The 72,089-nt window shown below is 39.0% G+C and overlaps 2 protein-coding genes across 2 annotated transcripts in view; both read left to right on the top strand.

The window, feature by feature from the left end:
* Nucleotides 1-22,821, top strand: part of DNAH5 (dynein axonemal heavy chain 5) — a 202,723-nt gene extending 179,902 nt beyond the window's left edge. The window contains exons 70-78 of the mRNA XM_029217285.1: nucleotides 64-309; nucleotides 3,071-3,290; nucleotides 4,911-5,116; nucleotides 5,762-5,965; nucleotides 7,740-7,955; nucleotides 9,574-9,786; nucleotides 12,614-12,766; nucleotides 13,406-13,637; nucleotides 22,375-22,821. Coding sequence (XP_029073118.1) covers nucleotides 64-309; nucleotides 3,071-3,290; nucleotides 4,911-5,116; nucleotides 5,762-5,965; nucleotides 7,740-7,955; nucleotides 9,574-9,786; nucleotides 12,614-12,766; nucleotides 13,406-13,637; nucleotides 22,375-22,526 — 1,842 coding nt within the window. The 3' untranslated portion in view covers nucleotides 22,527-22,821. The remainder of the gene's footprint in view (nucleotides 1-63; nucleotides 310-3,070; nucleotides 3,291-4,910; nucleotides 5,117-5,761; nucleotides 5,966-7,739; nucleotides 7,956-9,573; nucleotides 9,787-12,613; nucleotides 12,767-13,405; nucleotides 13,638-22,374) is intronic.
* A 21,573-nt stretch (nucleotides 22,822-44,394) lies between these two features.
* On the top strand, nucleotides 44,395-64,225 carry LOC114892046 (signal transducer CD24-like). Its single transcript, XM_029216789.1, has 2 exons — nucleotides 44,395-44,530; nucleotides 63,987-64,225. Exons 1-2 carry the CDS (start codon nucleotides 44,395-44,397, stop codon nucleotides 64,223-64,225), a joined length of 375 nt encoding a protein of 124 aa, XP_029072622.1.
* Nucleotides 64,226-72,089: the final 7,864 nt, after the last annotated feature.

Below are 72,089 nucleotides of genomic sequence, written 5' to 3'. Positions count from 1 at the left end.
CATTGAATTATGCACAAGAAGGAGTTGGAGCTAGTTTTGGTGACTCGTGTACTGTTTTGGCAGGCACGTAAGTACATCGTGGACTCCATGGGAGAAAAGTATGCGGAAGGTGTTATCCTGGACTTGGAAAAGACATGGGAGGAATCTGATCCACGGACACCACTCATCTGTCTCCTGTCTATGGGCTCAGACTCCACAGGTTCCATCATCGCCTTGGGGAAGAGATTAAAAAGAGAAACCCGCTCCGTGTCCATGGGGCAGGGCCAGGAGGTCCACGCTCGCAAGCTCCTGCAGCAGACCATGGCGAATGTGAGACCAGATGTCTCCTTTTGTGTTATGATGTTGACATTGCAGGTTATAGAATAACGATGCAGAGAGCTTATGAATCCTTAAGAGTTTAAACTTAGGTATTGTATTCTGTTTACTAAACAGGAAAAAGCATGATATCTATTAGAAAATTTCCATGGAAAAATGGACACACTTAAAACTTTTTCTGCTGAGCCTTCACTTATGGAAAACTTGCCCAATCAGAACATCTTATTTCCTGACCAGTTTGCATAACGCTAAACCCCACTGCAAGTCCCAAACGCTCTGTAGGGTTCATAGTTCCTCCTCTCTGCCATACGCTCCAACCCCTCCAGCTCTGCTCTTGGAATCCATAACGCTCCAGAATCTACAACACCATGCCTTTCTTGGGTTCCAGAATGCATCATCTGTGCCCTGGGGTCCCCTAGGCCTGCCCCCAATCCCAGAGGCCAGGAATCTGCTATTATCCTGTGGTGGTACCAGAGGTTTTCAGGAAACCTGGCCTGTTGCCTTCCAGGTGGGTCTCCTAGAGCCCTTTGCAGCTTGCAAATTTAACAGTGTACAGAGCAGACCAAACACTAAGCTCACCCTGAAACCATTGGGTTCTAGGTCCCAGCTGCTGACTCTAGAATCTTACCACTGTGCTGCGTCCTGGTCCCCTTCCCCTGGTCTGGAACTGAGCTTACTGCGTTCTGGAACCTCCATATTTACCTCTCCCATCCTCAAGCTGTGCCCTGCCCTCAGCTTTGGTGAAAGGGAGAGGTCTCTCATGTGTGCTGTGCTCTGTCTGATGCGCTTAGTTTGTAGTTGGGAGGGAGAGGGCAGAAAGCACCTGATTTGAATATGTTGAGAGATGAAAAAATACATCCATGATTCAGAATCCTAGGTCTGGTCTGACACGAGGGCTTGGTGGGCCTCCATCCTGGCCTCTCCCCCGTCATCCTCCCTCCCCCTTGACTTCCTTCCTCTGCATAGTACTGTACTTAGAGCAAAAACACTAACATTCACAGGACATGGAGTTAACTTGAATTTAAAATAAATAATGGTGTAACTAATAGCTTCAGGCAACTAAATTCGAATTTAAATGGAATATTTTTAGCCTTCACTTTATCTGTGTTTTTTGTTTAGTAGTTTAATTTCAAGTAAAAATTTTTAAAAAATCTTTATTATTATTAGCATGCTTATAACTTGTCAGAGACAATAGTGTTTTATGGCAGAGTGAACCAACTACCCAAGAATAGCAAAATGGATGATCTGCTCAGTAAGAACACAGAATATTCATACAGAGTGTGGCAATGCCAAAGAAACAACTTTGGCCAAAGATTCCTTTCCATGGGTGAAGATTGAACCTTCCAAGTTCTCACCTAAGAAACTTAGATCAGGAGTCACTTGTATGCTGGATGAAAGAGAGCATCTGAAGGCTTTTTGTAGTTGTGTTTTATATTTAATTTCCCTTTTTTTTGAATTGTGGATAGTGTCAATTAAATTTTCATAGGACAAAATAAATAGTTATTTATTCAGCAGTGCTATATACTTCTGAAGAAAATGTAAGGGAATATGTGACATTCCAAAATGATCAGTTTTACATGTAACTTGACTAAGATTTTATATCTGGTGCTTAGTTTGTTTCTTGGAAAGAAAAATATCTCAGGTTACACTAATCAAATCTTTACACTAATCAAATCTAAGTGATCCAAAGTCAGAGAGTCAAGAAAACAACTCGAGGTTATGATCTGGGTGTGGTAGATGATTTTGGCAAAAAATGTTCTATAGATTAGGTATTGAATAAATTATTATTTCATGACCTAAATTTTTGCCTGTGTTGCTTTATACAAGAATCTTCTTATGCTCATAGAATAATTTATACAAGAGATACGGCTTTTTATTTTCTAAGGCTCTTGCTGTTAGAGTGGTCAGATTCCCCAGAGAAGGTTCTTCCTTATTCTAGAGGGTATATACCTTGCTGCCTGTATTCTGGGAACTCAGTGGGAGAAGGAAGGTAATAGGTCTCCAAATTCAATAGGTAAGCTTTCTTTTACCTGTTTTCAGTGAGGTTCCTATACTCTTAACAGGCTGCTCTCTTCCACTGCAAACCCTGTCTGTTTTGCCTTCTAAAGAAAATCAACTTTCCACCTTCCATTAAGGAAACATGTCGGGGGTCTGGACTTTCAATCTTCTTGTATTAGTCCATCGTCTTCCCCCACTTCCAGAAGGACCTTCGTCACCTCTTCTTGAGTGTTTTGGGAGTTATATGCTATAAATCAGTTTACGTCTCAGCTCTCCCCGAACAGTCAGTTTAGGGTTCAGCTTTCTTGAGTCTGTTTTCAGTGTTATTGACATTGTCTTCACCTTCACTATCTTTGTCCTTCAGAGTTCATACCTTTAAACAAGTCCCTTCGTTGTACTTTTCATGGAATTTGGGGAGGCAGCTGAGCTAAGTGACGGTTTTCAGTCAAACATCTTTACTTAGAAGTGCCGTTATCTCTTTTTATGTTTCACTTTGGTGATGTTCATGACCCCCACTATATATTATTACTCCAGGTGGCATACTAGTATACTGTGAGACACATACATGGAATAAGAAGAAATGTAACCTATCCCAGTTCAACGTGATCATATCCTTAGATTTGACCTAGAGTACTTTAAAGGGGTTAGTGTGCTTTTCTATTAAATTTTAATTACTCAATTTCTAAAGAACATACTAATTTAAATCTCTGGGTGAAACACAAAATCGACTAATTTCCATGTACTGTTGTTGATGTAGGGAGGATGGGCACTTTTGCAGAACTGCCATCTGGGACTCGATTTCATGGATGAGCTAATGGACATAATTAGAGAAACCGAGATTGTACATGATGCTTTCCGCCTGTGGATGACGACCGAGGCTCATAAACAGTTTCCCATTACCCTCCTTCAGATGTCCATTAAATTTGCCAATGAGCCCCCCCAGGGACTCCGGGCAGGACTGAAAAGAACATATGGTGGTGAGTCGAGGAATACTTCCAAGTTTACGGGAGTTCTTGTGCTTAAATTGTTTTCTTAAAGAAATTATGAAAAATGAATTAGCTAGGATTAGTTATAGGAAGTGGTGCTATGACGTAACATGATGGTGAGGGGATAGCCTCCTCTGTCCTGCTCCATGTGGAATATCCGCTGGCCATGTTAGGGCGTCAGAGCTCAGGTTTCCACCTTATATTTTTGCTATTTCCCCACTATTGCTCTACTTTGGCCTATGCCATTCTCTGCTAGACACTTGCCTTTCTAAGTTAACATCTAAAATGGATAATGTCATTTATGGTCTTCGTGCTCCATACCTAACATAGGGCAGTAGCCTCTTGCAAGAGGAGAGGCTGAGTCACAATTATGGTCTCTTCTTTCATTGCATGAAGTTGTGTGTCAGGATGTCAGAATGTGAGCTAAGTTAGAAATCCGACAACGGCCACCAAACCAGACCAAAATGCCCCTCCTATCACAACTAGACCTGAGATTACTCTCTGTTCATTTGCTCCTTCTGTGTCATAGCTTCCTGTCTGAGGCTCATGGTCACAGAAAGAGTATGGACTTGGAGTTAGAAATCCTGGCTCTGATACTGCCTGAACAAATGCTTTGTTCTCTTGGGCGCTAATCACTCAAACAACCTTTCAGTTTTCTTGTGCCTAAAATAGTGATAATAAAAACTATCCAGGACAATTGGAGTAAATTTAATTTAAAATAGTGTATTTAGTAATAATCATCAAGATAATAATTATTACATAGCAATCTGAAAAATCTACAAAGAAATTTTTTTGGAGTTGTCAGCAAGTCTCAAATTTTTGCCAATAAAATAGATGTGGAAGGATGATGTCAGTAAAAAAAGATTTCAAGTGAAAAAATTTATAATTATATATGCAATATAATATGTACATATATAGGAATCATAATTATTTTGGGGGAGTATACTCAGGTTGCAATGGGCTTCTCTTTTATTATTCTTTTTAATTGAGATATAGTTGCTGTACAATATTATATGTTATCGGTGTGTAATAGAGTGATTCACAATTTTTAAAGACTCTACTCCATTTATAAAATATTGCCTATATTCCCCATGTTGTACAATATATCCTTACAGCTTATTTTATATCTAATAGCTCGTACTTTTCAGTAGCAATGGGCTTCTATATACACGATTTTAATTAATATTAAATTGTTAAAAGAGTATATAGAAGCCATTGCAACCTGTGTACATGCCCCTAGTAGTAGTAGTAGTAGTAGTGATAGGTATTATTATTAGTAGTAGTTGTAGTAATAGCAGCAACATTTATTTTACTGCCACTATTCTTCCATCTCTGTTTTATCCCTGCATTATCTTGTTAGGTTGGCCAAGAACTTGATCCATGTTAGCAAGCCCCCAACTGCCTCAAATCTGTGCATCTTTTTCAGAGAGGAATGCCCTCTGGGTACCCAAAAGTTAAATTATAATTGTCATATGAATATGGTAAGAGTAATTCAAGATAAGTGAAGTTTAATATCAGGAATTTACAAAAATAATTAATAGATTATAAAAGTAGTAGAAAGTAAAGATGTTTGAGAGATGATATAGTTTTTCACCTGACTGATCACGACAGGCGTGAGCCAAGACCTGCTGGACGTGAGCGCTGTAGCCCAGTGGAAACCCATGCTGTATGCCGTGGCTTTCCTGCACTCCACCGTCCAGGAGAGGCGCAAGTTCGGCCCCCTGGGGTGGAACATACCCTACGAATTTAACCAAGCCGACTTTAATGCCACGGTGCAGTTCATCCAAAACCACTTAGACGACATGGATCTCAAAAAGGTACTGTGCACACACTGCTTCGTGCCCCGCGGTGATTGTGGACTCGGGTCCTTGAACTAACATGACCGCCCAGCCTTGGCGTTAATCCTGTAAGAGTGATGATTTTCTGTGCTGGCAAAGTCATTCTCTTTAAGTCATAGCAGCTTGGGTCACACTAGCCTCTTGATTTTAGGGGAAAAAAAGGAACAAATTTTGATTATGTTTTTACTTCTCAAAGACAAGTTGACATTACAAGTAAGACAACCTAACGGGGTCTGTTGGAGGGAGGGGGGAATGGGTGAAGAAGTGTGTTTTTTAAAATCCTAAAACATGAAAAATTTAGAGTCTAGATTACTTTTGGAGTGTGTGCTTTTTAAAGAACAGCCTCTATATTCTCAGAAAATAAACAATTTTTTTTCTATTGAAATCAAAGTATAGAAACATATGAATGCACCAAGAGAATCTATCTCAGGTCATGATCACGAGCTTTGAGTTACCCCTCATGTCTGCCTATTTAACCTTCTTTCTGCACTTTTCGCATTACTGAGGAGTGAATAAATGAATGAGTAAATGACATTGATGACAATGATTACATGGGTGTTACTTGGCAGGGAAAATGGGGGTGAGACAGTAGTCAGTCCACAATCATTCTATAAATTTTCCCAGGGCGTCTCCTGGACCACCGTACGCTACATGATAGGAGAGATTCAGTACGGAGGCAGAGTCACTGATGACTATGACAAGAGATTGTTGACCACACTTACTAAGGTTTGGTTCGGTGAAAATATGTTTGGACCGGATTTTAGCTTTTACCAAGGATATAATATTCCAAAGTGCAGCACGGTGGATAACTATCTTCAGTATATTCAGGTTTGTCATCTTCAGAATTTTTTGTAAAGAGCAAGTATCTATAGCAAGTTGACTTGTTTGATATTTATTTGTACTGTATGTACTTCTTTGAAAATAAATTTTAATGGTGATTCATACTGAACATGGAAGGTTCCAAGCACCATAGATGCTGTCTTCATATGTTTATATTCACCTAATGATTAAACTGTTTATATTTGTTCTGAGGGTGTGTTTTATGTGAATTCCCTTCTTTCCTCCCCTTTTAATGCCCCATGAGGAATATTATTTGGAGAGGTGATAGACTGGGCAGGTTTAGAACCAGGGAACCTACACAAATCCCCTGGAGCTCTCTACCCAAAGGCAGCCTCTAGACTCAATCTGTTCTGTTTCAATCCACTTGCATTATCCCGTGACATCTGTTCCTTAATCCTGGCCTGACGGACAGCTTATGAGTATGTTCAGGAACGCACTCTGCAGAAGAGCTTCCTCTAAGACTGGATTTCTCAGCCTCGGCTCCGTTGACATTCAGGGCTGGATACTTCCTTGAGTGGGGGACTGACCTGTATAGAATGGTTAGCAGCATCCCTCGCCTCTACCCACTAGATGTCAGTTTCACTTTCTACCCAGTTGTGACAACCTACAATGTCTCCAGACATTGCCAAATGTCCCTGGTGGGGGCAAAATCACCTCCAACTGAGAAGGCCTGCTCTAAGTAGGAATAGGATTTTGACAGGAGATTTGGGAAAAAATATGATTTGTCCTTCCAGGTAACTACATTTTCTGTCTCAGTACCTTGAATTCATTAGATCATCATTTAGCGATCTCTTTTGCCTCTAAGATTTATCTCAGGATAAACAAAGTAAAGCGCAACAGCCCGCCAAGTGCTAAATTTATCAGAATATTCAGAGGTTCCATGATATATAAGTGTGATGAGTTTATCATATATCACCACCCCTACACTTTTATTAATTCAAATCTACAAATATATTTGTCTTAACTGTACTATATGTGTCTTTAAATCATTAGCACTGAATAGGAGAATGCCTATGAAGGTATAAATTTAGGTATACCTGCACATATTTATTTACATACGCCTCATTTCACAATGAATTTGAGGTAGCTTATAAAAAGGCATTACGTAAAAAGGAATAAAATAATGGACTAGAAGGGAGGGAAACCATGAATAAAGGTAAGGATACAATTCGCACATAAAATTATACATCAAATTGTAGGTAAATCTTCTTTTTTTCAAGTAGCTGGGGGAGTATTTACCTGCTAGTTTTGCTTCTCACTTGCTGTCTGCTTTTCTCTGTAACTTTGTTGCTCTTTCAATATTTCTCGTTTTTCTAAGTCTCTGTCCTTCTCCTTGGGAAAGTACATTTCCCACCTCTGGTCTTATTGGGCCATAATTGCTAAAACTGTCATTTTTAGTAACAATTCGTTATACACCATTTATTTAAACAATTGGTTTGAATTAGACGAGACCTTCAAAAAACAAAATACCAACCCATAGTTCCCTTTCCATCTTACAAATATATTATAAAACAGGATAGTGTCTTTTTGATTGAATTTGCTTGAAGTACAGATATTAAAGAACCATGAGCCTATTATGTTGATTGTTTTTCAAGACAACTTTTGATTCTCTCCTGGAGAAATTGTTGAGGTTGCAGCCTGCCATGAATAAGACATATCATGTAAATGCTTATCCTAATAAAAACATGCTTATTTGCTAAGACAGTGTAATTTAACTGGTACTTGTGTCAGCAGCTCTGTGCTTACGGTCTGTGTTGTTCAGAGCTTGCCCACCTACGACAGCCCTGAGGTGTTCTGGCTGCACCCCAATGCCGACATCACCTACCAGAGCAAGCTGGCCAAGGACGTGCTGGACACCATTCTGGGCATCCAGCCCAAGGATAGCTCTGGTGGAGGGGATGAGACCCGAGAGGCGGTGGTGGCCCGGCTGGCTGATGACATGCTAGAGAAGCTGCCCCCAGACTATGGTCCATTTGAAGTGAGTTGACGGCATCCTGACAAAACGTCAGCTGTGGATGTGTCTGGTTGGTTGGGGGAGTGAGGACGAAGGGAGGAGGACAAAAAATAATTTTTCTGAAATTAAAAAAAATCATTTAAAAAACTTGCTTCTTGAAGAACCAGAAAAAGAAGTGTTTGAATTTATAAATGTAATCATCTCAAACGAGAAATAATAAAGAAACCTGATGAGAACGTTAATCTTCATAATTAAATTACAAGTGTGGACCGATGGGTTAGGATTGCTTTTCTAAAACGTTCCCTGGAGGCACTTCACACTGTCATTTGTTCAGAGGAAAAAAAATGTATTCTTAGAGTAAAGCATTGATTATTTAGAAAAATGTTGTGTAATTCAGGCCTTCTTAATCTCAGGGAGTCTATAGTTATATCGTTAACTCCGCAGCGTCTTCATCTCATGGGTTTGGAAAATTGATTTGTCTTTTTAATACGCAAGTAACTTCTAAGCAAAATTGATGATTGTGAAAGTTAATTTTTTTTGACATTTTAGCAATTATTGTGAAAAGATTTACCCTGATAACATGTTTAAGTCTTTGAGAAAAGCAAAAGTAAGTGGCTTACTTTCCATGCAGTTTTGTTTTTTTTTTTTTTTGGCTGTACCGCATGGCATGCGGGATCTTAGTTCCCCAGCCAGGGATTGAACCCATGCCCTCTGCAGTGGAAGCACTGAGTCTTAACCACTGGACCACCAGGGAAGTCCCATCCATGTAGTCTTAAGAGATGACCTGGACTAACCTTGTGACACTTTTGTCACAAGACCACCGTGTTTCTTTATATATTGCCCTTTCCACCTGGTTTTCAGAAGGAAGTCTGCAGCATTTTGTTACTTGAGCATCCTATTATTTTCCATGAAGCAGGCCATTTTGGGTGCTAGTACTACAGTCTGAACTCAAGGAACTGTCACCAAGGGACTCATTTCCCTTGGAAGAATCTCTGATCACTTGCTCGGAAAAAATCAATACTGCTACCAGCTTTCGTAAGCACCTTTCATTATAGTATCAGGAAAGCGGTCATTCATGTCTAACAGTGGTTGAAATATTTATAAAGCAATAAAAATGCCTTAAAAATATAATAATAATTACATCTGATCCACAAAAGACTCTGAATAAATACTTGTAAGACAGAAATGAATGGGTGGGTGGATGGATAGATGCTTTGATGGAAAAAAACAGAAAGCTTTTAAAACAGAAGTCTCATTTTTTGAGGCAGCCTTAAGAACTGTTGTGTATGTGTACACATCTGCTTGTGTGTGTCCATGTGTGTATTCGCAAGTCTTGGAGTGGCAGTAGTGAATATTTCCCAATAAGTGCAGTTGCTGTTTGGAAGGCTACATGTTTGTGGACATAGATTGTATATTCTGTGAATTTATGGAGGCCTGTCTTCTCCCACATGGGATGAAAAATCAGCTGGTCATTTAACAGACGTTTCTTCTTTATTTCTTCTTTGTTTTCTGGCAGTGGAAAAAAAAAAGCTTACTGTTTATGGAACTGTAAAATCTGGGGACCTTTCAGAAGCCCTAGGGTACCAGTTACATAATGTTAGTAGCTGTCCACTTTTTCACGTGCTGGGTGTCTCCATGGCAGGTAAAGGAGAGGCTGCAAAAGATGGGGCCATTCCAGCCGATGAACATTTTCCTCAGGCAGGAGATAGACAGAATGCAAAGGGTACTCACCCTAGTCCGAAGCACCCTGACCGAGCTAAAACTTGCCATTGATGGCACCATCATCATGAGTGAAAATCTACAAGACGCACTGAATTGCATGTTTGATGCCAGAATTCCTGCTCGGTGGAAAAAAGTACGTTTAACTCAGCTCTTATTCTGCCTAATCACTTTATTGTTGTGAATAGTTGTAATTGGCCAGTGAAAAGCATGTAAGAATAATGTACTTAAGAGCGTTCTTTTGCTTAGGGACTAATCTCCTTAGAGCCCTGTATTTTTGGGTTGTGGGTAGGGAAGGAAATAATTTAGCATCTCCCACATCTCAGGTTCTCTGCTAGGCAATTTATATGCACTGTTTCATTTAAATCTTGCAATTTATTACCCTTAGTTTACAGATGAGGAACTTGAGGTTGGGGGGAGTGTTAAATCTTTTCCCAGATCACACACCTTAGAAGTCTAAGAATCAGAATGTAAACCCAAGCTCATGGATTTCAAAGCTCGTGATGTTAGTCTTATAGAAGGGAATGTTCCTAGACACACGCAGGTATCAAAAGTCACACCAAAGAGACACATTTTTCCTTGCTTCGTCTGTAAATATGTGAGTATGTATCTCTCAAGATAACAAGATAATAATTTAACAGTATGCTTATTGATTATGTATTGTTAATTGTGCTAAATGACAGGTGTGGGTTTTTTAAATTTTATTGAAGTATCGTTGGTTTGCAATGTTGTGTTCATTTCTGTTGCACAGCAAAGTGACTCAGTTATACATTATATTCTGTTTCATATTCTTTTCCATGATGGTTTATCACAATCTACTGAATATAGTTCCCTGTGCTCTACAGTAGGACCTTGTTGTTTATCCATTCTATATATAATAGTTTGCATCTGCTAATCCCAAACTCCCAATCCTTCCCTCCCAGCCCCTCTCCCTTGGCAACTGCATGTCTCTTCTCTACGTCTGTGAATCTGTTTCTGTTTCATAGGTATGTTTGTTTGTGTCATATTTTAGATTCAACATATAAGTGATATATGTTATTTGTCTTTCTCTTTCTGGCTTATTTGGCTTCATATGATAATCTCTAGGTCCATCCATGTTGCTGCAAGTGGCATTATTTCATCCTTTTTAATGGCTGAGTAATATTCCATTATATATATGCACCAAGATGTGGGTTTTTTTTAAAAAAAATCTTTCCCATTATGGTTTATTACAGGATATTGAATACAGTTCCCTGTGCTATACAGTAGGACCTGTTGTTTTTCCATTCTACATATAACAGTTTGTACGGCGGATGTGGTTTTAAGAAATTTTTGTTTTACTTGGAAGAGTAAAATGAGTACCTGAGTGTCTCTGTAGAGGCGTTTGCTGATCATGGCTCTGAAGATGCTGAGGTTCCAGGGGAAGGACTTGGGAGGCAGGAGGGTGGGGTTATCCAGGGAGGACAACTTATAGAGACGATATTGGGTCCTGGGGTGATTGGAACCTTCTGGAGGATACTCAGGTAAATGGGATGGTGAGACAGGATGGGGTTAGAACTGAGAGTCTCTCAGAAGAGATTCACTTAGTGCTGAGGCTCTGATATCTCACCCAGGGCTTTGGCAGATTCCAAGGCAGTGGGTCCCAAAGGCAGTATATGGTAACTGGGGAGTGTTCTACTGTCTTCTCCACCTTATTTGGTGAACCACCATCCATCCCTCTAGTCATGCAGCCTAGAAACTCAGAATCAGCTTTGACCAGACTCCTTTCTCTCCTCACCTTCAAAAAATTCATTGCCAAGGCCAGAGAGTTTTCTATATGAATTCACTCTTCTCATTGCCAATGACAGAGGAAGAACCTCTGCGGTCACTGGCCCTTGCAGGCTCATTTTCTACTAAACAGCTCACCCAGCTTGGTCAGCACCTGTAGGCTGTGGAACAGGGATCCTTGCCTGGAGACATCCCCTTATTAATGAGTCCCTGTGCCCTCAGATCAAATGTCATATAAACACACCTCTTTCAGTTAACACATCTATAAAGATGTGATAGAATGAGTTACCTCATTTTTAAATTGAAATCATTTTATACAGGTTTTTATTCTACTTATTATCAGTCTTTGGGAATCTCACTGTCTCTTGAAAAATAGGCATATCAATTCTTGAGATATTTGAAATTCAAGTAGTTTATCTATCCAGGTTGATCACTACATTTATTCACACATAAAATATTGCAGTCACAGTAAAATGTTATAAAATATGATTTGGAGATACCTTCTAGTGTGGCTGCTGATAACGTTAATGACATTTCCATGCCAACTGTAGTAATAGGAGTTCCACACGTGAATTCAGGCAGAACGTTACAGGCAATGAATGCAATTAATTTGTGGTAAAGAGACCTGTGTTTCCATTTCTACCCCTTCATCAGAGGAAATAAAAGTGCAGTCTAAGGGACAAAAACTTCAGAGAATAACTGTTGTTTGCCTCATAAAAAATGATAAGTGGAGAAAGGCTTCTATGACTTATCATTCCCAAAATACGTTTTAAAGTGCTGATAAGGCCATGAGCACATTTATATAAATAGAAATCTTATTTTATAATGTGTCTACTGAAAATGTAGCCTAAGGAAAAATGGTTGAAACCTGTTAAATTTAATTCAATTAATTGTTTTAATTGCTTTATGGCAAAATTGGTCATGACTATATTTGTATGTGGAAGGAGATTCTACTGAAAACAGATGTCTTGAACAGTGTACTGAACTGGATTGATCTGAAATCCATGTGATGACTAGCTGATTCTATCATATATCATTAAGGAGGAAGAATAATTTGAAAACTTAAATGTCATAACCCATGGAAAATTTATGTCTTAGGGACTTCTAAATTCTAAGAGTGAAATTGTTATTTCACCACTGTTTTCTTCTGTGAACGTAGCCAGTTGCACGGCAGAATTAAACCTGTATTAATTCATGGTTTAACGTATGCATTTCAGGAATCTTGGGTTTCAAGTACGTTGGGTTTCTGGTTTACTGAGCTTATTGAAAGAAACTGCCAGTTTACCTCTTGGGTTTTCAATGACCGGCCCCACTGCTTCTGGATGACAGGCTTTTTTAACCCCCAAGGATTTTTAACTGCAATGCGACAGGTAATTGCTCTGATTTTCACTTGTTGTGTTATTATAATTTTCCTCTACCAGGCTTTCTTCTTTCATTATAGTTTTAAAGAGTAGAATAAGACAGAGAATGATTGCCTCTTTTTGACAACAGCAGTTACTTTGTCCTGAACATAAATCCCGCTTGTTCTCAGCCTGCTAGCTGGGATTTCAAAATATTTGTTATTGTTATATTTGATTTGATTTGATATTTCTTTTAAAGTACAAGGGGTTAAGTTAGGACATGGGTATTGCTTATAAGAGTATCTTTTTTTTTTTTTTTTGCGGTACGCGGGCCTCTCACCACTGTGGCCTCTCCCGCTGCGGAGCACAGGCACCGGACGCACAGGCTCAGCGGCCATGGCTCACGGGCCTAGCCGCTCCGCCGCATGTGGGATCTTCCTGGACCGGGACACGAACCCGTGTCCCCTGAATCAGCAGGTGGACTGTCAACCACTGCGCCACCAGGGAAGCCCTAAGAGAATCTTTTAAAACTCTTTAAATACTATCCTACCTTCTTTGAATCTGGATAATTTGGGGCTACACTGTCATCACGATGATGCTCTTTATATTAAGACAAACCTCTAGCTGCTGATTTCATTCATCCTTTGCTTTTGCTCTTGCCCTGAGTAGGAAATAACTCGGGCCAATGAAGGTTGGGCTCTGGACAATATGGTGCTCTGCAACGAAGTCACCAAGTGGATGAAGGATGACATTTCTGCCCCTCCCACAGAGGGCATCTACGTCTACGGCTTGTATCTTGAAGGTGCTGGCTGGGACAAGAGGAACATGAAACTCATTGAGTCCAAACCGAAAGTGCTCTTTGAGTTAATGCCTGTGATAAGAATTTATGCCGAAAACAACAGTAAGTTGTCTTGCGCATTGAGGGATGGTTGGTATTATTAGGTTGGATGATGTTATAAACACAGGATATCGTCATTTTTGTTATCATGGGATAGGGATTATACTATGTTATCAAGTGGCTTCACATTCACACCTGTGTTTAATGAGTACTGACTGACTGCTGGACTCTTTCTTGAGTGCTCCTGGGAGGCAATGGTTCTAGATAGTTCTTGCCTATCTAATAAAGCAGATAAAATAGCATTAGCTAATGAGATAAGAAACAGGTGTTTGGAATAGTAAATAAGTGGTGAGAAAGGAGGGTGAGATAACAGTGGGATGAAATAGTTAGGGGCTGGATCTTAGGGGCGGTTGGGCCTGGATGGGCTTGGAAGGATAGATGGGGCTTGGATGATGAGGTAAGTAGTGGAAAGAAGGCTTTCCAGGCAGGACTGCACAGGGCTACGGGAGGTGGTGTCTCCACCAGCTTGGAGATTTAAGGCAGGTTGTGAAATCCAGTTTGAATTCAGGGACATTCAACTTAATCCAGTAGCTAAGGGTAAAACGCTGGGTTCACATATCAGCCTATGAATGTGATAACACTTCTATGAAACACACATGTCAAAGAAGAATTCTTTGACAAAGTTATCAAAGCTCTGTTTGACAAGGCTAAAAACACCTAAACTATTTTCCATTGTTGGCTTGATGTGTTCTAGAGGTTTTTGTTGTTGCATTTCACTCAGCTAACTTCTTCTCAGCAGTAACCACCGTTCACCATATGAGGAGATTCCCTGTTCTTTTTATTTAAAAAAAAACATTTTTCCTTTTTAAATAAAAATTGCATATATTTAAGGTGTGTAACATGATGATTTGATATACATATACATAGTGAGATGATCACTATTAAGCCATAAACTCAAGAGATAGCCAGGATAGTGGATCCCAAGGAGGTACTAATTTTACAACAGAAGCACAAAAGATTTTTCTTTAAACAAGCAAGGGATAAAACAATCTCTCTTTAAAAGAGACCTTTTAGTACCTCCATCCTTTAGATAAGTACCACATTTGTAAATATATGTCAAGGGAAGAGAGTGTATAAACTTTGAGTATTTTTTAGGCAAATATTGATGTTTGCTGCATGACTAATTATACCAGCCACAAGCTTACCTGCAAGAGACAAAAAGATAATTACGAATCAGATCACACCCACAAGGGACTCACAGTCTGGTGAGGGAGACTGATAAGTAAATAAATAATTTAAGTAGAATTTGACACATGTTATGATAGAGATGCTGTCAGGATGGTCAGGGAATCTAGAAGTAGAACATAACTAGGCCTGGAAGGTTGGTGGAGACTGCTTCTGAGATGAGTTTTGGAGGATAAGGGTGAGCATGAGAGGGCATTAGAGTTAGACTTTTCTTCGCAGAGGGAAAGAGCTTTGGCTTACTGGGTCATCCATTTAATATTTATCTGGTGTCAACCATCTGACACACACTACTGTATTGCTGGGGATGCAACAATGAGAAAAGGCCAAGCAGAATCCCCATTTGCAAGGAGCTCAGTCTCAAAGAGGGAAGGTAGCTGAAAAAAGAAGCAAATGTAGTCAATCCTTGTTACGCAAGGATTCTGTATGATTTTGCCTACACTCTAAAATTTATTTGTGACCCCAATGTCAATGCTTGTGGCACTAGGACATGTACAAAGCAGTGAAACATTTGAGTTTCCTGACATGAGTGTTCCTAGTTGAGCTTGAACAAGCCTGTGCTCTACTTCTTGTTCCAGCTCAGACCGTAAACAAGTGTCCTTTCCATGGTCTATTTTGTGCTATGTTTTTCACATTTTTCTACTTTTCATTGTTGAAAATGGCCCCAGTGTGCAGTGCTGAAGTGTTGTCTAGTGTCCCTGAGTGCAAGAAGGCGGTGATGTGCCTTATGGAGAAAACATGTGTGTTAGACATGTTCTGATCAGGCATGAGTCATAGTGCTGTTGACCTTGAGTTCAATGTGAATGAATCAACAGTGTATATTAATAAGGTGACTTTAAACAGAAACACACATAAAACGAGGTTACGTATTGATGGGCTGATGGAAATGCTGTGACCAGAGGCTTGCAGGACCCTGACCCTGTATTTCCCCGAGCGGCCATCGGTAATTCAGACTCCGTGAGATTTTAGATTCGTAAGTCCCAGGAATAACGAGGATCAAGTGTAAATGAACATACCACTTTCAGATAGTTCTTGTTTCTGTAAAGAACACATACACACGGTGTGTCAGGGAGTGAGAGAATTCAGGGGTTCAGGGAAGGCTTTGCTGAGGAGAGAACATTGAACATTGGACTAGTATCCATGGGGCAAAGGCAAGAGTGCAGAGGCAAGAGGTAGCAACGAATGTGCTGTGTTTGAGGAACAGAAAGACGGTGTGTGAAGGAAGGGGAGCCCATGAGGAGAGCTGAGCATCAGAAGAGAGACGTAGGGTACTCAGTATGCCTCCTGGTACAGGGTGTCGCTCATTATGCCCTCGCTGCATCTGAAATTATCCATGTGTCTGCCTGGGCTTCAGCAAACACACTGCCTGTGGCTTCATGTTCATTAATCCTTACGGTTGTGTGACGTCCCAGGACAGTGATTATTTTATAGAAATAATAATCAATTACAGTCGTGTGAAGTCCCAGGACAGTGATTATTTTATAGAAATAATAATCAATTACAGTCATGTGAAGTCCCAGGACAGTGATTATTTTATAGAAATAATAATCAAATGTTCTTTTAGCCAAAATTAATATTTTGGAAATTTTGTTGCATCTAGTCAACATTGTTGGAAAAATGTTTCCCTTATAAAGTGAAAGAAAAATCTTTCTCACATTCAGTTAGGTGTTACTTTATTTCTTGTGACTAAATTGTAAAAATCCATTGCCACATGACATTGAACATCACAGCAGCGTAGTAATAAAGCAATACATTTATAATACAGGCAGTCCTTTATGATTTAAGAATACGTTGGTATGAAAGAATTGTACTCACGCTGCTGGGCTTTCGTCTGCGGTGATGCTCGTTAGCTGTAGGGTTAGGGAGGAAATAAAAATAAGCAAAGGAAAAAGTGACTCACTAATTTCAAAGTACTAAGAAAAAAGTAATGGAAAACTATAATTCTTTATTCTTTTTTTGGCTTCAGTAGAAGTTGGTGGAAACTTTTTGCCAAATAGCTTTGTGGTTGAAGAGGTGTTTTGTTCGTGATAGAAAACTAACATTCCATTGCTCTTTTCCTACTGTAAATCTAATTTTCAGTCCATTTTGATGACTAAATAGGGCTCTAATTGAGCTAAAGAGGTTTAACATCATTAATGGCTAGAGGATACTCCAAAAGTGTAGTGTTTTAAAATTAAAATTCTTGTAATGGATTGTTTTTTATGTTAATAGGAAGGGCAATTTCAGTTTAAATAATTCACCATTGAATTTTACATATAGGACTGGTTTATTTGTTTTTAAAAGGAAGTCTAGATATTTATTTCAAAGCTAAAAATTGAGTTTATCAATATATCAAAATTGAGCTATATATTGAGCTATATCCCCAAATGTTTGTTTTATTTATATTTCTTGTCACGGGAGAGTCACCCAAATAGTACTAAATACTCTAAGAGAGTAAAGCCACCCGTACCCACTCTAGATCCTCTGTTCTCAAAGGAAGTTGAAAAGAGGCAGCTACAGGAAATATGTGTCTGCTATAGAGAGAGAGTGATGCTTCTAATAACTTCGGTGCTGAAGCCCATGTGATGGGAAAGCAGTGGTTAGAATTTTGGGTGAACAAAGCAAGACTTACATGTATCTCTTGTCACTAAGTAAGATGTGAAGAATCTCAGGGTCCCTGCAGCTAATGAGACTATTTCCTGCTAGAGGAACAGTGTTTTTAAGAATGCCCTGGGACCCACCCTGATCCAACACCGTGCTGTTGTGGGCCGGGGGTGGGAATAGCCCCGTGCAGCGACCCAGAGCTGGAGACCTCCTAACTCCTGAGCCCCGCAACGTTTAATCCACTTTCAGTTTGTAAACCTGAACTCTGTTAAAGTCATGGGGAACCTGAGACTGGGGAATTTGTTTTAGTGAAAAGGTAAGTGTATATGTGCATGTGTGTGTGTGTGTGTGTGTGTGTGTGTGTGTTTGTGTGTGTGTACAGGGAGAGAGGGGAGAAATCGAACACATCTCGGGCATCTACTGCATTGCAAACACTATACTATGCTAGGCATTCACATATATTGACTTATTTAGTCTTTACAACAACTCTGTAAGATGTATCGTGACGATTTTGCAGATGGGGAAATGAAGGTTTAGAGATATTAGGTAATTTGCCTATGATTCCTGGCTACCAAAGCTGCTATCAGAATCACATTTGTCTGTTGTGGGATGAATGCAAATCTCTGGGAATTCTTGTGGTAGTGTTCTACTCAAGACTCTGCATTTAGGGATGAAGCTTGAAAATAAAGGCTAAATTGGAAATGAGGACAGTTTCCTTGCATTTTGAAGTCATGTATTAATATTTCTCAGGTACCTGGTGAAGTAGACACAGTAAAGCCCTCTGCCCTATGCAGATGAGAGCTGTCACCCCCTGCGGCTCCTCTCCCCATGCTGAAGGTCACCTCCCTGCCCCATAGTGGGGCACATGTCCTCAGGTAAAAGGCAGTGAGCCAGGAGCCAGGATATTTGGGGTGCTTTCATGGCTTTATCACCTTAGCAGTTAGTCATGTAGCTTTGGAGGAGTCTCAGCTATGCCACAAGTTGAAGTCAGGTATCTAGTTATCTCTGTTCCACATTTACATATTTCTGCAAAGATATGGAGACACATACACATAGTACGTCACACTATTGCTGAGATTAAGAGCTTAGGCTCTGGATCCATTCTGGCCAGGTTTGACTCATCACCTACAGCTCTGCAACCTTGGATAAGTAACTCACCTCCTTATGTTCTTCCAGTTTTCTCATCTGTAAAATGGATTTAATCATGGTACCCATCTCATTGGGTTGGTGAGAGAATTAAACTGACAATGTCCAGCACATAATTAGCATACAATAGATAACAATAAAATATTTATTATTATTAATATGATAACTCTCATGCTTGTTGAAGGATTAAAAGAAATAACACATGGAAGAGTGCACTGTTTAATAACCTAAATGTTATTAACAAAAGAGGGACTAAATAAAGGAATGACATAAGGAATCTCTACGTAGATTATTTTGGATATTAGAAGGAATATATGATGTAATGATATACTTACATTTGGATGAAAAATGTAGGCTAGAGAGGGAAGTTATAGAGCTAGAAAATGAAATTTCCTCAAGGCGTTTTATTAAAACCTTTAGCATACTAAAGCACATAGCTCGCCGGTTTAGATACCCTCTTCTCTCTTCTCCTTCTGGAGCCCCAAGGCTTTAAACATATTTAGCTAATTTGTTCTACCTACTTAGCATGTTTATTTTTGTCTTCAAAGTTATTTGTCTAACCAGAGGTAACGGTTTCAAATCATCTCTTTATGTGCTTGTTTAGCATCTGTCAGCACTTTTGCCATGAAATTATATTTTCAGTGGTTTCTAATCCTGCTGCAGAAGGTTGCTGCATGCTGTGACTTGGTGTGGGCTCCTTCCCTTCTGAAGCAATTAAAAATAAATAAAATTGGATAAATATTTCAGAGAATTGCTTTTTTTTTTTACTGCTTCTTGAAAAGAATGCTATTTTTTCCAATTCTGTTTTTCTTTTGGGATTAAAACCCAAGTAATCGAATACTTCCCAAGGTGCAATTATAATTGTCACTTGATTCAAATGTAAAACTCCAAGGGCTTATGTCAAGATTTATAAAATGATTGTTGGTCAAGTGTGCATCAAGAAGAACGATTAGTTAAATATTTGTTATATGTTCAGATCTTAGGATTAAAGGGTTTAAATATATCAGTGTAGTTAGCATTAACTGCACTCCTCAAATTCACTGTCATTCATTTATTTAATCAGATTTTTTGTATGTTTGCCTAATTATTATCACTAATGACATTCTCATGGTAATTAAAAATTAGCAACTAGACTTAAAATTAGCTGTTACATTAATTTAGATGGTTTCTAATAATTAATTTCATGGGATTAAGCAAATACATAATTTTAAAGTACTGTAAAATATCTGTGACTTTGTTTTATTTATTTTTAAATTTTTTCAGATCATCCTTATTATATCTTTTATTAAAGTTTTAAATTATTTTCTATACAGATCACTTGGTTAATTCCCTGATACTTTATGGTTTTGTCAAAATTAAAAAACTGTATCCTATTTTTTTTTTTTTTTGCAGTACGCGGGCCTCGCACTGTTGTGGCCTCTCCAGTTGCGGAGCACAGGCTTCGGACACGCAGGCTCAGCGGCCATGGCTCACGGGCCCAGCCGCTCCGCGGCATGTGGGATCTTCCCGGACCGGGGCACGAACCTGCGTCCCCTGCCTCGGCAGGCGGACTCTCAAACACTGTGCCACCAGGGAAGCCCTGTATCCTATTTTTTATTAAAACTTTTAGTTGGCAGTTGCCAGCACAGGTTGATCTTGAATCCAGCAAGATCCTTACTAATTGGTGAAGATTCTTAATTGTTCTAAAAGTTTGTTGATTTTGTTTTTCTATTATGATAGTTGATTCTCTGCTCTTCTAATTCTTACCAATTTTATTTATTTTTCTCTTCTTAATGTTCTTGATCAAAATTGTTTCTGAGCCTCAAGAAAATCCATGTAAAATTTCTCTAAGTATATTATATGCTATAGATTTTAATATTATAACCTTTACTAAGTTTAGGAAGTTCCTTTTTATTCCTGGTTTGCTCAGAATTTTTAATTATAAATTGTACTGAACTTTATTAAACGATTTTTTCTACATTGAGATAATCATATCTCCTATCTTAGTTGTGTAATGTGGTGAATTACATGGGTAGATTTTCTGACATTGAGCCATCTTTGTTTTGTTTTTAATATTTAAATATTGTTTTCTTTATTTTTTTAAAATTAAATTTATTTATTATACAGCAGGTTCTTATTAGTTATCTATTTTATACATATTAGTGTATATATGTCATGACTATGTTTTAGAACAGCATTTCTCAACCTTTGTATTATTGACATTTTTGGTCCAGATAACTCTTGTTGTGAGGGGCTGTCTTGTGCATTATAGGGTGTTAGCAGCATTCCTGGCCTCGACCTACTTGCTGCCAGTAGCACTTTCCCAGTTGTGATAACTAAAAATGTCTCTAGATATTGGCAAATGTCCCCTGTTAAAAATTACACCTGGTGAAGAATTACAGTTTTAGCTTATTTTATATTGAAACTTTTGTATAATATTATCATATTCACATGTTTAACTTCTTCCAATAAAATTAATTAAATTTAGTGGAGGTATAAAAACACATGGCACAGTAGGCTGAAGGTTTTCTTGGGTCAAAAAATGAGACTTTAATTTCTGATAGTGCTTTACTTTTTTGATGTGTTAGGAAAAGCTAAATTATTGAGTAAGTTAGTTTGGGGAAATAAATGCAGTATCATTAATATATTAATATTGCATTTTGAAAGTTACATGTTTGTTACACTAATTCACCAAAGCAAAGTTATCCTCTTAGTTAAGTATGTTTTCATCTCAATAATTATGTGAGGGTCATTTATAATATTGGCCTTCCAGAGAAGTACACGGATGAGTGCAGACACAACTTTCGTCCTGAAATAATTTATAGTCTGGGAGAGAAGAGGAAATAATATACTGCTTCCCGAGATGGGTGTTACAAGATGTGCAAATAAACTACTGTAGGTAGAGTGGATTTAACAAGAAGCAGGTGAAGCTTAAACTCCAAGGCTGCTCAGTGCAGAGGCTCCTTCCAAAGCTTAATTTTATATTTGCAAATTGTACTTTTTTTTCTTAAAAGAAGCCCCTCCCCCAAACTGTGTAAGTTTGAGGCCCCGCAAGACCTGCATCAGTCCTTAATATGGGGATGCCAAGGCTGGACAGAATGCATAAAAGAAGACCTTTGAAGAAGGGACACACAGATTGTCTTTCATTGCATATGTGATTTTGGAGACTCCATCTGTTCATGTACTCCAAAAAGGTAGATTGAATCTTAGAGAGCTGAACGGTGGCATGGTTCTCTGCTTCCCTGCCATTTTTATGTCTCTACGCACATGGAGAACTCACAACACCTGGTTGGGGTAGGGAACATTCTCTGTCCTGTGATTTCAAATGTGGTTGGACTATGGCACAGAGGGTTGAAGATGGGATTTTGTGATAATAATAGTGAAATAATAGTGAGCATTGGTGCTGGATGTCAGATTAAAAGACAAAGGCAAGTCACAAGGGAAATATAGAGAGGGTGTGTGGGCACAAGATTTGGTGGGGAAGAAGTACAGGGGACAGGGTGGAGGAGAAGTGTTGAATTGACAGGTGGAAAGGAGAGGGAGGGAGCAATGGGGGGTTCACGGTCATGTCACATGGGCAGGGGTTAATGTCAAGGACATGTGACAAGGGGTGAGTGGGGTAAATGTGAGGACGTCTGGGTGTCTTGTCACACCCACTGGAAACCTGTGGTAGCCTCTCCTTCGCATCTAGGGATTATCTGACCTCAGGAAGAATTTCCCTCGTTCTACTAAACCCATCTCTCTTTGGAATGACCTTCAGAGTGCACAGAGTTGGCTCTGCGTTCTGTTTGGGCTTGGGGCTGCTTAAGTTAGAAATTCACCAAGGTTTTTTTTATGAATTTTTTTGTAGCTGTAAGAGACCCTCGGTTGTACTCCTGTCCCATCTACAAGAAGCCAGTCCGAACAGATCTGAACTACATCGCTGCTGTGGACCTCAGGACGGCTCAGGCCCCCGAACACTGGGTGCTCCGTGGGGTCGCCCTTCTCTGTGATGTCAAGTAACATGGGGCATGTCTCTCACCCAATAAATGCAGGATCTGAAGTATCATAACCCTTTTCTTCTGTGTGGACAGTGTGTAAATCAGGTTGGTCATGCAATGAGAGCTGTATCAGTGTTCCGTACTCTAGCTGGATGCTTGATTACATTTAGCCTGTTTAATCGTTCATGACCAATCACTGTGTTTTTCTGAAAAGTTATTTGGTGATTTAAAAGTAAAATTTACAACTTTCTAATGAAGTGCGGCCCTCAAATCCACAATAATACATTTTCTTCTTCCTTCAACTCCAAGGACTGACTAGGCTAAACAGATGGTATTTCCCTTGAAGGGATTATTCTTCTGTTAATGTGGTGGTTCTAGTGACAGCCCAATTCTCTAAGGTATCATGACAAGTTTGTGCTGATTCTGCTTCTGTTGCCTTTTGCATTTAGGTCAGGTAAGAGATTTGTTTTCATGGCTCAAGTAGCCAATTAGATAGACCTTTTAAAAAAATGGAAGGAAATAGAAGGGTGGGTTAAGAATGTGAATAGATGAATAGACAATTCAGGTAATCCTACAGAATAAACATTTAGAATAACATTCAACCCCACTGGTAGTTATTAATGAGATACTAACTGATATTTGTTAGAATTAAAAAATTAAAGCTAAAGTGAATCGTGGTGAGGTCTTTGTAAAAGTGATACACTCACAGACTCCTTGAGCAATGTAAATTGACCCATCCTTTTTGTAAAATGATTAAATAACTAAGCACAGAAAGAATCATAAAAACATTCCATGCTTTGATCCTTATTTTCTCTCCTGGAATTCTACACCCAGGAAACAATTTAAAAGACTGAAGAAATATATATATATACGTATATATATATATATATATATATATATATATATGTATATATATATACACACATATATATAAATGTATTTAATAGCATAAAAAGTACCCTAAAAGTTCAAAAATAAGTCTATCTTGAGGAAATTAGAAGTATTTGGCAATCATGAAAAACAATAGTGGAGATTTCATAACACAGAAATGGTGAGCACATACTGTTAATTGAAAGACATAGTTAACAAAATATCAAGTACACTGTAATTATAAGTGTAAAATGTATCTGGTGTGGACAAAAATTAGAAAATAACATGGAAAATAAAAACAGGTATGATCCAATGGTAGAGTTTTCAGTTGACTTGAACAAATGTAATGATTGGAAGAAAAAAGTAGAGAAAGGATAAAAGTCGTAGATAGTGGGTGGGAACTTCACATAAGTTTTTATTAATTAGGAAAATACTACCTAAGGAACTTTCCACATATTTTTATTTTAAATTATGATTATAAATTATAAAATTGTTTCATCTATAACCTGTTGACTAGGAAATTTGGTCAGTGTTAACTTAGAATTGCAGCGCAGAATTGGGTAACTTCAGATCTGTGTAACTTCATGCTTCCAATGATAAAAAGTTTTTTTTATAGGGAGGAAGGGTTACAAGGAGACCAGTGTGGGACCCTCTCACTAGGATTTGCTCTGTGACAAGTATCATTTTATGCTAAGTATGATGAGAATTAGGCCTGAGTGGTTCATGTAATACCTACCCATCCTGGACAATGCTATTTTCATTTGAGTAGCTTCTTTTGGTCTGAATTAATATATCAGTTGATTTGTGTGAATTGCTGTAAAACAATCATTTTAGTTTGAAGAATACATAATGAAAATGTAAAAATAATGCAGATTAATAAAAAGTTGTTAATGAATGTCTGAATTGTAATTGCTATTTATGAACAAGGGGGTGAGTGCCATTGAGTAACCAGAAATAAGCTTCCAAAACTGGCTTTTTTAATCAAATAACTTGAAAATGTATAATTTATATAATTTTGTGATATACTCCATAGGTATATGTGTATGAGTTTTGGAGACCCAAAGTAGAAAAGAACACCATGAAAACAGCTAGAAATTTTTAGGAACTAATTCAGCAAGGGACATCACTAAAGCGTGGAGATGCCAGTGAGGCCCCTTCCTGCTTCACCTCCACTCCCCACTCCCCAGCTCCCACCCATTGAAGGGTGCTCAGCATCCTACTGAATCAGGGGATCAAGGGAAGACCAATTGACTGAATTTTCCAGTTGATGGAGAGAGTCCCTGACCACCTTGGATGTGGAGAAAACTACAGTGAGGGTCCCGTTGCCATAGCAGGGTGATAGAGCCATCTTTTTCGTCTGTCTCAATACTGATTTATTAAAGATATTTATTTTGCACCTCCTGCGTGTCAGGCACTCTGGTGCCCTGGTGGAATGATGGTGGGAAAAAAATTGTCACAGTCCCTGATTTCATTCACATAAGAGGACGAGACACAGAAAATAAGCAGTTATTCAGGCAGGTAATTTTACATGATCTCAGTTTATGACTGGATAGCCTGACATGTGTGAGCGATACATAGAAAAAGATGTAGGGCTTCCCTGGTGGCGCAGTGGTTGAGAGTCCGCCTGCCGATGCAGGGGACTACAGGTTCGTGCCCCGGTACGGGACGATCCCACATGCCGCGGAGTGGCTGGTCCCGTGAGCCATGGCCGCTGAGCCTGTGCGTCCGGAGCCTGTGCTCCGCAACGGGAGAGGCCACAACAGTGAGAGGCCCACGTACCGCAAAAAAAAAAAAAATTAAGGTAATTGAAATTATTAGACTGAGTTATGTATAGATTTATAGATTTGTTTTATCTTATTGCAGCGTTTGTGGAGGAATATATATTTTAATTGACTATTTTCCCCAGCTTTGTTGAAGTTTAATTGCCAATTAAAAATTGTATATATTTAAGGTATGAAATTTGATGATTGGTATATGTATACATGTGACATAATCACTACAATCAAATTAATCACCATATCATCAGTTCATATAGTTACCCTCTCTTTTTTCTGCTATGAAAACATATCATCGGAGTTCCTTATTAGAAATGTAACATGATGCACTATATCAGTATTCTTAGATTTTACTATTTGCTCAGATCACCTGGGGATCTTGTTATCAGTGCAGATTATAATCAGTAGGGCAGGCTCTGCATTTCTAGCAAAGCTCCTAGGGGGTACCAATGCTGCTGACAAGACACTATGTGATATCCCTTCGTGGATTTTGAAGCTCTGTTTTTACATACATACACGTTGAGGATGCTTGTGTCTTCCTGGTGAATTGACTCCTTTATTATTGTGTGATACTTCTTGGTAATATTCCTTCTCCTGATGTTTCTTTGTTTGATATTAATCTAGCCATTCCAGATTTCTTTTGATTACATTTTCCCATCATTTTATTTTCTTTTCAACCTATCTGTGCCTTTATAATGAAAATGGGTTTCTTTTTTTAAATTGAAGTATAGTTGATTCACAACGTTGTGTTCATTTCTGCTGTACAGCAAAATGATTCAGTTATACATATACATACATTCTTTTTTTTAGTGTATTCCATTCCATTATGGTTTATCATAGGGTACTGAATATAGTTCTCTGTGCTATACAGTAGGACCTTGTTGTTTAGCCATTCCATATATAATGGCTTACATCTGCTAACCCAACCTCCCACTTAAAATGGGTTTCTTATATAGTTCTGTTCTTTTTAATATAAACAGGTAATGTCTTTTTTAATTGAAGTGTATAGACCATTTATATTTCATGTAATTATTGGTATGACGATTTAAATCTACCATCTTACTAGCTTTCTGTTTGTTCCATCTCTTCTTCCTTTTTTTTCTTTTTCTGTCTACTTTTTTATTGAGTATTGTTTATGACTCCATTTTATCTCCACTATTGGCTTATTAGTTACAACTCATTCATTTTCCTTTCTTTTTGATGGTTGCCCTAGGGTGACCAACATGGCCTTACCGACCTCTCACCTTGACCCAAGTGTAGACAGGCTAATTCCTGACTACAGGGCCCTGTCTTCCCTTCTCTTGTAATTTCTTTCTCTGAGCCTTTGAGAGGTAAGTCTTTCTCAAGGGCCTGGGAGCCCTCCCTTTGGAATGTGATCCTCAAGGAAGATGGGGCCCTGCCTCCTAGTCTTTGTGGGAAGGTAGGAGCCTAACTTCAATAAGCAACAATTAGCCAACACAGATTGCCTCCTCACATCAATAAAATCTCCCCCTCGCGTCCTGCCCTAATTTCCATCAGCTCACCCAGTGTGTAAAAATCCTCTAGCCTTTTGTTTCTATGGAGTTGAGTTCAATCTCTCTCCCCCTATTGCAATAGTCTTCAATAAAGTCTTCCTTGCTGTTTTTTAACAATTGTCCAGGGCAATTTTTCTTTCACAAGGGTTTACAATGTACACTCTTTCTTATCACTGTCTACTTTCAAATTACATCACTTCAGGTATCAGAACCTTACAGTCCCTCTCTCTCATCCTTTCTGCCATAATTGGTATACACTTTACTTTTAAATGTGTTCTAAGCCCCATAACTGTAACAATCTTATCTTGGCCAGTTACCTTTGAGAATGATTAAAAATAAGAAAAAATGTATTTATCTGACTTTTTGTCCCCATTTTCTTCACTCTTCCTTTCTTTGTGTACATGTGAGTTTGCATCTGCTATCATAGCGCTTTTGCTTGATGAATTTTGAACATTACTTGAAGAATGTTTCTGCTGGCATTTTTCAGCTTATGTTGTCCAGAAAAGTATTTCACCTAAAATTTTTTGTGGTGTATAGAATTCTGGGTTGTCAGGTTTTGTTTGTTTGTTTTTTTTTAGTACGCGGGCTTCCCACTGTTGTGGCCTCTCCCGTTGCGGAGCACAGGCTCCAGACGCGCAGGCTCAGCAGCCGTGGCACATGGGCCCAGCCGCTCCGTGGCATGTGGGATCTTCCCAGACTGGGGCACGAACCCGTGTCCCCTGCATCGGCAGGTGGACTCTGAACCACTGTGCCACCAGGGAAGCCCTGGGTTGTCAGCTTTTTTCTTTAAAACCTTTTTAACATATGGTTAAATTTGAAAACAAAACTGTGATAACCAAATAATCCATTTCCTTTTTCCATTTCTTTCAGGGATGGCAGGCAGGATGTCTTCTGATAAAATCTGGTACTCTCAGATGTGAAAGGCTGAACATAGCTGAGTCAGGGCCTCTTCCAGGGCATGGAGGACAGGAAGGGCCTCAGATATATTCTAGGTCAACCACCTTCTACATCACAAAAATGCTTCCGTGAAAATTAGGGGAGTGTTTCCTGAGAGGTGAAATAATAATCTAGGCCAGTGAAGCACACAAAACAGAGGTCTCTTCAATTCCAGGTCTTTATCTCACACAAGTTATAATTTTATAGTTTCTGGCTTTTTCTCACCATTAGAATGGGGGCAACTTTCTTTGAAACTTTGTACATTTTGTGTGGAAGCAGAATATAGGGTTTTTCTAATTTCCTAAAATAAAATCTCATTGTTAATATGCCATCAATCTCTTTATGGCTTTCATGAAGGTCGGACCCTTTATTTAAGCAAAGAGAAGAAATTTACTCTGTAAAAATGCTTAGCTTTCTAGTGATTAGCAACTTGTACACATACAAACATTTTACTTAAACCAATTGTATTCATTTCCTATGAGTGCTGTAATAAAGTATCACAAACTTGGTGGCTTAAATAATAGAAATAAATTTTGTTGCAGTTCTGGCCCCCAGAAGTCCAAAATCCAGGTGCCAGTAGTTCTCCGTTTCCTCTGGAAGCTCTAGGAGGATCCTTCTTTGCCTCTTCCAGATTCTGGCAGCTGCCAGCATTCCTTGGTTTCTGGCCACCTACCTCCAATCTCTAGCTCCTTCTTCCTGTCACCTTCTCCTCTGTAGGTATGTCTAGTGTCCCTCTGTCATTCTCTTACAAGGACACTTGTGATGGCATTTAGGACCCACCCAGATAATCTAGGATAATGTCCTCATTTCCAAATTCTAAACTTAATCACATCTGCAAAAGCCCCTTTTCCTTATAAAGTAACATTTACAGGTTCCAGGTATCTGCATATCTGTTCCTGACATAGGACATGATATCTCTGGGTGGCCATTACTTAGCCTACTACACCAATGTTATTTTAATTTTACTGTCTGCAAACTTTTCTTGAAAAACACTATTTCTGTGGGTTAGTAGGGAATTATGAAGGCATTCCATAGCTGAAAGGAAGGACTGCATGCAGAGTTCTTTGATTTGGGGCCCTTAATTAATTATTAATCATAATAATAAAGCAAATAATTACTGAGTATTTACAATGTGCCAGACCTGAGAAAGCTTTTGTAAAGCCTTGCTGTTGAAAAGATGGTCTGGAGACCAGAAGCATTGAAACACCTGGGACCCTGTAGAAGTGCATGATCTTGGTCTTGAATTACATCTACTGAATCAGAGTCTGCATTTTAGCAGGATTCCTACTGATTTGCCTGAACATTAAAGTTTGAGTAAGTTCTTTTTGGTATTAACTTATTCAAACCTCATAAATACTCTATAATGCAGGTATTTTTTTTCTCTCCCGTTGCGGAGCACAGGCTCCAGACGCGCAGGCTCAGTGGCCATGGCTCACGGGCCCAGCTGCTCCACGGCATGTGGGATCTTCCCGGACCGGGGCACGAACCCGTGTCCCTTGCATCAGCAGGCAGACTCTCAACCACTGCGCCACCAGGGAAGCCCAATGCAGGTATTTTTGTCAGCACCTGTTTTACAAACGAAGAACACAAGGTTGAAAAAGTCTGGGCCACTTTCTCAAAGCCACTTAATTAGCAGGAGTGGAGCCTGTAATCTGGGTCAGATCTGCCTTTTCCCAGATGTGCCATTAAGCATTTATGATGTTCTGTTTCTTCATACAGCAAAATGGATGTTGGCTCACTAAGGACACAGGGAAACCTGCTTTCCAGCAGCCCCTGTAAGTCCCAAGAGTTTATAGTATGTTCTCAGTTTCTCCAAGCTAGTCATTTACTTAATATCAGCCCTATAGGATGCCCTAAAAACAGCATTTTTAAATAATATTGTCCTAGATAAATACTGTAGACTTGCTAAAAGGATCAGTTAGTCAATTGTCTGAATGTTGGCTAATGAAATGAATTTATTTTGCAGAAAATTAAAAAAACAATAAGGCAATTAGAACCAGAACACAAGTATAACCCTTACCATCTGTCTCCTGTTTATTTGCATAGATGAAAAAGCTGACAAGTAGACACGCTGCATTGCAGGAGGGTACAGACCTGTTAAGAGTCTATGAAAGGGTTACAGGGGCTTTGTGGCATTTTCTGTCTCCTAATAACTTCATGTCTACTGATTTAAATTAACAATTTCTCAGGAAGTGCTACTAGGTGTGATGCTTCTAGATGACATGAGTTGTCTCTTTACTTTCCTTTATCTGAGCATCAAACATTGTTTTCAGCTCAACTCTCCTTTCATTCTAAATTATGGTCATGAATTCTCCGCATGATGTGTTTATTAACAACAAAAATACTCTTCTTAGAACAAATATTTATACAAAATGATCAGTCCTTTGATCATTGATTTGTAAAGATTTTATCTTAGATCTCTGATTGTAAAGATTTTATCTTAAACCTATTTTATAAGTTGGGGATGACAGTAGGAAAAAAACCCTATATGCACGACATTAGCATATAGGTGTTTTATCCGCAGTGTCTCGTTTATGCCCCAGAAAAACCTTGTGAGGTTAAAAAGTATTCTTACTTTTACATGTGAGAAAAACAAGGTGCAAAAAAGGTAGCTTGGCCAGGGGCCAAGTTCACACAGCCTGTAAATGATGTCTTCCTGGCTGCAGTGCTTACATTCCTTCCTGTAGGTGCTCTGGCTTCAGGGCTGTATCACCCTCATTCATCTCAATTAGTCTTTATCAGCTCACCCTGAAATTCAGCTTGGAGACAACACATTCTCTATCAGGTATTCCTCCATCTACAGGTTGACTGGGGTCCGGGAGCTTCCACTGCGCATTTCTCAGCAGTGCTTTCACTTTGCTAAATCTAAGTCTCAGGTTTGCTTAACACTAGGAAAAATAATTTTCTATTCCAAGGAAAAGGATGACATTAATGTTAGTCTTTCTCATTCAAGAATAGTGCTGTTTTTATTGTGTTAAAGAGGAAAAGAGGACAGTTGCCATGGTACATGTCATTAAAAATAGAAAAACCCCAATGTTGACATTCTCTGTACTCAAGGGAAGACTTTCCTGTTAGTTCACCTCACTCTTCTCTTCATTCATATATATTTGTTTACAGTTCACAGATGTCCTCAAATCTAAGATTTACAGAATCTTTATTAAAATGTGTTTTTTTTTTTTTTTTTTTTTTTTTTGTGGTACGCGGGCCTCATCACTGCTGTGGCCTGTCCCGTTGCGGAGCACAGGCTCCGGACGCGCAGACTCAGCGGCCATGGCTCACGGGCCCAGCCGCTCTGCGGCATGTGGGATCTTCCCAGACCCGGGCACGAACCCGCACCCCCTGCATCGGCAGGCGGACTCTCAACCACTGCGCCACCAAGGAAGCCCCAAAATGTGTTTATTTTTTACACAAAAGGGTTTGCCTTGAACAAAATGAGTACACAATTTTTGAAGAGACTTGAAATGATGTGAATGGTGGGTCCCTTCTGGAATGGCTCCCTGCTGGAGTATATCTGAAGTTTTGATGCATTATGAAGTGAGCCTGCAGCCAAGCAATTTGGAGTTCTTTCCCTCTGGTGAGAAGATTCACGTTGAAAGATGTGGAAATTATCTTACAGGAGAAATTACGGTTGTTACGTTCGACTTACTCCCATTCCCCAAAGTATGTGAAAATGTGATGTGAATTAAATCACCCTTAAAAGAAAAACACACATTTATCTGATGCAAGAAAAAAGCCATATGGTTTCATGTGCTCTGCAGCTCATTGTTTAGACATATTTTGAAACCATGTGTTAAGTTATAAAAAAGCAACTAAGACCAAGTTCTTTTTCCATAGAACTTTTATACCATTTGGACGATAACTATATTCTCCATTTTTGAACTTATAATAAAAATTTCAACCTGGCTGGTTTTAACCTTGTCCCTGAAGATTCCGTTAAAAGTGGTTCAAACCCCATCTTAAATGTAGTCTTAAGAGGAAGCCCAACATCTCTTGCAATCTTTCAGATGATTCCTGGCTGCTTTGGCTCAGTTAGCCCTGGCTTTGATTTCTTGATCTTCCTTCCATTTTGCTACTTGTGCCCAGTGCTTTCTTTCCTATCTCAGTGGTTCTTTTCCTTAATTTCCCCAACACTAGTTGCACATGGCTGTTGTGTATAGCAGATTTTTGCTGAAGGTTTGGGTTATATGGTAACAAAATAACAAAGCACCACAGATAGTAAAAATTAAAATTGAGTAGATATTGCTGCTATAAAACATGTTGTAGCTACTTTCTACCCCACTTACTCTCCAGCCTCCCACTTATTTTCTTGCTGCCCCTTCCAACCCTCTAGTTCCAATCAATTTCAGGCATTGTTTCTTTGAATATATTTTCTCCCCTCCTTCAGGTACTTCTGTTGTGCATATGTTGGTGTGTTTAATGAAGCCTACATTTCTCTGAGGCTCTGTTCATTTTCCCTAATTCTTTTTCCTCTTTATTCTTCAGATTTTATAATCTCTATTGATCTATTTTCAAGTTTGCTCATTCTTTCTTATGTCAAATCAAATCTACTTTTGCACTCCGTTATGGGTTGGACTGTGTAAAGAAGATGCCCTTATTTGAAAATAGAGTTGTTGCAGATGAAATTAATTAAGATGAGGTCGTGCTGGAGTAGGGTAGGCCCTTAATCCAATAAGACTGGTGTCCTTATGAAAAAGGGACATCTGAACACAGAGACACACACACAGGGAGAAAGCCATGTGTAGATGAAAGCAGAGATTGAGGTGATGCCAAAGTCAAAGAATGCTAAAGATTGCCAGAAGCTAGGAGAGAGATCTGGAACAGATTTTCCCCTCAGAAGGGACCCACCCTGTCAATCTCTTGATTTCAGACTTCTGGCCTCCAAAACTATGAGACAACAAATTTCTGTTGTTTAAACTGCCCAGTTTGTGGTACCTTGTTATGGAAGCCCTACCAAACTAATACACATTCCTTTAGTGATTTAAAAAAAAAAAGTTCAGCGTTGTACTTTTCAATTCTATTGATAGAATTGTCATTTGATTCTTTTTAAAATTTCTATCTTTTCAGTAATATTCTCTACTTGATGAATTCTTTTAATTCTTTAAACAGGGCTTTTTAAAAGTTATTTGAACATATTTATAATAGGTATTTTGAAATCTTTGTTAAGTCCAACATCTGGATCCCCCCAAAGGCAATTTCTATTGCGTGCGTTTTACCCTTGGGCATGGGTCAAATTTCTGTTTCTTTGAATGTCTCATAATATTTTGCTGAAAAGGGACAGTTTTAGATAATAAACTGTAGTCAGTCAGGATACTGATTCTACTCCTCCCCCATGGGGCTTGTTTTAGTTGTTTGTTTCATCACTTGTTTATTTGTTTAGAGACTTGGCTGAACTAGTTCTGTCGGTAGTGGTAGCAGTCGGTAGGCTCAGGTGTCCCTGCTTAGATTTTTTCCCCCTTTGTTTTTGTCTTATAGCCTAGCTACCTAGGTGTGGCTCCTGCATCAGCTTCTGTGTCATTGGTCAAAAGTTGTGCTTTAGCTTCTTAGCCAGTTAGAATTTCCTTCTTTTTCATTGGATATATGAGTGGCTTTGAGACTGCTTTCACATTTTAGGGATTTTGTGATTTTTGTCCCACATTCAGCCAGGGACCAGTAGTTTGCAAGTTCCTTCTCTAATCACCCTTGAGACGGTGCAGTTTTGAAGACTTGTAGTCTTCCAGACTACGAAGGATGAGTATGATTTTATTTTGAAACCTGGCTTCCTAGGAGTTGCTTCTGGGTTAGAACAGCTTACTTTTTAGACAGGGTTTGAAAACATGTGGGGCCTACTAAGCCTCTAGTGACAATAAGCCTTCTGCCCCTTGCTGATGCTTCTTTGTGTGGCTTAGAGATTGCTTTTAAGTTTACCCCACGCCCTGCTCTTATTGCTCCTGAGTGGAGGCAGTCGAATGCTGACACAGTGTTCCCGAGTTGACTGCAACCTCTGGGAGGTTCTCTTGGCCATCTCTTTCCTTGGCTTTCTTTGTTAAAGTTCTACTGCTCTTTCATTTCATTGGTTGCTACTGATATTATGGAACTACCTGCCTTTCTTAATTGCTTACCACCAATATCTCTATTGTTTTTGACACTTAGGTATGCAATTTTTCATACTCTGTTCCAGATAAAGCCAGTTCCCTCAGGCAGAGCTGTGCAGCTCTTTGTCCATAAGTCCTGCCTCTCTCTCTGGGCGAAACCCAAGTGACACTCCCTGCTCTGCAAGAGGGCACCCCTGGTCTATTGTCTTGCTTTTCCAAGCATACAAACTCTACTTTATAAGCAAGGAGGAGGTGATGGGGTCCCAATGTTTTGGACCTGCCATTCTGGGGATAGAGCTTCTGCCCCAAAGTGACTGTAGGGTGAAGGTAGGAAGCCTCAATCCCCTCCACCATGCCCACTGGGAATAGAGTTTCTATAACAGAGAACTGGGGTGTTGAGAAACAGCAGTAACCTGGCCCTCCTGAGGTGAAATCTTAGCCTTAGACTGGGAGCTGAGAGAGCGGAGAGAAAGCCCCATCTTCTTAAATGAACCTTCCTGGTGTAAAGATTTCAAAACACACAGATGGAGGTGAGGGTGGGAACACATCGTAGTTCAATGCCACACTTTCACTATTTTTACTGAGATTTAGTGAATTTTCTTTAATACACGTTTCTCCATTTGCTCTATGCTATTTGCTTATGACAATTTCCAGAGACTATACACGTTTGTTTTAAAAAAATAATCTCACCAGTTAAATGGATGTTGTGTTGAGGTTACACACTGTCACTTGGCCATTCTGGAAGTCCTGCCTGCCCATGCAGTTTTTACTGGGCATCTCTTTTACTCAGTCTCCAGCTTCCCATCATGCAGTTGCTCAGCCTTTCTCTTGCCTGACTTCCTCTCCTCTCCTTCCTTGCTTTTTATTTGATCCCAAACAACTCTTGCTTTTTTAAAAAAATTTAGTTGTTTTTACCCCTACTCCTCTTCTCCATACAAAAGTGGCCCATCAAGGTGATGACTGAGTCAAGTTAGCTCCTTTCTCTCAGGACAAATTCTGCAATCCAGGTCTCAGATGAACAAAGTTTTATCCCATAATATATGATCTTTTTTTTAATAGCCAATATTTTGTTTATTTTTATTAAAAAAATTAAAAAATTATTGAAGTACCGTTGCTGTATATTATATAAGTTACAGAGGTACAATATAGTAATTCACTATTTTGAAAGGTTGTGCTCCATTTATAGTTATTACAAAATATTGGCTATATCCCCTGTGTTGTACAATATATCCTTGTAGCTTATTTTATACACAATAGTTTGTACTTAATACTCTACCCCTATCTTGCCCCTCCTCTCTTCCCTCTCGCCACTGGTCACCACTAGTTTGTCCTTTATATCTGTGAGCCTGTTTCTTTTTTGCTATATTCACTAGTTTGTTGTATTTTTTAGATTCCTCCATGATGTACGATCTTATATCACTTATTTACTAAAACCAGCCAGGCGCCATGCCATGTGCTGGGACCCCAAGACAGGAAGACTGTTCTTGCACCTGAGGGCCTCCCTGTCTCCTATAGGAAACAGACATGGGGATAACTCACAGCAACTGTGTGCGAAGGACGAAGTAGGGGGTGCGTGCAGGGGCTACGGGAATGACTTGCTTTCTGGGCAGCAGCATAAGGTTTCTTAAGATAGGGATTGAAAGGGCACGCCTTGCAGAGGAGCTGCAGGGAAGCAGAGAGGTGTGAAAAGTGAGGTTTAAGCAATTAAAAATAGTTCAGTGAGAACAGAGGGAAAGAGTATACGGATGCTGAGATGAGAGACTAGAAAGGTAGAGAGAGACATGCATCTCTGTTAACTAGGTGTCTCATACGCTACCTCCTTAATCTGATGTGGTTTAACCAGAGCTGACTCATATTGTTTGAGGGTTTTCAGTTCAGTCACTGTGTTACATTCTGCTGCATGTAGTGAAAGCTTTCCATAAGTAATTGACTGTTGCCCGGAATGTTGGTTATGTTTGTAAGTTGGCATTTAGTGGTTCACATCATAAAGACCATAGCCAGATACCCCCATCCCAGGACTTGCTAAGAGATAGCCAAGCTGGTCCTTTGAAACTCCCCCTATACTTCATCTAACCTATAAAAGCAGAAGTCTAGACTCTAAATGGAAGTTCATGGGAGGAATCCCTGAGAGACGGAGGTTGTCAGCCTAGGGATAGTGCTGAGGATCTGCTTCTGATCCCAGGCAAGTGAAGGGCACCAAGAGAACCCCTGGAAAGATTGGGAGTACCTCCTGGAAAGGGACCCTGGCATCTTAATTTTATTTAACACTTACATAACAAGTACAAAATGCAAGGCACTATATTAAACACTTTATATGTATATTAACTCATTTAATCCTTAACCAACCATTTGATATTGGTAATTTAGCTTTTCTACTTTATGTATGGGGCACTGAGACTTGTTCAAGGTCACTTGGATGGTAAACGAAAAACTCAGGTTTAAATACTGTGAGTCTGGCTGCCATACTGCCTCCCTGATGGGTGACTGGGCTCAAACTATCTTGAAAGAACTCTCCCAAGACAGCAGCTTGCTGTGGTGCAGGAACCCTTGGCTGTGAGGAAGGAGACCTGAGTAGGGCCATCACAGAGGCCTGGAAGGGTGGGCATTGCCTAGTGAATAGAGATCAGAAGAATGAAAGAATGAACCACACCTTCCCACTGGAGGTACGTGGACAATGGGTCAAGCCTGTATGAAGGAAGAGGAGAAGTTTTGAATTAAATATAATATTAGGCCATAATTCTCATGACTGAAAGGGCATCTCACTTATCATTGGGATTCAGGAAGCCAACAGTTAACATCCTTCTTCCTTGCCTGATCTTTATGTAAATCAACTGAATGATTTAGGAGTTGGAAAGAGGGAAATTTAAAATACAGCATCATTTCAACTTTCGACAGATAAAGCTGGTTGGAGAATAAGGCTTTTATTGTGTCTGATACAGCTCAGCTAAAACCTTATCCTAGAATCAACTTGCTCACCCAGTCACAGAAGAGTTGGACGATTACTACTCCAGAAGTAATGAGAGGGACTTCCCTGGTGGTCCAGCGGTGAAGACGTCTTGCTCCCAATGCAGGGGGCCCGGGTTCGATCCCTGGTCAGGGAACTGGATCCCGCATGCCGCAACTAAGACCCAGCGCAGCCAAATAAATAAATATTAAAAAAAAAAGAAGTAGTGAGGGAGGCACAAAAGAGAGATGAGAGCTTCTTTCAATGAATGTTCTTCTACTTGTATATGTGAGGAGTGAGAATAAGTGCCTTTAATAGTTACCTGAATGAAATTGTTCTCAAAACTGAAAATGACCAGGAAAAGATGGAATCTTCCACAAATATTGGAAACTGCAGAGACAAGAATGTGGACAGAGCATGTAGGAAGACACTGGTTGGTCTAAAATAAAGCCATAGCCTGAAACCCGGAGTTCAGCCATTCCACCATCAGTGACATTTGCACACCAGATCACTTGTACTCATCTTCCATGTGAAGGGAAAACACACAGCCCTAACTTGTTTCTAAGTGTGAACTACAGTCCCTTTTCACTTACTATTTCACTTCATTAGTTACTTATGCTATTTATGCTTTCCCCTCTCCCAGTCCTTCCACTGATTGTAATGTTATTCAAGTTAATTTTCATAGATAAATTATTCCAACAACGGTTTAAGTATAACTTAGTTGATATAATTGTGCATCAATTTTGGTAAATACAGAATGTGATGTTAAGTATTTTATGTTAACATAAGCTCTTGGTTTCTCTGATCAGTAAAATTTTCTGAATAGTAATAAATCGTATCCTCCTCATTATCCTTAAGGTTCCTTCAAACCCCATGAATTTCAATAACGAGTGATGAAGGGAAATGGAAAAGGTTCTTAGTTAGACTCCTGTATAGGATAAAACAAAATAGAAAACACACACATTCACAGCTTCCTTTCTTAATGAAAGTATTTTTCACTTCCATCAGTAGACCATTTTTCTGTTTTAATTTTGAAGGATTTCCCAAAACAGCAAGATTGAATATAGTCATTTAAAGAAATTAAGCTGTTGAAAATTGGTAATTCCCTTCCATTCCATAATTCAAAGTAATTTTGGGGCTCAAATACCATCCTAAGGCTAAAACAATTTATTTCAAAAATATGTTGCAGAGGGAGGAGTCTTCATCTTTGTCTTCTTTTTCTTTTTCTCCTTCATCTTGCATTTGCTTTCTTATCTTTTCTGCTGTCCTCCTTCCCCTCTTCAACACTTCTCTCCTCCTTAACCTTCTTTACCCCTTCAGCAGACTCAGACTTACTGGATCTTTAGTTCCCAAGACCCAGGAGAGAGAGTCTTTTCCCAGACTTTTAGCAGATCCCTTAAAAGGCTTTGCCTGGCCTGGCTCAGGTCACATCTCCATGAATGTGAAGTGTCCTGAAGGATGTGGCTCTGATGGACCAAGGGTTGGTCTTGATCTGAAACTGCAGAGTAGAGATGATGAGTCACAAGGACTAAGCAACAGGAAGGGATGATTCCTGAAATCATCAGACGTATTCTCTTACTAGAAAAAAGGAGGCAACAGATGCTGGCAGGACAGAACAATAGAGTACGTCTACACTGGTGTGTGTGTGTGTGTGTGTGTGTGTGTGTGTGTGTCTGTGTGTACTTTGGTGATACACTAGGAAAAACTTTTCCCAACACAGAAGTATCATATTTTTGGTGTTTTTACAATTATATTTAATGCAGTAAAAATTGGGTTTTGGGGTGAAGTAAATCTATTTTTTAAAATAGACAGTTTTCAAAACCTATTGAATAACTCATCCTTCCTCACCTGATTTTAAGAGGTATGGTTTTATTGTTGTTTTTTTTTTAACATCTTTATTGGAGTATAATTGCTTTACAATGGTGTGTTAGTTTCTCCTTTATAACAAAGTGAATCAGTTATACATATACATATGTTCCCATATCTCTTCCCTCTTGCGTCTCCCTCCCTCCCACCCTCCCTATCCCATCCCTCTAGGTGGTCACAAACCACCGAGCTGATCTCCCTGTGCTATGCGGCTACTTCCCACTAGCTATCTATTTTACGTTTGGTAGTGTGTATATGTCCATGCCACTCTCTCACTTTATCACAGCTTACCCTTCCCCCTCCAAGAGATATGGTTTTTAAAATCTAAACTGCCACATATAGGTGCAGGGCACATAGAGGACTGATAGCTCCACTATTTGCCACAATGTGCTTCTTGTCATGAAATCTCCACAGCTTCTCTTGGGAGCCTCACAGCCCCCAAGGAATCTATAGATCTCAGTGGCCCAGAGCTCAACCTGAGATCTCCCCTCTCTACACACCACCGTCATAGCAGCGTTTGGATAATCAAGGACATTCTGTTTTTTATACATTTCATTTGTTTATCCAATGGGTATTAAAAAATAATTGTGAAGTACACACTCACACGTTTCAAATCAACTTAAAACAGACATAGGTATAAGCCTTTTGGCCAACTACAGCAAATAGTATCAACTGGGAGCAAAGACATTTCCTTTAGATATTTTAAGACATAGGAATTAAGTTGATTTAAAAGAAGAGCATTAGGTATTTATTCTATGATGGACATAGTGCTGGATATGAAGTCAGCACACTCCTACTCATTATCTGCTTGACGCTGAGCTAGTTGCCTAACTTCTAAGCACTGTTTTCCTCGTCTATAAAGTCAGGGTAATCCTGTGACTTACAAGGCTATTTTGAAGATTAAATAAGAATTATTGAATATCCATTATCAACTTGGTGATATGCTAACTTGCTGAGTCAGTGCTTAGTTAGTTGTAATTCATCTTTAAAGCCACAAAATTACCCTCACATATTGTCATAGTCAAATGCTTGCAATATAGGAGACAGCTAAGTATTGCTTATTCATGTCAGTAAAACATTCCCTACATCTGTTCTAGTACTGTCTATGGTGCTTCTCAAATCCAAGTCCATGAACTCCAAGAATTAATGAAGGATGAATAAGTTGAAAAAGACTATAACTGCTTGGCTCATAGCAGAAGCCTCTCAAATAATGTTATTTTAAAACTATAATCAAGACAATTGAAAGAGGTGTTGAAAAATGTGGTATACTGTCAGCAATAAATATTTTGGTTGTACACTTTCCAGAAGAATTAGTTTTAAAACTTAAAATAGTTATGTGTTATGTAGGGTTCATGCAAATGGATTTATTTCATTCTTTTTGCTTATTTTGTGGCTGTTTTGAGGCAAGCTTTCCTCTGTCACATCTATCATTTCTCCCTGAAGTGCATTCACAGACTCCTTGGAGTGATGGAATCTTCCTGCAGTTATTGGTGGTGACTGGTCAGAGGTTGCTTAGCTCTAGGACCTTTCTCTGGAGCTGTTTCATTTGTGCAAGGGACCAGCAGCACTCGGGTGTTATTTTATATTAAATTAAACATACACACATTAGCACTTTACAGGCAAAATTGTATACGTGGCCACTTTCATATTTTTAAAAGCCAGATGGATATGAACCCGAGTTTAGTATTTTTGGATGTCTTTTGTGGAGGGGGACAGGTTCTAGGGTGGTTACCAAGATCCCCACCTCCTAGAGTTCTCTTGAGTGTGGGCAGGACCTGTGACTTGATTCTAACCAATAGAACATGGCAAAGGTGATGGATCTTTGTGATTACATGTACGGCATGATTCTGTGGTCATGCTACATAAAACTGTAACACTGTCTTGTGGGAGTATTGCTCTCCCTTCTTGGTTTTGAAGAAGTGGGCAGCCATGTTCGGAAAGCCCACACACAGGGAACTCCAGGCAGTGCTTAGGAGATAAGGGCAATCTCTTTCCTACAAACAGCAAGAAGATGAGGCCTTTGGTCCTGCAGCTACAAGGAAATGAACTCTACCAATAACCTGAGAGAGCTTGGAAGTAGGTCCTCCCCCAGCTGAGCCTCTGGTGAGACCACAACCCCAACCAGCATCTTGGTTTCAGGCTTGTCAGACCCTGAGGCAGAGGACCCAGCTAAGCCATGCTTGGACTCCTGACCCACAGAAACTATAGATACTATTTACAGAAACTATGCGTAATAAATGTGTTGTTTCATGCTGCTATGTTTGTGGTTATTGATTATGCATCACTAGATAATACCTTTTTTTCTAAATTTGTCACCAGATCATCTGCTCCATTGTGAGCATCTGATAAACCAAGGAGTTGAATGAATGATCTTAATCCATTATATAATGCAAAGAGTTGATATCAAGAGATAAATAACAAGGCAATATTTAAGGGCCAATGATACAGTAGAAACTCTATGAAGCCATGGTCTGGGATTTAGGTTCTGGTTTCCCTCTTTGCACAATTAAAAAATCAAATGTTCAGACTAAATAAATTTTAAGTTCCATTGTAGCTGTAAATTTGTTAAGGGTTTTAAAATTTTTAAATTTTAAAACATGAGTACAAAACCCTTTAAACATGAATACAAAACCAAGGGCTATTGACCTCAGGATCTTATCCCTTCTCTAAAAATTATAGCTTTATTACCTCTAGTTAACCATTAAATAAATTTTAGTTTTATTTTGGAATTCATGTTCATAATCACCTGCATGGGATTAAAAGGACTTTATCTAATGACTAAAGAGAGCATATTAACTTCTCATTAGATACCAACTGATTAATTACATAATATTGTTTCATCTCATCTGTTTTGTTAAACTGGGAAATCTACCAGCAGGAACATGACAATTTAGATACAGCGTGTTAAGTATAAATAGACTTTCTCAATTCATTATTGTATTAAAGAAAAGTAATATCTTTTCTTTCCAAGCTGAAAAAATTTGAAATATTTGATCTTTATACATTTCCTGCCCATAAAAAAAAAGAAGAAAGAAAGAAAGAAAACGAAAGGAAAGAAAATTAATCTAGACCACACAAGGAATTGAAATTAATTTAATTAGTTAATCCCATCCATTTCATTATTTAAAAAAAGATGTCATGCATCCCAGTTAGACTAGGGAATCTTTATTGCTTCACTTGTGTTATATGTTTGTGTAAAAGATCCTATCCAGTAGGTGTCAGCAAAGTAATCTTAAAAATAATCACAGGGGCTTCTCGTATTAGCTTCATAACTACTTGTAGGTAAATTATAAGAACTTTTCTGCTTACAGAGCAAGATGTTATTTTAGCGTATCTATAATTTAAAAAGAAGAAACTTCCTGATTTAAGAAAGCTGCTTTCTCCTCTTTTTCCCCGTGTAATAAAAAGTCCATTCTGAAATATCGCATAGACGGCCAATACTGCCTCATGGTGTCAGACATCACAATAAAACAGGGTATTTGTGTACCTGGATAATACTAAAAGGAGGCATTATGATGTCATCAAAAGATGTTAATATATATGTGGGCATGTGTATATCTATCTATCATCCTCTAAGTGGCCCAGATGGTAAAATGTTAGCTGGAAAGTTTCTGAAATAAACAGCCAGGTCCATATCAACATCATTTTGAAATATACAGAGTATAAGAGGCAAATAGATCCAATATGTAGAAAGCTAACCTATGGTGGAATACATGCTCCTTCTTCCCCTCTCCTAAAGAGACCATAGTAAGGGGTTGTGAGAAGACCCAGCACAGTCAGAGGGGTTCCCTGTGGGAAGGGGGAGGGTAGGTCTTAGGAAAGGAAAGGGGAGCTGGCTTCTCAGGGAAGATGTGTAGACTGAGGGCAACCACATTCCAGAGGAAGGCTTGGGTAGAAGGTAGTGTCCACCAGCTAGAAAGGGACAGCAGTGCAGTGGGGTATGTAGACCACAAATCAGGTAAGATGAAGAGAAGAGAAGCAGAGTAGGAGCAGGAAAATTTATTTCTTTGTTTTTAGAGAATTTTTATTGAAGTACTGATATAATATTTCAAGAAAGTGCACATATCAGAAATGTAGAACTCAATAAATAGATATATGTATATATTAATATGCAATATATAAATACATAGCAATAAAGATAACATTTGCCCTACTGGCAGCTAGCCTCTGAAGGGAAAATTGAGAATTGAAACAGATAAATTGAATCAAACCAAACGAAACCAAACAGTAACCCCAGAAGACTCCTGTGTTCTTAAGATAAGATGCCTGACTACTCCAGCAACTCCTAAGTTTCACCCATTATGTTAGGGTTTGGTGGTATCTCCTTGTGGATTTACTTTGCATTTCCCTGATGATCAATGATGTTGAGCATCATTGCATATATTTATTACCTATTGGATATCTTTTTTTTTTCCATGAAGTGCCTTTTCAGTCTCTTGCCCATCTTTCTATAGGTTATCTTTTCAAAGTAGATTTGTAAGAGGGATTTGAGATCTAGGTTTTATGTTAGATATGGGTTTGAATTCTAGCTTTGTTACTTGCTGTGTGATATGAGGCTGGGCTGGGACCATCAGTCTACTGGAGAGGAGCTTAAGAGAACAAATGTTTTAAACAGTCTTATGTACAATTCCAACGCTACTAAAAATCATCCTTAGTTATGAATAAAGCAAGTTCCTAAAAATAGCTATTTGGTAGAGCTCTGTTAGATTTTTCTTTACCAAATCCTGAAAACTTTTGGATGCTAATATATACAGTCCTTGGTTCTGAATGTTTGCTCCCTGACAGCCCATTGGAGGGTTCTGTTGCTCTGGGGTTGCTTCAGCTCCTGTCTCTCCCCCTGCCAGGTCTATCTTCCTCCTAGCTTCTGCTGAGCAAGAAACTGAGGTTAAGAGATATTGAACACTGCATCTGAGGTCCACCACTCCTAATAACTGGTAGAGAATGGGACTCAAACCCAGGCCTACTGGGTCCAAAGGCAGTGGAATGAACATACACTAAGCCATGTTGCCTCTTGGTAGCATCTTAAGGTTTGAGTTAGCAAAGGATGTTTTTGAGCTACTGGTAAGTTTGGGAAACATTTAGGTCCTGAAATGACATGCTGTGGCCTCTGGTCCTTATACCAAGTCCTCTTTCTTAAACCCTCCATTATAGAAGTACTAAAAATTACCTGTTATATCTAACTGCATGTTTACCAAGCATCGTCTGTGGGTATGATGGGTACAATGAGTAAGATAGTTACAGGTCTTGTCTGCATGTAGCTCACTACAGACAACTATTACAAAGGAGACTCAAAAGGCCCATGGAATGGTGATATGATAGACGTACGTCTGTGATTTTTTTTGACATGAATACAAAACCAAGGGCTATTGACCTCAGGATCTTATCCCTTCTTGTCTCTGCAGAGGCCTTACTCAATCTACTATTCCAAAAAAATTTTTTTTCTATCTACTGTCTCCTTCTCATCAGTATTTGAACATCCAAGGCTTTCCTCTCTAAATGAAATTGATCCCAGGAGAAACCCTCATTCCATGATCTTGCCTCTTCCTACAGCTCCCTGTTACATCACTCTTCCTTGATTCACAGCCACCTCTGGAGAGCACATCCTCACCCTGCTTCCTTGTCTTTGCTGTCTTCAGCTCACTCTGTGGTTGCTACTGGTTTACAGAAACAGTGGAAATGGTGTTGCACTTAAAGGATGCTTCCCAGGCTTAACCTTTCTCACTTCTTTGCATCACACAATGCAGCTGAGCATGCTTTTTATTCTTCTTGCTGGTTTTCCTTTTCCAGTTATTTTCATCACTTCTCAGTCTCTCTGGTGGTTCTTTGTCTTCTGGTTCTCCTTCAGGGCATCAGCCTAGAAATTCTCTCTCAATACACTCTCTTTAAGCACCACCCAAACGTGTCTCCAGCGTAGATGACTCACAACCGAGATCCAGATCCACTTCTCCAACTGCCCATTGGTCGTCTCCATGTTAAAAGAACTACCTTCAACCTTTGTTCTGCTTCTCTGTCCTCCGAAATCAATGAGTGGCATCCACATCTAAGAAATTGTGAGTCATCCTTTAATCTGTCCTCCCCTTTTCATCTCCTACTTTAAACCAATCACACATTTTACCTCCTGAATTTCTCACATCTCTCCCACCATCATTTCTTGCCTTTTTTTTTTTTTTTAAACAGACGCAGTCTCCTAAATGGTCTTCTGGCTACAAATATTGTTCCCAACCAAACTCATTTCCTCATAGCAGCTAGAGTTGTTCTAAAGGGCAGTTGATCATGTTCCTGCTCTGCTGAAGACACTTCCATAGCTCCCTATAATCTTCAAGAGAAAGAGCAAGCTGTTTAACCTGACATGAAATCATTCATTATCTGCCCAGGGCTCCCTCTCCCTCTCATCTCTCATCATTCTGCTCCTTACACTCTGCACTGCAATCATATGAAACTTATTTCTAGTTCTCAGCCCTGTTCTTCTTTCTCTTGCCCTTAGGCTTTTCTCTTTTGTAAAACTCATCTTTCCTCCCACGTACCATCACCTTGCTAACTCCTATTTACTCCTCAGCTTAGCTTTCACTTCCCCTGGAAGGATTCCCCTGACTGTTCCCCAGCCAGCTTGAGTTTAAATGACTCGTCCATGTGTTTCCCCAGCTCCTAAACTACCTTGCTCAGCGCTCTGAACTGAAATTGTGTGATTACCTGTGAGGAGAGGTGTGAGACTGTTGTGCCACACTCATCATTTTCCCCTTAGCATCTATCACAGTGTAGAAAGAATATTTGAGCTTTATATTTGCATTAAAACTGGTCAAATATTTCCATACAAACTTTTTTTTTATAGAAAAAAAAAAAAAGACGAATAAAAGAGTTCCTTAGCCAAGAGGAAATGTTTCTATATATTGCTGTCTGCCAGACATTATTACTTTCTGGCTACTGTCATTACATTCCCTTAGGTCCTCTCTTTACCCTCTTTCTTCTTCAACTCCCCCATAATTAGAGAAACATTTGATAAATTATAGGACAAACAAGCAAATCAATAGGTTTTTACATTCTCTGCCAGGAGACAATATTCTCTATCTTCATGATTTCACATGAGCAGTGTAGAGGTGTCAGCAGTCTGCAGGATCCCAGCTGCATTTTCTATCTCTTTTATTTTGGAGATTTGGGGGCTCTAGGGCTTCTCCTCTGAGAAATGTCATTCCAGAAAGAACGAGATACCAAAAATGTCACAGGATTTGGTCTCCTGTGGCAATACCGAAGATTGCTTTGTGGATTAATTCTGTGTGTGTGTGTGGGGGGGGGGCGTCACATAATTGCAATTTCACATGAACATCCAAGAATTCAATCTTAAATATTTATGAATATGGTTAATATCTGCAACTCTAACTTCCCTCTAATTGCTAGCTGTAATTGTTAATAATTTTTACCCAGAACAGAACTTCCTAAAGGATTTTATATGGAAACTTGTCCTTTAAGATGTACATCTAGATGAAATTCCTGTATTCAAAAAACTTGAGGGCTGCATATTCTCTTTCCTCTTGGAGAGTCACAATATACATCAGCCTATTGCAGACTTTGTGATGTGTACAGTCATCTATTCAACTCAGAATTTTCCACGTGTATGTAACCTCAGGACCATTTTTCTTTAAATTTGTTAATTTGCTCCAGAATGTAGTTTGGAAAATATTGGTAAGACTCTTTTGGACTTTTTATTTCTGCTTTGCAACAGACCTTGTACTAACCAGATTTCTATATTTATTAGAAATTGTATAAGAAAGTAATAGCAATAATGGGTAATATTAACTATTACTGTGTCCCAGGCACTATTCTAAGTGCTTTACAGGTGTTAGTTCATTAATCTTTCCACCAATCCTATGAAATATAGGTTATTGTCACTCACATTATATAGACAAGAAAACTAAGGCAGAGAGAGATAAAGTATCTTGTCTAAGGGCATACAGCTGTTAATTAGTGGAACTGAGATTCCAATGCAGGCAGTTAGGTTCAAAAGTCTGGAATTAGTACTATTCTTGGTGGTGTCCCTACTTTATCTTCTTTTACTAAATCTCCTGAGCCTGGCCCATGCACAGAGCCTGACAAAAGGTAGGCTTTTTTTTTTATTGGAGTATAATTGCTTTACAATGGTTGTTAGTTTCTGCTTTGTAGCAAAGTGATACATATACATACATCCCCATACATCCCCATATCTAGGTGGTCACAAAGCACCAAGCTGATCTCCCTGTGCTATGCGGCTGCTTCTCACTAGCTATCTATTCTACATTTGGTAGTGTATATATGTCCATGCCACTCTCTCCGTTCGTCCCAGCTTACCCTTCCCCATCCTCGTGTCCTCAAGTCCATTCTCTACGTCTGCATCTTTATTCCTGTCCTGCCCCTAGGTTCTTCAGAACCCTTTCTTTTCTTTTTCTTTTTTTTTAGATTCCATATATATGTGTTAGCATATGGTATTTGTTTTTCTCTTTGTGACTTATTTCACTCTGTATGACAGACTCTAGGTCCATCCACCTCACTACAAATAACTCAATTTAACCCTCTTGCCCTCTTGGTGGGAATGTAAATTGGTACAGCCACTATGGAGAACAGTATGGAGGTTCCTTAAAAAGGGAGGCTTTTATAGCTGTTTGATGCTACATGAATCATCTAGAGCTCTGTCTCTGATAAACAATCCAACTTTCATCCCATCTGTATCATTCCTAACAATCTAGTTGCCTAGAATGGCTGAAACAATGACTCTTGCCTTTCCCTACCCTCTCCTAAGGCCAACTCTACTGGCTAGTTAAGGAGGCAGAGCAGGAATTATATTGTAGTAAGAAGCTAGCACATGGTGGGCATCTTCAAATGGTGTGTCATAACACAGCTTGAAAAACATGCTATAGTCATGGGTCACACAACAAACGCAGACATCACAAAACAGGCTGCCAGAGGATGACAAATATTTGAATATAAATTAAAAGAAGCTTTGCAGACACAGCATAACAAAAAGCCCAATTAACAAAACTAACCATATGCTACTACCAGAATGGTTGGACACAGTGTAAGACACACATGAACATTAGATGCAAAGAAATCTCAGATGAAACAGCTTCAGCAGACAAACAGCAGACAGACAAACTGGAACCAGTGCCACACTGAGATGCTACAGTGATAAAAGAGCTTCCCCAGAGAGTCACTCTAAATGTTCCCCAATAAAATAGCTATTCAAGGTATACACACCCTGAAGCACTGAACAAATAGTCAAAGAAACTAAAGCAAAACAATGAGCTTTTCATTCTGTTTTATCTTTTCTTCCACATTGAATTACCACAGACCTTGATTTATTTAGCAGCATTTTTAAGGGTATTATAAACTAGTGGTGAAGAGTATGAACTTTAGAATCAGACAGGCTGGGTTTAAATCCTGGCTGTATAATGTGCTAAATGTGTGGTTTTTGCAGGATGGTCTGAGAATCAGTTACTATGTATGGAAATGGAGATAGTAATACCTACTTCTTCATACTTTTGTTAAGATTAAAACTGATGAGGGCTTCCCTGGTGGCGCAGTGGTTGAGAGTCCGCCTGCCGATGCAGGGGACACGGGTTCGTGCCCCGGTCCAGGAAGATTCCACATGCCGTGGAGCAGCTGGGCCCGTGAGCCAGGGCCACTGAGCCTGCGCATCCGGAGCCTGTGCTCTGCAACGGGAGAAGCCACAGCAGTGAGAGGCCCGCGTACCGGAAAAACAAAAAAAACCTGATGTTATATGTAAAGGGCACAGCGCAGTGTTTGGCACAGAGTAAACTTATACTCCATAACTAAGAGCCATTTCATTTATTTAAAGCTATACATATTTCAGGATGTAAATTGGAATCTACATTTTAAGTTGTTTCTTGTTTGGTTTAATCAAATAGAAGAAAATTCCATCTTGGAGAATTCTGTCCTTGGCATTGTATTATTGCAATAATAGTGACAGTGATAGGTCATAAAACACTGTTCGTTTGCTTTTTCATTTGTTCATTCTTTCCTTCATTCATTCAACCGTCCCTTTAGGCTCAGGTGAACTGTCCTAGGTGCTGAAGATATAAAGCTTCTTGAGACACACCATCCACCTTCAAGATACTCCTAGACTAGTGAGGGAGACAGCCAGAGAGGGACATAATTATAATAAATATAGTAAGTACTAAAATAGATTCATGTCTTGAACGTTATGAGAGGGCTATTGATTTTGTCTGGGGTTTACTAAAGAGTCATTTGAACTTAGATATTGAAGGATCAATGGTGATTTCAGGAGGAAATAGGGATTTGGAGACGTATTAATCTGCTTATTCCACTTATTGAAACTATATTGGAAGAATGATAGACAATTGTTTTCTAGGACTATTCAACTAACTTCTAATTATTCTGCATAGGAAGAAAGAATTTCCTAATTTTTTAAACTTATTCCCCACCTCCCCACCACCATAACTCCCTTATACTCTAGCCTCCATAGAGCACAGTTTTAAAATTGTAGTTGTTTAAGAAAGAATGAGTGCCTTTGAGGTTTTCTAGATTTGAGCTTGAACTTCCCTGATCCTGTCTAGATGTGGGATTTAGGGATGTTGTTTAACTTTTTTGAGCTTCACTTTTCATCTGTAAAATTGGAAATTATGTATACCTTATTAGGTATGGACACTGTGGCCACAATTAGGAGAACCTCAAGAAATTTAAAATAAAGTGACAAACTGTTCTTGGAGAGTTATTAAATTAATATATAACATTTAAGAGCAGCATTCTATTAAAAACCAAAGCGGGGATTCTCAAGAGGGAGTCATCTTACTCAGGACACATTTCAGAATGATATGTGGTAGTGGTGAGACTTTTCCAAGGTTCCTATACTTTCCATCCTTCTATTAAAAAGCCTTTCCATCCTTTTAGAAATTATCATTGTAATGAGCCACTACTTCTTATGGAAGTAGGTCATATTTCAAGAGTGGTTGGTAAGAAGAAAAGAAAGGGGGACATTTTCTGAGTTAAGGAAAGAATATGTCCATTGGTAGGACAAGTAGTCAGTTATAGTCTATTCCTAGAAAAATGGGAGTCATTAGATTAGCAGTGTCCACCCCAGACCTGTATAGGGGAAGTGCTCACTATATTTATGTGAATATCCAGTCTGCTTTATAGTGACATTTGCTACAGTGAATTGATATGTTCTTGTTATTGTTTTCTTTAGTCTTTTATGAGTGAGCAGACTCAGGCTGATCAGTTGTGGAACACTGACCCAGTCACATTTCAGAACTATCGAGATGGAAGGCAAGGAATCTGCAATGTGGATAATTCACCCAGGCAGGTACCACATGTTAGTTTCTGCCTGGACAGTCATGCAGTCTTCCCATGTCGCCTGCAATTTGCATATGCCCAGTTTGACATCTCCACTGGTATGTCAAATAAACATCTTAAATACAATATTCCTGAAACCAAACTCTTGGTTTTCCACTCCCATGTCAAACCTTCTATTCCATCTTCTCTATTTTAGTCAATGGAAGCTCAATTCTTATAGTTGCTTGGGTGAAAGACCTGCAGCCATCCAGGCCCCTTCTTTTTCTCTTACAATTTCTGGTGGTCATACCCTAGGGTGCACCCCATGATTCTGCCCCCTTGTATCCATATCCTTGTGAAATCCTTTACTCTTGAGTGTGAGTGGGAAATAACATGCTGTGGCCTCGGGGACCCACGATGTGCTTCTATGCTATAGAATATGGCATACACAGTGCATGGGATATAACACCCACGATTATGTTACGCTGTGTGGTAAAAGTCAAGAGATCAGATCCTTAAGAAGTTGACTTTGAGCTAATCAGAGGGGAGATTACCCTGGGTGGCCCTGACCTGGTTAGGCGAGCCTATTATTAGAGGACCTGGACGTTCCCTGAAGACAGAGAATTGTTCAAATAGCAGAGTCTTTCTTTATCTTTTTTGCTGGCTTTGGAGAAGCAGGATGCCATGAGTTCTACAGCTGCAAGGAAAGTAATTCTGCCTACACCCTGAGGAGGCTATAAAGTGGATCCTTCCCTTCTTGGGCTTTCACATAGGGATGTAGCCTAGGTAACACTTGACTTCACCTTCGTGAGGCCCTGAAGACAGAACTTGCATGAGCCATGCTTGGACTCCTGATGCACAGAAACTGCAGGATAACAAATGGCTGCTACTTTAAGCTGCTAATTTTGTGCTAATTTGTTGTGCAGCAATAGAAAAGTAATGCACACATCACATCCAGACCATCAGCAAATCTTGTCAGTTACCTCTTCAACAGAGCCAGAATCTCATCACTTCTTGACCTGCTCACCCCTTCTTGTCTAATCAAAGCCACCAATGTTTATTGTTTGGATGATTGTAACAGATTGCTAGTTGGTCTTCCTCCTTCTACCCTCACATCTCAACTGTTTTTTTTCTCCAAATAGCAGCCAGAGTTATCCATTTAAAACACAAATCGTGTTATGCCCTACCCCTGTTCAAAATCTGCAAAGGATTGCTGTCCTGTTGACCTTACCAAGATCCCCACCACATCCTGCTAGGCCTTATATGATCTTGTCACCAGCTACTACTCTGACTTCACCTCCTATCACTTTGCCCCTGCTTCTGTTTGTAATGCCACACTGGCCCCGTTTCTTAATTGCATCAATGCCATTTGTATTGGACATAAGTGTGATTCTTTATGAATCTGCATTAGTAAGTAATCTCTTTGTACTGACTTTCAAAGAAAAAATATGTAAGGACACATACATATGAAAATAGATTAAAGAATTTCAGCCAGGCTTTTTATAAGGTTTCAAGAAACCAACGCACATACACATTAAATGGGGTATTTGGACTTATTGTAATGACATAGTGAGAAGCAAATAAAACATGAACAGCCATACTTATAAACTTTAGGGGAAATGATATTGAACTAATTACTTAGAATTGCCGCCCTGTAATTTCTTCACCTATAAAATGGAGATTATGGCAATACCAACTGATTTAATTTTTGTGGGGAATAAAAGATTGAATTCATGTAGCAATCTCAGACCAGCATCTGGTATAAGGTAAACACTCAAACAAACAAACAAAAACCCACCAGCCCTTTAAATTATTATTAATTAGGGTTAGAAGTAGTATTAGTCAGGAAAACAGAATAACTGAAAAATATTATGAGAATGAGGTGCTTGCTGTAGCAATTAGCGCACATACAAATGTAGGAAGAACCGAGGAAGTGAAGGTCTGGATGAGGGAGCCAGGGAATCAGAGAAAGTCAGGGACCGAGACACTATGTACACAGGGCTGATTTGAGCCAGCGCTTTTCAGGTAGTTTCTGGGGACTGGAAAATTATAGCTCTTCCTGCTGGCTCTGCCAAAGTCCACAGGGGCAATAAAGCAGGCAGCTATGCTTTTACATTGTGGCTTCTCTTCAGCATTGCTGCTTGTGTGGAAACCCTGGAGCCCGAAGACTAAGGAGAAGGGAAGGCTCGCGGACCTGGTTTCTGAGTAATCTGGGCAACGGACCTCCAGACATACGCCCTCTGCCCCAGACATACGCCCTCTGCCCTGTGCGCAGGCAGGATGGGCCCAGCTGGAGAGAATGGCACAGACGCCAGCGTATTCTGTGGCCTCCTTAGCAACCAGCATTTATTTTGTCCTGCTCTAAACTCACTGTGTTGACTCCTGTTCTCACTGTCTGGCCCTCTCCTACCAGTTGCCACTACAGGCTGACTCTCTCCTTGCCTCGTGCTTCTGCTTATTTGTACCTTCTGTTCCCTCATGTCTTATACTGACCGTCCCCCACATATGTATCATTTAGCTTCTACCATAGTCACCACTGGATTCTTCTGATATGTCTCATTCTTCCTGCCCAAGAGCGTTTTTCGGTTGGTTTTGTTAATTGCAGTTATACCTTTAGAGCAAAGATTTAGCCTTAGGCCACCTTACGGCTCTCTCATCAGCCTATAGATTACTTGTCCTTGTACCAGGCTCCCTGCCCTGGTCAAATTCACCTTGGCCGGGCTTCAAGTCATGGGATCCATGTACAAATGACCCTTCAGAGAGGCCTGGGTGAGTGACAGCAGTTAGGGTTCCCATAGCACAAGAGGTGTGGTCGGCAACTTCTATATTACACATGTTTTAGAAAACATGGGAAATGCTAGGTATTGTACAAAACACCTTGTATGCATTATTTAATGTGATACTCAAACCGACCTTGTGATGTAGATTTTATTAAAATGTTCACTTGTCTTTTGAGGGATAACTGAGCCTTACAGAGGCTAAGGTCACATACCTGATATGAGGTGGAACTAGGATTGGAACTCTAGCAATTGGCTTCTGTAATACACTCTGCTAATCTGAGCATGCCTCGTGGAAGCATGATTTTGATTGTCTTTTAAATAGGGTGTCTTAAATGTCTAAGATGGTTATGCTGCATTGGAGCTGCTGAAAGTGGACTAGGGGAAATCACACCTTTAATAAAGTCCTTCACTGGGGCAAATAAAGCACTTGGGGCTGTTGATAAGTTACTCTAGCATGCAATCCACGAACTGAAAAAGAGTACACTAAACCTGAACCACAGCTCCCCTTGGGCACCTAAATAAATATCTTTACTTCTTATTCTTAATTCTAATTTGAAAGTTAGAAAAAAAAAAGTAATGTAACCTCTCAGAAGCCTCTTGCCTTAAGTAATTTTAAAAACAGCCCAATTTCTCCTTCATAAAGAAATGACTATCATGTTATGATTATAAGTCTTATATCTGAATTGAAATTTCATTTGCTGGTCCCTCTGCGCACTGTGGCACATACAGAGGGCAGCACAACACGGCAACTCTGATACAAACGTGCTAGGAAGTGCTGGGGGTGGGTTAATGACAAAAAAAAAGAGAGACAGTGTTGTGCTACTTACCATATATGTAAATCCCATTTGTTTTTTTCCTTAAAAATTTTTTTCCTTGTCTTTCCTCCATCAGCTCCTACTCCTCTAGGCTGTCACTTGTTATACGTGACCTGAATTATTCTACTGAAGAGGGAATGCTTTATCACTTTAAGAAAACCAAATGTTAGAAAAGACCTTCTTTCATTGCTATTCGGATGTACTTATCATTCGATAACTAGCCACCCCTCTAGACAAGGATTTCAAAACAGGAGTTATGATTTGCCAGAGCATTTCACAGATCCAGCCATTAGTGTTCACCCAGCTGAAAACTACAGGACTAAACATAATCCAATTAAGTAACAACAGTATATTTTGAATCAGTGCTGAACAGATGGTAAAGTATCCTCCATTCATTATTAATTAATGTTCATGTAGCACCCACAGAGAATGACTCTGGGTTACTGCTTCCTGAAGACAGAAACGGAATTTCCCCTCCCTTTCAAGGTTGTATCATCTTGTTGGTGAAAACCACCTTACAGGATCTGGAATAGTTTTATGAAATAAATCACCTTGGAAGTGAGAACAGAAAGGGCTTCAGTAGATTTTATGACCTCAACAGATGATTTAAAAAATAAAGAGTCTAGAAATGATGAGTTTTCTTATTTTAGAAGAATTTAAAATTGCAGATGTATCTGCCTCCTGTCTCTACTCAGCATGCCAGCAGAGACACTGGAGGTTTTTCTCTCCTTTTAATATCGCCTCTACATTGTAAATTTATGAATACTTAGCTATACCTTGTAACTATTTTTTCTCTCTTGACCTCTACATAATATTGCCACACATATATGTAACATTTGAAGTTGGCAAAGTGATATTCAAGCACAGCGATCTCTCCTAAGGATTTTTGGACACCAGTGTTTCAGAGGATATCAACTTGGTTCACACTTTGTGGACTGGCTTGTCATCATGGCAATATTTTTCTCTGCCATATTAATTATAGAGGATACCCATGTCTCTCTTGAGTACTTCTTTGCTCATAATCATCTTGGAGAGTCATGATTTCAGTTGTGTTCCCATACGAAAATAAAAGAGCTTTCCAAGTTCAGAAAAAATTTTCCTACTGATGGAAATAGTTCCCAAAATTGGTTTACTTATTTATTTTAAATAGCATTCGTCATCATGTGCATTTATTTTGTGGATAAAATAACCACCAAATTAAGAATTCCACTTTTAGACTTATCCGACTTCTTCATTTTCTCGTTAAAAGCTATAAAAAATTTAACCATCTATGGTAGCTAGTTGCCTACTCAATACTCATGCTCATCTCTGCCTTAATGAACTCTTAATCTGGGAAGATGGCAATGTATTTAGCTAAAATTCAACATTTTCTAACCCCTATTATAAAATAAGGATGGCCAGTGATATGTACGAACATGTCTTTAGGAGGTAGTTCTTGAGAATGTCTTTTAAAGAGGTTTATTCAGCTAGTCCCTGCCTGGAATGCCGGCACTGACTAGAGTTCCAGCAACCATCTTGTGACCAGGAGGTAAACTTGAGGCGGGAAGCCACAGACTAATGAAGGCAGAACAGAAATATAAATGGAGCTTGGATTAAAATGACTGACAGTCCTGGACTGTTTATCTCTGATCTGCATATTAAATATGAGAAAATGAATCCCTTATTTTGCCAAAGCACTCTTTTCTTGGGTCAATTCTCTATCCTAACTGAAACAGACTGTCAGAACCAAGTAGGTCCTTACAGTGACCTAGTGCTGGATCCAGCCTAACTGGATCTGGTTCCCTCTTCCACCCCCACCCCCAATACTTGTCTGACCTGTGTCCTACAACTCTCTCCTGCATACACTCTATTTCAGCCCCCTGGCCTCTTTGCTGTATGCATCAGGTACACTCCAGCCTGCAGAATTTTGCACTTACTCTTCACCTTACCTGGAGTTCTCTTGCCCTGAATGTTTGTCCAGCAAGTTCTTTCACACCCTCTAGGCTGTTACTCAAAAATCCTCTTTCCGGTGCTTCTTTCCTAGTCACCGTTTCTATCACTTCAACATCCTGTCCCCTGACATTTTATATCTCCCTTCCCTTATTTAGTTTTCTTCCTTGCATGATCTAACACATGGTATATTTTGCTTCTAAGTTCATTTTATTGCCTGTTTGGCCCCTCCCTCCTCGGAATGTAAGCTCTAAGGGACAGATATGTTTGCTTATTTTATTACTAGAATAGAGCTGGGTACTAGAGGTGCACATACATTTTTGTTAAGTAAATAAATGTGATAAAGAACTGGTTGAAAGAGGAAGATGTGGAGGGAAAATACTAAGGCTCAGATAATGGAGAGCCAGAAGCTGGTAATCCTTATTTGGTTTAAATAGCAGGGAATCGTGGCCAAATTTGAAAGCATAAGTAAAGAGGGGGATAATAAATATTTCCAAGAGCAAAAGAATAAAGAATGAAGCAAGGAAATGCAGAAAGATGAGGGGCAAAGAGCTCAGGTAGAGGGAACTGCTGTAATCAAGGGAAGTGATGTGATTTCTTGAGAGCAGAAATGAAAATACCTAGAGGTTGAACCCAGAGAGATTTTGTAACGGCTAGGATGGATACGGAAGAAACTCATATTGGACAGTCTCAACCTTCTAAGAAGAATAGGATTCAGGAAAATTTGTTGAGAGTGAGGGAGGGAGTAGAGGTGGAAGGATGGAGTGAGGGGGAAAATTTTATGATGTTAGAGACTGCAGGAAAGGGAAATAATACAGAACTGAAAGAAAATTGCTAGTGAATATTTCTGCAAGCTCAAGTTGAGATAATGAGAACTTACAGTCAACTCTCCTGGCTTTGTTTCTTTTCTTTTAATTCTTTGCAGCTCAGAAGTGGGAGTGGGAAATAAACAACAACAGATGGTCAGCTTTCCCCAGGGTTGGTAAATGGTAAGGTGGACATGGCAGAAAGACAAGGTGGTTATGGTTGAGTAGGTTGTGGAAATGATTGAAAATGGGCCTACAAGGTAGAGAAGGAGAGGGATAGTATGTGGGTTGTGAAGGCAGGATATGCCCTAAAATCCCAGGGTGCTCACTGACCATGGACTCTACCTTCACCCTCAACTGAAAGTAGATTTGGACTTTTGTTCCACTTCCACCTATATTGTACATGAAGTTTATGTTCAAGGATTCATAGCATTCTTTAACCATGTGCCATTTGGCCTGATGTAGAAATATGACGTAACAGAAAACCTCTAGGGCAAGTTTTATGTGCACACTTTCAGGTACTCATGCTGGGAAAGATGTAGAGCTCATAAATGTAAACTCATATGCAGGGGAGGGGAAGTGCTCCCCATTTCTGCTTGGTTTTAAGTGTGTGTCCTTCACATTAGCTGTCATTATTCCAGCTCTCCTTTTTGTTCACATGCTTCACACAATTGCAAAACAGAAAGATTGGGAGTTGGAAACTTGGGATCTGGAGTCTGTCATCTGAGATCAAATCCTGGTTCCAGCACTATCTAGCTGTGTGATCCAAAAGAGCAAGGCACTTAACTTCTCCCCAAGTCAATGCTGTCATCTGTGAGATGGGGTGTATACCACACAGGTTGTTATGAGGATTGGTGAGATATCTATACAGTACCTGAAATGGAATCTCGCATATGAAACGTTTATAATTAGCTATGATGATGGTGGTTGTGGTGATGGTGATGTTTAATTCAATAACTATAGGAAGTTACTGAAACTTCATAAAGAATACACCCATCATTTTCTTGAGGTGGAATAAGTGGGACTTGTTTTCCCTGAACATAAGCAAGGTACAATTAATTATTAGAATTATAAACTTTGCAATTCTTTCATGAGGAGTACATTAAGTAAATTCCTGGCCTAAGGCTTTCTACATGGTACATTCAGAAAAAACAAACATAAACTTCTAAGAGACATCTAAATTGTTCCATGGTCTTTAAAAAATTCAGATAGAAAATACCGATTCTCAATTCTAATCACTATAGTTTCATTGTAGAAAAAGCAGGGAATAAATAAAGCAAAAATATGAAAATTAAAATACCCATAATTCCACTATCCATATAGTTATAAATAACCAAGGATATATTGACTCTTCTGAGCCCTTTTCCATGTATATACATCTCTCTCATCCAATTTAAAGGAATTTGTTACAAATATTAAGATGCCTAGAAATCCAGGACAGGGCAACTAGAGAGAAACAAATGCTGATGGTCATACTCATTAAGAATTTGCACATGGAAGGGGAAAAAACACACCAGAAGAATTCCTAAAGAATATTGAATCCAGAATGAAGAGGAGAAAGATGTTCAGTCCTTACATAAATTTTCTCTATTACTCTTTTTTCCTTTCTCATGTCTGAGTATTGCTTGGTTTTGCTGTATAGTTTGAGGGTTTAGGGAAGATTTTTAGGATGGATGGAAGCTAACATGGTATTCAAAAATTATAAAGAGCCTGGTTGGAGTGGGTTGTGGATTTCTCTTCAGTCTGTAATGTAAATATCGGGTTGGCCAAAAAGTTCGTTTGGGTTTTCCATGTATTGGTTATGGAAAAACCCGAACGAAATTTTTGGTCAATCCAATATCAACAATTCAACTTGAATGGATAAATATCATGACTTTTTAAGTGGATAGGGATGAGGGAAATCAGCTGTAGCAGACTATTCATATTACATAGAAGTCAATAAAACCAGAGCTGTCAAATCCTGTATCTACAATGATTTGCTAGGGCATCTACCTAATTTTCTGTCTGAAAGACATGATATGATTCTGAGTCTATGGGACCTATGCTACAACTATATAAGTTGTGGGTAACTGGTAGCAATGCAAGATAATTCTTGTCTATAGGCATGCAAGTGAATTCTGTAACTTTCTAACATTAACTTCTTGAACTGGTTGGGACCCTTCATGTTTCCTGATTAATGAGTTAAATACAATCTGTAACAAGTGTTCATTTGTATATGTGTATGAGAGTCATAATTTTATATTTATTTTTTTCTTTTTTTAAAAAATTATCTTTTGCCCAGTTTTTTCTCTGCAGTAACAATCCAAGGCAAGTGCTGTTTTCGAGGGGCTCTCTTCCTGATATGGCCTCTTCTTGATATGCAGAGGTTGACATAAATCCTCATAATTTTATTTTAATTGCATTTTTTATATCTTTATTGGAGATCAAATTGCTTTACAATGTTGTGTTAGTTTCTGCTGTACAACAAAGTGAATCATCTATACATATACACATATCCCCATATCCCCTCCCTCTTGAGCCTCCCTCCCACTGTCCCTATCCCATCCCTCTAGGTGGTCACAAACCACCGAGCTGATCTCCCTGTGCTATGCGGCTGCTTCCCTCTAGCCATCCATTTTACATTTGATAGTGTATAAATGTCAGTGCTACTCTCTCACTTCATCCCATCTTCCCATTCCCCCACATGACCTCAAGTCCGTTCTCTATGTCTGTATCTTTATTCCTGCCCTGCCACTATATTTAAAAGTTACAGATTCTTGACATTTGGAACATGCAGTTAAAATGCCTCGTGATTTTCCTGCAGTCCTATAAAATTTTCCCAACCATTTTCTTTTGGTTGGCTTTTTTCAGCAGGGTAAGTGTCTTAGCTCCAACTGCAAAATACCAATAGACTGGGTGGCTTAAACAACAAATATTTATTTCTCCCAGTTTTGGAGGCTGGAAGTGTGAGATCAGGGTGCCAGATTCCGGTGAGGACCCTCTCCCTAGCTTGTAGATAGCCACCTTCCCACTGTATGCACACAAGGCTGAGAGAGAGCTGTTGTCTCTTCATCTCCTTATATGGGCACCAATCCCATCATGGGGGCTCCACCTCCATGACCTTGTACAAATCCAATTGCCTTCCAAAGACCTCACTTCTAAATACTATCACACTAAGGATTAGGGCCCCAACATATGAATTTTGGGGGGACACATTATGTAAAGAAGCCAAATATATCCATTGGGTATATATCTCATTCTCAAAGATCTCTATAATTAGAGACTTAAATTTCCCCTTGACCCAGGAGTAGTTTAGGAGATTTTTGGTTGTATTATATTCATTTAAAAATTATTTTTGTCTTTTGAGTTTTCATATGTATTTGTTTTAAATTACTAATGCATTGTGACTTAGAAAATGTTCTGTTGGTGGGAACGTATTGTGAATTTCTTTACAGTCGTAAATACAATCATTTTAAGTAGTTTTTAGCCAGATGAAACCAATATGTCATAGATAGGTTATAAAATATATTGTTATGTATTTTAAGCATTTAAATAGTATTTCTCAAGTGTCCCTATCTCTACCTTATCGAATTAATCATCCCACATATTTGAGTTCAGCTCTTTCTGTCTTCTCTTTCTAGATTGGTTGATTGGTGTTTATTTGAAGGAATTGGCTTAAACATGATTTTGCAGTTGGTAAGTCCAAAATCTGTAGGGAAGAGAAGCAGACTGAAAATCCAGGTAGGAGTTATGTTGTAATCTTTAGTCCAAAATCTGCAGGGCAGGCTAGGAGTTTGGGAACTCAAGCAGGGTTTCTATGTTAGTTTTGAGTCAGAATTCCTTCTTCTTTGGAAACTTCAGTTTTCGCACTTAAAGCCTTCAACTGATTGGTTGAAGGTTGCTGCTTTACTTAAAGTCAGCTGATTGTAAATGTAAATCACAGCTATAAAATACCTTCAGAGCAACATCTAGCCTAATGTTTGACCAAACAACTGGGCACCATAGCCTAACCAAGCTGACACATAAAATTAACCAGCACACTTCCCCAACTAGGATGGCACGCTTTGTGAAATGCTTTCTGACTACTTTATCTTCCGTACATTGAGAGCAACGTGTTAAGACATTATGAAATTGTATTTTTTTTTACTATGTACCATATATTTATACTTTTATGAACAGTATTCTATGGTATTTTATGTGGATGTGGTTAGTCTCTGCTTCTCTGACTATTCTGTGATATTAGTAAGTGAACTCTGGTTCCCTTGGGGCCTATATTTCTTCTCTGTTCCCTTCTCACATCTATGCTTTACTATGCCATCACCGGAGGCTCTGCAGAAATCCAGACAAGGACTTTGGAAACTCAAGGCTTCGTTAGGCTTCTAGCTTGAGCTGTGGGCTCCTGTCCAGTTTCACCAGGAATTTTGCTTTGGGAGGGTGTTAGTCAGTGGTCTACTATTAATAAAATGCCTTTCATTTCTACTTTTCCTATTCATTGTCCTCAGCCTCAGTGAAAAATCCAAATAGAAGAATTCTTAGCTTCCTGGTATAAAATATCATCAAATACCTCCAAACCAAACCCAGGTTCCTAACGAGCCATCTCACTCCTAAGTCCACATAAGTCCCTTGAATGTGTAGTTGATTAGGATCTTTTTCTTCTTACTGTAATGTGTATAAAGCTCTTAGTACAGTACTTGAAGCATAGTTAGTGCTTAATAAATTTTTCAATAATTATTACTTCATCCTTAAACACAATAAATTAAAATATCATTTAGCTCTTGAAAAAATTACTATGTACCTTATCCCTTCATATAATGACTGTGTTGGAATTCAGGCTATGCAGTGTCTTAGATATTTCTAGTTACCCGAGGGTCACCCACTGATGGAGTGAAATCACTTAAATAAGGGCACCCCTGGAGAGGATTTAGGATAATGCACCTTTAAGAGTCTTTTCAATGTTGCCACTTCACTTTGGTTGCACTTTTGATCGCACATCATTAGATGTTCCACTGCTTACCACACAAACTTCTTGCTTGTTAAACCAATGGTCAACCAAGTTCAAGTTACTTTGATGACTCTAAGTAGGTTACAGAAAGAGAAGAAAATAAAATACATCTCTAAAATATGACACAAGGGAAAAAAATAAAAAGATGCTGAAATTTATGACTGTTTCATGGATATCAAGCTATTTACAAGTTTTTAAAACAATGATAATTATCATGCTTTACATTGATATAGAACAATTTCTAACATTTATTTTTTTCACAATTTTCATAATATCCTTGCAACTATTTAACCATGTATCATACATTTCTATTTTTGTGGATGTTATCCTATGATATTTTATGTGGGTGTGGCTCATGTCTGCTACATTTACAAGTAAATGATGGAAAGCAATGTGATGTCAAAAGGGATAGTAATAAAAGTATAAATTTGAGGCTGCTATGTTTACTGATAGAATAATCCTAGATTCAAGATGAAACAACTATTTTTGTTCATTGCAGCCTTTCAAATGAATTAGAAAAAAATGATTTCAGAATTCCTCAGGAAAAGACAGATAATACACTAAATGTGACTTGTGTCCACCCAAAAATATAAAGGGAGTTTAAATAAAATTTTCATAGCCTGAGCCAATACAGCCTCATTCACAAAATAAGTTATACTTTTCACGTGTGATTTAATCAGATACCAGAGTTTAAGGTATCTCATATTATCAAGACTTTATTTTACTTGTGGTGAGACATAATGTCAGTAACAATGTTTTATGGTACTATGAAACATGCAAATTCTTTCTCTTTTTTTTCCCCTCCAATTTATTTGACATCTCAAATCAGGCAACTGAGTGAAGGTTTGTGGTAATGTTATCTCCAACAGCCTTGGACGTTTCCTTTCATCCTGGGATCACTCACTTTAATAAAAATGTTAACTTACTTTTGCATCACTCCTTAAAGTGTATTAAGTACTTCATGTGATTTGTCTGGCTTGGTCTGCAGAAGAATCCTAGAAGGTAGGCTTGGCATGTTTATATAGGACAGTGCAGCATGGTGGCCAAAGGCACAGATGTTGGTTCCAAAGTCCCTGGGTTCGAACCCTCCCTTTGTCCTCATTCCTTCGGCATGTGATCACTGGCAAGTGGCCCAACCTGTTTCCTCACCTAGAAGGAGAGGACAGCCACCTCACAGTGATAAGAATTGAGTTGATAGATGTGCGTTGCTTGGAGCGCCCCCTGGCTGCAGCAGTCATGACGCCAGCCCCTGCTGTCCTTGTTTTACGCAGGAGTAAAGCCTTGCTTAGAGAGGTTATGTGCCTTTTTAGAGAACCTTTTTTTCCTTTCCTTTTTGGAAAGTGAATTCTTCATTGAGAAACAAAGAGAAAGGGGTTGATTAGTGCAACAAAGAACAATGAAAAATTAAATAACTGTGAAGTTTGCCATTTTCAAGAATCATTTGTTTAAGAAAAGCCTTCTACCTTGTTTATTTCTGGAATAATTTGCCTTCAGGGGCATATAATCACAAAAGAGCTAGTATTTAAATATGCTACAAAAAAAGAAAGCCGCTTTTCATTTTCTATGTATGATATCAAAAGACCTTTCTTAACAATGGATTATTTCTGTGATGACAAGTGTATTTAATACATTTAGATATATTTCGAATGTTTTATTCTTCACTTGGTGGCTACTAGTTGATGTTGATCATATAAATGACTCACAGATACTTTTTTTCATTTCAATTCAGGTATATACAGAATGTTATAGACTAAATGTTTGTTTTCCCTCAAAATTCATATGTTGAAATCCTAACCTGCATGCGCTCACCGGAATAACTTCACAACTATTCTATTTCATGGCATCCCTGTACATGCCAAGATCTTTCTTCTTTCTATGTGGATATTTGCTTTGACATAGTTGATCCCTCACAAGGATGATTTTTCTCTTCCTTCCTCCTCCCCCTTTCCTAACTCTATGCCAGGAGCCCCTGATTGTCTCCTTTGGGCCCCTGCATCAGCCACTGTCTTGGTTCTCATTTTGGCTTTGAATTGTATAGGGCTTTCCACATAACTATTGCAAGCACACCTATCCTTCCCCTTCAATCAGACTAAACTCCAGCTCAGTGAAGACCACATTCATACAACCACTGTGTCACATGCTTGGGAATTATTACTTGGAAGAATGCATTTCATCCAGGCCATCTCAAATGATCACGCAAAGAAAACAAGTGTTAATCAGGATAGCTCTAGCCTATAATCAATCTATTAACTACAACCAATCTTTTGACTTTAGCCATCTAACCAATCACCTATCCAACTCTCCTTGGATGTCTGAAAGGCACTGAAAACTCTCATTTGACCCCCTGATTATGTCAAATCCCTTGTCAGATGCTCTCATATTTCTACCTATTCTAAAGTTTTACTTTTTTTGTGTAATTATTTGCTTAATATCTGATTGTCTCACTGGATTACAGCAGATAATGACTGTTTGCGCTCAGTATTGTATCCCACATATATATCAGAACAAAGGAAGGAAGGCAGGAAGAAAGGAGGGCAAGCAGAAAGAAAAGAATGAGAAATCTCCAGTTTACTGCTGAAGCTTCAATGGCTGTTAGTCCCCTTAGCAGTATGATTTGATGTTCCTTTGTAGACTGCACTAATATTTCCAAACAAAATTGCTTTTAAAATATAACATCAAGAGCAATTTACATTTCAAAATTTTTCCAGTTATTGAAAATGTTTTCAGTGGTGTTACAAATGGTCTTGAAGCTTCCGCAAATGTTCTAGGCATTAGTAATGGGTGTCTGTGACTGTCTCCTAAAAACTGCTTATCTAGTTACCTCTAAACAAAGAGAAAAAAAAAGCCTGGAGAAGTAATTATCATGCTGTGTGTAAAATAAGTGTAGCAGTGAGACGTACTGCGCACTGATGGAGCAGACCTGGGCAGGACGATGGTGGCCAGGCTCGGACTGGGGCTGCTGCTTCTGGCACTGCTCTTACCTACGCAGATTTATTCAAATCAAACAGCTGTTGTAACACCTTCAAGTAACTCCTCCCAGCACACGTCAGCTGCCCCCAATCCAGCGAATGCCACCACCAAGGCAAGTGACGGTGCTCTGCAGTCAACAGCCAGTCTCTTGGTGACCTCGGTCTCCCTTCTACATCTCTACTTTTAAAAGACTCCGGGCCAGGAAACATCTATACTTCCCCATCCTCTAAACCCAATTCAGATGGCATCCAGACATCCAGTGTGACAAGGGAAAAAACAACAACAGGTCTTCATTGAATGAATCTGCAAGTTCCACACCTTATTTTATTGACAGAAACTGTTGAGGATCCCAAATTTGATTGGTTTGAAGAGCATGTGAAGGGTTTGACTAGATGATGAATGCCAATATTAAATCTGCTGGAGTTTCCTGTACAAGATGAAGAGAGACAACCTCCAAAATTGGTTAAGAGATGATTTCCTTAAATGTGACTTAAGAAGTATGGATCCATAAAACTCTACCTTGAAAGTGAGAATAGATTTTATCTTACTTAGAGGTAAAGAATGCGATGTGGAACAGAGATTCTGTTTTCATTTGGTTCATTAAATTTGTAAGGCCATAAAACAATGAGGTAAAACAGAAAGCTTCTGTGATTCTATTTATATGTACATTAGAAGGAACTTCCAGGTGTTACTGTAAAACCTCAATGTGTTGTTTCAGCAGTACTAATTTAATGCTGATGTACTCCAGAGAAAATTTTATGTTAAGCTATCACTGTTCTCTTGGGAAATGAACTCTTTCCCTTGGGGTTTGGGTTTGACATTGCATTTGAATTTTTATATAGTCATTGATATGTACCAGGGCAATGATGGATTGGAATCTACCCCAAATCCAAGCATAATGAGTACATTTCACTTATATACTTATCAACTATTCTTATTCAAAAAGAGCACTAGATTCATTTAGCTAAACAGATAAAGAGAAGAATTACCTTGATCTCAACTAATTTCTAAATGCTTTTTATTTCTGCATATGTTGAATACTTTTTACAGTTTAAAAAATGATCTGTTTTGAAGGTAAAATTGACAAATCTTGAAATTAAAAAGGCAAATATGTGAAGGAGCTACACTATAACCAAATATATTTGGCAAGGGAAGACTGGAAGCTTGCTTCCATTAAATTCAGAAAAACTTTTATACTCTTTTCTGTAAATACTTCTTTTTAAACTGAATCAGAGTAGCCACATTTGGAACACTTTCTGTTATCATTCAATATTTTTAGATAGTTAGAACCTGGTCCTAAGCCTAAAGTGGGCTTGATTTTGGAAAGTAAATCTTTTCACAACTGCCTTGGTGCACAGAAACCTGTTTAAAAATAGACACTCCCTAAATTCTTTTGTTCGCATGGTCACACACTGATGCTTAGATGTTCCAAAATCTAATATGACCACAGTGGTCTTGATAACCAAAGTCATTTTTTTTCCATCTTTAGAAATCTACACTGGAACAACCATATCCAACAGATCTCAAGTTACTGTGTGTGAATGAACATTCTCTTTTGTTTCATACCTGAATGCTGTACATCTGTTTTGGATTGTATATTGTGTTTGTGTATTTCTGCTTTGATTCATACTAACTTCTCATGTTATGGAATTGATTTGCATTAAACACAAACTGTAAATAAAAAGAAATGGCTGTAAGAGCAAAAAAAATAAGTGCAGCGAATAGCTCTATAAAATAATATCTTAAAAAGACTCTTTTTTTTGTTTTGTTTTGTTTTGTTTTGTTTAATGTCCCAGAACCTTCCAACTGAAAATTAAAGTTGGTTAAAATTACTTCAGGACCAAGCCAAAATGCAGGAAAAAGAAAATGGGGTGCATTTACATCCTAAACCATAAAACATGCATAGAAATTAAAATCTCCTTCTGGTCTATGATGAGACAGGATCCTCCCAGGGAGACCCTCAAACAGAAGGCTTACCCAGGTCTGTTGGAAACAATCTTCTAATTGTCACTGCCCAGAGTATCCAAAAACATTTATCTTGAAAGTTTTCCTCTAAATCTTGGGATCTCTGATATCAGACAAATTCCCCAATTTTCTTAAAGATGTATCCCTCTACTCCTGGACACCAGGAGATTATTCAGTTATGCTGGTGTTTCTCCTGCTTACAAGGTCTTACAGGTATCTCCTTCAGCTGGGGCTCTCACACTTTGAGTGGGGAGCTCTTTAAAAATCAGGTTCAAAATCTTCACCCCCTAGAGAGTTTGTTTCCATAATTCTAGACTGGGGGGGGGTCCAGGAATTTTTCATTTTATTTTATTTTTAAGGTTCCATGAGTGATTCAGATGAACTCCCCCAGGTAAACCTAATATGGAAAACATGACATCATGGTCCTTAGCCCTTGAGAGGAGTTATATCTACAAAGGCTTTATTTGTCCTACTATGTCAGCAGAGATTTAAACTATTTAGTATACTTGTTGTTTCTCTTTGATTTAAAACATTCTTATTCTCCCCCTATTTTCTTTTTTTTTAACATCTTTATTGGAATATAATTGCTTTACAATGGTGTGTTGGTTTCTGCTTTATAACAAAGTAAGTCAGCTATACATATACATATATCCCCACATCTCCTCCCTCTTGCGTCTCTCTCCCACCCTCTTCCCCCTATTTTCTAGTGCAGTTCTTTCCTTCTCTCTCCCCTCCCCTGGAATCCTGTCTCCCTTCACCCAACAAATCTCAGATATTTTAACCTTACTAAGCAAATTGATCTCTCCAGTTCTACTGATTTTGCCCAGCACATTTTTCTATGCATCCCATCTTGACATCACTTCCCTTTCTAGTAGCTCTTCAAGTCCAATATGTCCCCCTTTTTCTTCAACTAATTTGCCTCTAGGACCATCAGCCCTCATTGTCTGAGAGCCCTGATTTCACAGCATCTCTATTCTTCAGGATATTGTTTCACTTTGTACCCTTATTTTCTTGCTTTAAACACATTTTAACTTTCTGGTTAGAAAGAACATTGTTAACTTTATACCACTTTTGATTGAGGGTTGGGTAAGGAAGTATGGATAATGAAGACTGATATAGATAAATATGTCCCTGTCTTTGCTAATAATCCTCTTAGAACTGTGCTTCCTAGATCTGGCTATGATAGTTTATGTGTTATGTTCCAATCAGAAGACCACTCTAGGTCTTTCAGCAGAGGGAGTTTAATTTCAGGGAATTTATTCCTGGGTAATGGAAGGTCCGAGAAGCCAAATAAGCGTGGTTGATGCACTCAAAAGATTAGCAACAGGAGGAATCTGTGCTCACTTGTAAGCCTGGAGAGACAATGGAAGGCAGAGTGCTGTCAGAACCCAGGAAGCAGGGTCACCTTCAGGGAGTGAGGATCATGGCAGGCACATGGCGGAATCTGGACTTACAGGGAAGACCAGCCATTGCTGGGTACACTGTATGAGCACAGCCAGAGAGGGAAAACTACCCTGGCGTCTCCCCAGTTCCTGGCTTCTCTCCTCCTGCTCTCTGGTCTCTTGCCAGTGCTTCTCACTGGTTGAGCGTATGTAAAATCCAGGCGACAAGGGAGACTTGGCAATGCAATTCCTTAGAGAAAGAGAGGAAAATGGATTTGAAAGCAAAGAGACCTGATAGGCACAGTTTCTGTACAAGAATAATCTCATAATGTATGAAGTTGCTCTTTTCTATCCAAGCAATAGTTACTCTCTATATCAAGGTACCTGATTATATGCCGTTTTATGGTAAATGAGAGACTAGAGAATAATAAAACTGAAAAGAAACTGAGATGAAACCAAAGGATAAAAATCTGTATTTAAATTATGACTGACTCTTTCGTTCTGCCCAACAAAATCTATATCCCTCTTCTCTGTCAGAGCTGCTATTTCTTCTTGTCAGTGACCCTCTCAGCTTCCTATGTAAATGAATGGGATTAGGGGCTGTGGGAAGGGAGAGTGTGGTGGTAACTATAGTTTTTAACTTCTGGAGGGGAATGTGGGGCAAAGCAGGAAATAGCAGAAACTGAGGGAAACTGAGACAGAAGGTGAGTGACCATGTCTTTTTCTCCAACCCAGTCTCCCTGCTTCACGTCTGTGAAAAGGGAGCTAAGTGCAAAAACCCCAGGGAGACACAGAAACCAGAATGGTCCCCTAAAGATATTTATGTTGGAACCAAAAAATGGCACCAAAGTGCAGATGGTACCAGATACATTTGGATGATGCAGACCCCAGAAAGGGCTTCGACAAGCTCTCATGCACACACACGGCAATTGTGTTTCATGCAATCTACTTTTTCTGACCCAACGTAATGATGCAGTTCCAGGGTTGGATGCTAGTATCTTATCACCCTTTATACTGCCCTGTATGCCCTTCTATCTTCAGCCCATTTCAATCTGGCATTGGTCAATCTCACTCCAAAAAGTCCTCTCAGCACGACCTGCTAACTGCCAAATCCAATGGTAACTTTTCGAAACTTCCTAACTTTCATACGAGAAAATTATTTTTGGCTTTTCCTCCTAATTTTGGACTGCTTTACTTGTTTTCTTCCTCTAATTTCCTTTTCATCCTAAATACCTATGGTCCTTGGGATTCCAAAATTGGGCTTCTTATCTCCTCTCAATTCATCTCCCTCTTTTCCTGGTACATGCTCCCTGGACCCCCCCATGTCTGCATTTAACTATAACCTGTACTCTCCCGCCTCTCATATCTTCTTTAGACTGGAAGTATCTCCTGAACTTCAGGCTTGATTTTCTGTTTGTGTACAGATCATCTTCACCTGGATGTTCTACCTTAAATTCAGCAAGTCCCAAACCAAACGGATTATTTTCCCTCCTCAAACCAATTCCTATCTCAGTTAACAGTAGCTTGTTAACTAGAAAGTCTATCAGTATCTCTGACCTCCTACAAGTCAAATTAGCAATTGTCACTTGTGTTTCTGAAGCATGAAATATACTACTCTTGTAATACCTTCTGCAGTGAATTTTTATTTGTCTCTTCTTTTATCAGGCTGTGAGTTTACCAAAAGCAGGGACAGTATCTTATTCATCTCTGAATCCTCAGGGCTCAACTCACTGCACAGCTGATTCTCATCATCTTTTTCCCTCTCAAATATCCTGATCACCCTCCAAAAGGAACTATACAGTCTGTACAAAGGGTTACTTTCTTGGAGAATTCATGTTATCTTTCATTTTCTTAACAGTGTTTAGGGCACATGTTTATCTTTGCTAATTCATTTTAGAGAGTTTGGACATAGCTCTTTTATTTCCAGTTGCCTGAGGATATGAATTCCAGCCACTTGAGAAATGTGCAGGTTTTGAGCCATAAGAAATCAATTTGTCTAGACCATGAAGTTCATTGTAATGGGAATTTTACTTGTCGCCTATACTATATTTATTTTTACGATGCGAATGAAAAGGATAAGTAATAATCTTTGACAAATTTTTGGTTGTTCATCCCAGAGTTTCATAGATCTTCAGTTATAGCCATATCACATTTTTTATAGAGTAACTATTTTATTATCACTATTTGGGGTGCTCAAAGGAGGATAGCTAATTTTAAAAATTTCCAAGAATATTTTCTTAATTTAAAATTGATGAGTTTGTATATATCTCAATATTTCCTCAAGGACCTAACGCATTTAATTTGAACTTACTCTCACTTACATTTTAAATCTAGAACTTGGATGAATGAAATAACTCAAAAATCAAGTTTAGGTGAAACTTCTTAAATTCAGTCTTAGCCTTGGATTCTCGGAAAACAGAATGTGAGGCAAAGATTTAAAGTACTAATGTATTCTTTGGGAGATGCAAGTCTAAGGCAGTAAGAGTGAGGAAAAAGGTAAGCGAAGATGTGAAGGGATGCTTTAGCAAACTTTACCAAAACCAGTGGCTCCAACACAAAGGGCTGGGAAAAGACACTGCTGGGTCCCACAGGTGCATCTCCTCAGCACAGGGGAGGACAAAGAAGTCTGTTTGAACAGAGCAGTCCATGGATGGTGGGAGGGTGGCTCCCTCCTGTATCCTGGTGACCATTTGTCAAAGTTTACTCCGCAAAGAGCTAGCTTCCCTGTATTTTGGGGTTGCATCATTCAGCTCTGCCTTGACCACTAAGAATGTCAAATTCCATCCTGTGGGGATGGCATTCTTTTAATTTCTTTGTTTTGTACAACCTTCATATTGCCAGTGACCTAACCTAAGCTTTGTGGTTTGAATTTTGGAAGCAGAGGCAGGCCACACCCTTTAACCAAGGCTGGTGGGCCAGGCTGCTGGTAACAATTAAGGGCAAAGGAATAGTTGGCCCCAACAAGAATTCAGGGGGCAGGAGATGCAAATATAACTCCAGGAAGTGCATAACATCTGAGTCAGAGGTGCTGACTCAACACTCTCCCCTTCCAAGTTTACAGAGAGGGAAGGGGAACAGAATGCTTCCACAGAGAAGTTGCATCACTCATGAACATGTTGCTGTAAGTCACCACAGATTTTGTTTTAAATTGAGCTACAGTTGACATATAACATTGTATGTCTTCACTGTACAACATAATGATTTGATACATGTATATATTGTGAACTAATCACCACAATAAGTCTGGTTAACATGCATCACCACACATAATTACAAAAATTATTTTCTTGTCATGAGAACTTTTAAGACCTCTCTTAGTAACTTTCAAATACACAATTCATTAACTATTGTCACCATCATCACAGATATTTGACCTGGAAAAAAGCACTGAAAGCTAAAGTGTCCTCACAGTTTTTTAAAAAAATTCTGATAGTAGACTTGGAGAAGTCTGGGTTATCCTTTGGTGGAGAATGACTCCATGAAACACCTCTGTGACTTTTCTGATGAAATTTTCTAGTCTGCTTTCCCTTTTAAGAGAATCTAGGTATCTTGTCACTGACTTTTGCTTTAATAAATATAGGAACCTGGAAAAATGAGTGACCTACAGTTTTCAGCGATTAGAGTCATGCACGGAGGAGTATTATTCTGAGAACTTCTGACTCTGCTACCTTGCTGAGTTTGAAGCATTATTTTCAGAGGAATGTACATCTTGGCCTCAGCTGCATATCGGATATTCTATGTATTTTTCTTTGGTTGGAGAACAGAGCCAAGAAGATGCTTTGCTTTCATTGGTCCTATTTAAAACAACCACAGTGTTCATACCTCTCCCCCCTGGAGATGATCTAAATTTATTGTCTATGAGGGATTATAAAGGGTCTTCTGTCAGCACACAGTAGTCAAAGCATAGTTTGGCTTTCACTGAGTGATTTCCAGTTCACCCTTATTATGTTTACTTTACTTCTATTCCTGGTTCTATTGTCAGTTCCTCATATCTGCACTTCTTGCTTTTTTTGGTTCTTGGAACCATGGTAGAGTGCCGTCTGTTCATCTCTAGCACAAAAACAGATCCTGAGGTTTCCCCCTCCTCCCCAAAGAGTCTTTGCTACTAGAGACTACACTGAAATTCATAAGGGGCAAAAATAACTAATTAAGTGAAAGTTTACTTTTTCCTAGAGCTGAAGCATTTGTAGCAGTCACCTACAGCTGGTTCATGAGTGACACTGCCCAGCAGGGGCTGGTTAAATCCACTGCCGGCTCTATGTGCTATGAAACCAGGCTCCTGGGGCGGAAAGCAGAACCCAGTTGGTGCTTCCAGGAATAACGTGAAATTATAGATTGAAGAGGAAATCAGGAAACAATTTATAAGTCTTTCATGGGTAAAATTGCTGCTGGCATTCATTGAATATAAATGGCTAGGGCCCCAGGTGATCTCGTCAATTTTTTTTACGTGTGTGGAAACAATTATTGGGATGTTAAGACACCTTTGAGTGTTGGTGGTGGTGTCTCTGAATGGCTGGGGTCACGGTGTTCTTTACTTTCTTGTTAATCTGCATAGTCTGTGAATGAGAATGCACTGTTTCTATGATAAGAGAAAGTAACATTTTACATTACAAAATAAAAGCAGTTGGAAAGTTTAAGATGCATTTTTTTGTCAGTTATGCCTACTATTTTCCACAAAGTGTGTGTAATTTTTTAAGCTGTGCA

This window comes from Monodon monoceros, unplaced genomic scaffold (assembly GCF_005190385.1).
Source record: "Monodon monoceros isolate NGI ecotype Baffin Bay Population unplaced genomic scaffold, NGI_Narwhal_1 Super_Scaffold_12, whole genome shotgun sequence".
NCBI lineage: Eukaryota > Metazoa > Chordata > Mammalia > Artiodactyla > Monodontidae > Monodon > Monodon monoceros.
The sequence above is the reverse complement of the archived record's forward strand: the minus strand, read 5'-3'. Positions and strand labels throughout refer to the sequence as shown.

What these genes read in the sequence shown, in the direction of transcription:
- LOC114892046 (XM_029216789.1), top strand. Translation starts at nt 44,395, where the DNA reads ATGACTCACAACCGAGATCCAGATCCACTTCTCCAACTGCCCATTGGT. An exon ending in GCATCCACATCTAAGAAATT is followed by an intron (nt 44,531 to 63,986) that starts GTGAGTCATCCT and finishes CTGATGGAGCAG; the next exon opens with ACCTGGGCAGGACGATGGTG.